Here is a 72,089-nt window from a genome sequence, read left to right on the forward strand (position 1 = left end):
GTGTATTGATTACAGAGAATTGAACAAGTTGACAATCAAGAATCGATATCCTCTTCCTCGAATTGATGACTTATTCGATCAGTTGCAGGGCGCTTCATACTTCTCAAAGATCGACCTCCGATCAGGATACCATCAACTAAGAGTTCACGAAGAAGACATTCACAAAACAGCATTTAGAACCTGTTATGGACATTATGAGTTCTTAGTCATGCCTTTTGGACTAACGAACGCACCCGCTGTTTTCATGGATTTGATGAATAGGGTCTGTAGACCATACCTAGACAAGTTTGTAACTGTATTTATCGATGACATACTTGTTTACTCACAAACCAAAGAAGATCATGAGAGACATCTGAAGCTAGTGTTGGAGCTGTTGAAGGAGCAGAAATTGTATGCCAAGTTCACTAAGTGTGAATTTTGGATTCGGGAAGTACATTTCCTTGGTCATGTGATCGGCGAAAGAGGAATTCATGTAGATCCAGCTAAGATCGAGGCAATCAAGAAATGGGAAGCCCCCAAAACCCCGACAGAAATACGACAGTTCCTAGGATTAGCTGGGTACTACAGACGCTTCATTGAGAATTTCTCTAGGATTGCTCAACCATTAACATCTTTGACCCAAAAGGACAGAAAATTTCTCTGGGAAGAGAAACACGAAGAAGCGTTTCGAATCCTGAAAAACAAGCTGTGCAATGCACCAATTCTGGCCTTACCACAGGGATCAGAGAACTTTGTAGTGTATTGTGATGCGTCTCATCAAGGATTAGGATGTGTGTTAATGCAAAAAGATAAGGTCATTGTGTATGCTTCCAGACAACTCAAACCGCATGAGAAGAATTATACAACCCATGATCTAGAACTAGGAGCAATAGTTTTCGCTCTAAAGATATGGAGGCATTATTTGTACGGAACCAAGTGCACCATTTATACCGATCACAAAAGCCTTCAGCATATCCTAGATCAGAAAATGTTAAACATGCGGCAGAGGAGATGGGTAGAGTTGTTTAGTGATTATGACTGTGAGATACAATATCACCCAGGGAAGGCTAACGTAGTAGCCGACGCTCTAAGTAGGAAAGAAAGAGTGAAACCTTCCCGTGTGAGAGCTTTGGGAATGGTAATTCAGACAAGCTTGAAATCTCAAATCATTGATGCCCAGGAGAAAGCGCTATTCAAGGAACGTCTTCCAGGCGAAACCTTACATGGTTTGGAAGTGAGATTTGAAACCAAACCTGATGGAGTTCGTTATTTTAAGGACAGGGTCTGGATTCCAAGGGTTAACGATCTGAGAGACATGGTACTAGAGGAGTCTCATCGATCTAAATACTCAATCCACCCTGGAGCGGATAAAATGTACAAGGATCTTAAAGAGTACTATTGGTGGCCTGGAATGAAAAGGGATATTGCCTTATATGTTGGGAAGTGTTTAACTTGCTCAATAGTCAAAGCTGAACATCAAAAACCATCCGGCTTATTGCAACAACCTGAAATTCCCCAATGGAAATGGGAGCAGATATCCATGGATTTCGTTACCAAACTTCCTAGAACTGCTAAAGGTCATGACTCAATTTGGGTCATAGTGGATCGACTGACGAAATCTGCTCACTTTCTCCCCATTCGGGAAGATTTCAAGATGGAAAAATTGGCCCAAATCTACATCGACAAAATTGTTTCTCTACATGGTGTACCCCTATCTATCATTTCTGATAGAGATAGTCGTTTTACATCGCGATTTTGGTGGATGTTACAGAAGGCACTAGGAACCAAGATAGATTTGAGCACAGCTTACCACCCTCAGACAGATGGGCAAACAGAGAGAACAATACAAACATTAGAAGACATGCTACGAGCGTGTGTCATTGAGTTCAAAGGAAATTGGGATACTTATTTGCCTCTGGTTGAGTTCTCCTACAATAACAGTTACCACACGAGTATCCAATGTGCTCCATATGAAGCATTGTATGGACGCAAGTGTCGTTCGCCCTTATGCTGGACAGAAATCGGAGACAGACAATTGACTAGACTCGAACTTATCCAGGAAACATCTGACAAGATTGCTATCATCAAAGATAGGCTTAAAGCTGCCAGAGATCGTCAGAAAAGTTATGCAGATAATCGTCGAAAACCATTAGAATTCCAAGTAGGAGACAAGGTACTTTTAAAAGTGTCGCCTTGGAAAGGGCTTGTACGTTTTGGTAAGAAAGGAAAACTAAGCCTGAGATATGTTGGACCCTTTGAAATCATTGAAAGGATTGGTCCGGTGGCTTATAAACTCCAATTGCCCCAAGAGTTAAGCGCCATTCACGCCACATTCCACGTCTCCAATCTTAAGAAATGTCTAGCCGACGAAGCATTGATAATACCCCTGGAGGAAATTAAGATCAATGATAAGCTAAACTTTGCTGAGGAACCGATAGAAATCCTTGACAGGGAGGTAAAACAACTCAAGCGGAGTAAGATTTCGATTGTGAAAGTTCGATCGAACTCAAAACGCGGGCCGGAGTACACCTGGGAGCGTGAGGACTTCATGAAGGAAAAGTATCCACAACTTTTCCCATGCAATGACAAACGATGACATAGAATGAATTTCGGGACGAAATTCTTTTTAAGTGGGGGATACTGTGACAACTGTCAATTCAGGTCATTCTCGGACTCATGCATCTTTATAAAAACCATTCATGCACAACATGCCATGGCCTAGTAGTATAAATTAGGTCAAAATCTTGCATAAACTAGGATCCAACTAAGATCTAGGACTAATATACTTGACTCTTACGATTCTAGTAAGTTGCTTAACTACAATAGGAAATGCCAATACCATAATTAGAATGAAACTTCAAACTTTGTTACAATTGAAAAAGGGTATAAAACCCTAAAAATAAATTAAAATATTCTAATTACATTCCAATATGATGGTGAATATCAAACAAAGTTCCAAAAGCCCTAAAGAGCCCAAAAATCCAAATTTATAAACTTTAAAGCTTAAAAACTTTATAAAATTTGCTATAAACTTCCTAATATAAAATTTTTATTACTCAAATTATAGATTATAATCAATGACATAAAAATTTAATTATCAAACATTAATCATAATTTATTAGTTAAAAACAAAGATTTTTAAATAAATCAAGAATTACATAAAGAAGCATTTTTATAAAAATTAGGGTTTTATAAAAATTGAAGAGGGAATGCATATAATTTGAATTTTAGGAGAGAGGGAGCCTCTCTCACTCATAAAATTCGTGCATCCTCTCCCCCATGCCCTCTCTCTTCCCAAAACTTCAATCATTAAAACACAATCCCCACTCTTCCACTTCTCTCTTCACTCTCTCTCACACTCCACCCTTTCAACTCTCAAACTCTCCTCCTCTCTCTCCAAACCCACGAAAATCATCAGCCAAGAACACCTCTCCACACTCAAATCTTCATCTTCTAAGGTTGTTCTTCAAGGTATTCACGAAAATCCTTCATTTTCCTTACTTTTCCTTCTTGTTTTTAAAGGGTTTTCTTGTACTTCTCCTCCTTCTACACCATTCTTTATGAACATTCATGAACATGTTCATGAATGTCGAGTTTGATGATGATGGTGGTAGGGTTTCACCCAAGAACAACATGCATGTTGTTTAATGGTGAAATCCAAGGACCAAAACCTATGTCAAACACTAAAGTTCGGATTTTTACAAGTTTTAAAGGTTCATACACCTTATGCATTCAAGTATTTCCTTTAAAAACATCACTATGACAAACATATGTCCATGCATGGTCTTCAAACCGTGATGCATGTGATGAACACCAAGCTAAAGAGTTTGGTGATCAAAGTACATTGTTAATAGTGCATGTAAATGATTTTGTCTATAAAAATATCTAAAAGTTCTTTTCTGTTCAAATCAAAATTTTTCCAGATTCCCATTAAGGTAATATGAACATCTGGAAAATTTCAAGAGTTTTTATCATCTCCTTGATTTATTAAAATTGTTACAAGAAAACAAGGGCATAAATCACATAAAATACTTCCAGAGGTCTATAAATCCGGAATAAATTCAGGGATGACCCTTATGGTGAATAATGACCTCTCATTAAGTTTCATCGATTTATGTTTCTGTTTAGTACCACTTTAGAGAGTGTGAAAATTGTATCTAACAATTTTCACAGCTCTTACCTGAGGTGGGAGACTCAGAAAAATAATTTCAGAATTTTTCATCATGCCTTCCTATTTTTCCGAATTTTTGGTAATTATAATGGCCTAAAAATAGGAAAAATAGTTCTGATTATCCAAAATTCATGAAAATTTACCAGAACATCATGTTGTACATTAGGAGGTTACATAAAACTTTTGATGATTTTTCTCTACTGTATACTATTTTTCTCCTATTTGCTAAGGTTAAATACACTTAAATACACATAAATACACATAAATACCCAAAATCGGATTATACAACATGAAAACCACTTTTGGTATTTTTCCCAGATTACTTACACTGTAATGATGTTACAAAAGTTTTTGGTAATTTATTTTAACTGTTTATTATTTATTCTTCAATTAATGATTATTTAAGGGGATAAAACAAGGAAAAATAGAAATACCCACTGAAAAATATCTTTTATATTTTTCCCAGCCTAGTTATGTATAATAACAGTTAAATAAAAAGTTTGGGTAATTCTGGAAACTGTTTTCTATTTATTTCAATTTTTATTGGAATAAATGCTCAAAAATCGTAAAATATAATTAAACAGCTTGGAAATCCATTTTTATATTTTTCCCAGCTTAGTAATGTGTAATAACAGTAAAATAAAAAGTTTGAGAATTTTTATCCTTTGAATGCTATTTTTCGTGAATTTATGTTGTTATGAAGGCTTAAAAATTTGGAAAATAGTTAACCATATCAAAAATTCAAGGGAAATTTTCTGGAAAACCTCTATTGTATTTAGAATGAAAAATACGAGGTTTGACAATTTTTGGAAACTATTTGATAATATTTTACATTTTTAGGAATTTAAAACACCTTTAAATGTGTTGAAACACCCTTAAATTTATATTACTAAATCTGGAAAATTAATATCCCAAAGTTGTATTTATCGCATGACTTGTAGAATTTCATCATTTCAGAAAAAGTGTAACCAATTAATATAAAATCCAATATTAGAACATAAATTGACATTTCACTATATGTAGAGTTTAGTATATTAGCATTAGATTTCGACATGGAAACTCACTAGTGTGTGTTTGATGTCGTAGGATCCCGGCATTAAGACGTTGGTGTATTCCAAGGCACCACTTGTATCTACTCGAAACATTGTGAGTATTCACCACTCCCCTATTTTCAGTTTTTATGTTTTGGGGTGGAAAAGCATGTCCCGAAAAACTATTATTTGCATGTTGTATTTAAATCGATTTATATCAAACATGATTGCTATTGTATTGCTATGTCTCTCTATGTATGTCTATGCAACACGGAACATGAGAACTTATCGTACTAAGGCCCTTCCCTTATCTCTAACCATTAACTCTTTGAGCCAATGGTCATTATGGATAGCGCTATTAGGAATTGACAACTCCTCACTCGCCCTATTGCTGGAGTGCATGATATCATATTCATCTATGGAACGATAAGCATAGATCTTGATAGGGCTTCAGTCATAGGTTTGGTTGAGACTCATTGTTTGCTCATACACATACAAACTCGTTTCTCGTTATAGCAATAAACTAGTTATCAATAATGGCAATCAACTTTGTTTCTCATTAAAGCAATGTACTTGTATTTATGAAAAGCCTTATTCCAAATCTTGATTTTATAAACTTGTGAACTCACCAACTATTTTCATAGTTGACGCTCGTTTTACATGCTTTTTCAGGAAATAATTAGTAAGTGGATATAAAGATTCATCATCATAGAGCATGCTGCATCGTGTTGAAGTTATTTATGAAGTTATATTTTGAACAATGTTATTTTGGAAAAACTTGTACTTGTTTCTTTTAAGCTATGGGTTGTAAACTTTTGAATATTGCTATGGTGATGTATTCTTTATCTTTTGCAATGAAACCATTATCGCTGTCATACCTTGCGTTTCCGCTTTAGCGGGGTGTGACACAAAGCCCTAAAACTCCCAAAATGAGATCTAGTACAAGGAATGATCAAGATGAGAACTTTGTACCTTCTTTTAGCAGCTGAAACACTCAATACCACCGATCCACTGCCTTCCTTTGTTCCCCATCAAGAAGCTCTTCATCCTTCTCCATAGAAATGCACCAAGAACCACAATATGAGCTTCTCTCTCACTCTCTAGCTACAATAGCAAATAGGGTTTGCTCTCAGGGGAAGGTAGCTGCAATTGAGGCTATAAATGCCTTTAAATAAGTCCCAAACCCGGGAAATTAGGGTTTCTCTGCCCAGCACCTATTCGACGAGTCCCTCCTCTGACTCGTCGAGTCCATTCATTAAATCCACGCGGCAATTTCGACTCGACTCGGCGATTTGGTCCCTCAACTCGTCGAGTCCCTCCTTAAATCTCAAGATTAACATACACAATAATGTCCCTGAAAATCCGGATATTACACCCTAAGGTTGTTCCATTGCATGATTAGTTGTTATAAACACTAATTGTATTCATATATGTGTCATTATATGCTAAATAGGATCCATGTGTGTGCTCAAGTCTTCACTTGACACCTAGCATCGTATATCGATCTTTCATTTGTATCACTCACTACAGGTGAGTTCATACCCCCGTATTTTCATAGTTTTTACTGTTTTAAGGGGGGGGGGGGGGGGAATACAAGTCTAACACAAAGATTTTGTGTTATAACAATGGATTTTCAAATGGATTACAGTTATCAATAACAAGTGGTTTTTAAGTGATTGTTTCAAAACGACATCAAGTTACCAAAATGGTTTCCAAAATATGAAACTTCTTTTAAACGTTTTATAAACTTATATTTTTCCCCAAAAACCTTACTAGTATACATATATTTATATAAATAAGATTTAAAATATTTAGGACTGACAACCCACTTTGGTTCCTTTTCCTTGTTTGGATGTGGGATTACAAGTATCTGTTGTTTGTCCAAATGTCATTTAAATTTTAATTATATATAATTGTATATGTATACAAGTATAAAAGTTTGTTCAATTAGATTCAGTTATCCTTTGTAACATGTTGAGCAAAGGATCCCATTCATGAATACTTGTTATCACATCAGAAAGTACATATAAATTATAATAGGTATAATTTATGATTCACAGAACACTAATTCACGATTCAAGTATACTAGAGTACATGGTTTTACAAAAACAAAGGTTTAATTCAAAACTATTCAAGCGTATACATTCATTCAAATACATGTTAAGAGTACTAATTCAAGAACATATTATCAATCATTTTCTTCAGAATGATTGGGTTTTCATAACTGTTATACATGTAACGTTATATGCTTTTATGAGACAAGTAGTACAGTTTGTTTAATTCAATTTAAACAATATAGTAAAGTCCTGATATTATGACCAGAGTCTCCAGCAGGGGATCGAAACAATATGTGTATAGATCTATATTGGGATTGACAATCCCGCACTCAGACTGCTAGCTACAGTCAGGCATACACGCCTGTGAGTGACAATTGTTATCATCAACTTTCAGCGCATTCATAGTGTTGGGTCACGCCGTCTAGTCAGTATGGTTATAATAACTCATTAAAAGATATTAACAATACGTTAGTGTATAATTAACTAAACTTAAGTACATTTTCAAAGTACTAGTTTACAAGATACAGTTTTCAAGATACAATTTACAAGATACAGTTTACAGTATTACATTTCAGTTTACAGTACAGTTGATGAAATCAGACATACTCTCAGATACAAGTTTACATAAAGATTACAAATACAGAACATTGGTTTACAAATAGAACAGTTTTATACAAATACAACTACTTTTCATATACAACAGAAAATATAGGATTTTCTGGAAACAGTTTACATATTCAAGAAAACAGAAGACATTCTTACAACACATAAATACTTATGCACTCACTCAACTTTATGTTGATACTCTCTTTTCAAATTACTTGTATTCTCCGGGAACCAGTAAACAGGTACACCCCGAGCTTTTGAGAAGATGGAGCTATTTATGTCTTGTCTTCTTCTTTTGTACAACTATTTAGTTTCAGTATACAATGTGAAACACATGTAAATATTTATACTTTTTAATACAATGGTTGTTTGTACTTTGATTACTATATTACATGTGTTGTGATACTACAAATGAAGTCCTCCACCCCCGGACGTTTCTGCCGTCTGGTTTGGGGGTGTGACATTATGCTTATTGATATGTATCCTGGTCATAGGATGGTTGCTATGTTAGAGATCGGTTAGATCAGTATCCTGGTTATAGGATGGTTGCTATGTTAGTTATCGGTTAGATCAGTATCATGGTTATAGGATGGTTGCTATGTTAGAGATCGGTTAGATTAGTATCCTGGGTATAGGATGGTTGCTATGTTAGTGATCGGTTAGATCGGTATCCTGGTTATAGGATGGTTGCCATGATTAGTGATATGTTAGATCTGTACGATTATTTGTTTATATGTATGTGCACATGTTTCTTGGTTTGGGGGATTGGGTTGAGGCAGGTCCTGCTTTGTGCTGTATGCCAAGATACCCAGGGCGGACCAGTAGACAGCAGACCCGGGAGGGCACATAGTCAGGCCGAAGGCCCGGCGAGCGGTCCGGATAGGCTGAAGGCCCTGAGAGGAGGTCCAGACAAGCCGAAGGCTCGAAGAGCAGTCCAGATAGACTGATGGCCTGTAAGGCGGTCCAGTCATACTGATGTCTCATTATGCATGATGTTGCTTATATGTTTATATGATATGGTTATATCTATATGTCATTGGTATTTGGGGGGGAACTCACTAAGCTTCGGGCTTACAGTTGTTGATTATGTTTCAGGTACCTCTGATGATCGCGGGAAGGCGAAGGCGTGATCGTACAGCTCCTCATATTTCATGATATTTATGATTGATTCTGGGATACTCTGACATTATACTATTTTGTAAACAAGTTTTGTAATAATCGTTGGTTTTGAAAATGTTTTAAAAAGTTTAAATTTGGCATGATTTTTATGAATGTTTCATGGGTGACATGCAGCTAGCAAGGGGGAAAGTACCTAACAGCACTATTACCGGTCCTGAGATCATAAGGGAGACAACAGAGAAGATCGTCCAAATTCGGGAACGACTGAAGGCATCTAGGAATCGACAAAATTGTTATGTGGATAAACGGCGAAAACTCTTGGAATTCCAGGTTGGTGACCACGTGCTGCTGAAGGTTTCACCGTGGAAGGGAATGATATGTTTTGGAAAATGGGGGAAATTGAACCCAATATATATCGAGTCATTCGAGATCCTTGCCAGGATTGGTCCAGTGGCTTTCAAACTTCAACTACCACAGGAACTCAGCAACATCCACCCCACCTTCCATGTGTCCAACCTGAAGAAGTGTTTGTCCGACGAAACTATCGTCATTCCACTAGATGAGATTGAAGTGAATGAGAGTCTCCAATTCGTCGAAGAGCCTGTGGAGATCATGTACAGGGAAGTCAAAAGGACGAAACAAAGCCGCATACCCATAGTGAAGGTCCGTTGGAACGCCAAGCGAGGGCCCAAATTTACTTGGGAACGGGAGGACCAAATGAAACAGAAATACCCACAACTCTTCCTCTAATTCGTAAGAACTCACTCAAGGTGCAAATTTCGGGACGAAATTCCCTCTAACAGGGGGATAATGTGACAACTGGCGATTTTGGGTCAAACAAAGTCAACAAGTCAACAAAAGTCAAACAAGTCAACGAAGGTCAAGCTATTAGAATATAAAAATGTAAATTTTACCTTACCTTTGGAGTTCTCGGTTAGGACCGAGATCACTATGATCTCGGTGGTTCTTGGACCGAAATCTCTAGGATCTCAGTGTAGGATGGGACCGAAATCTCTAGGATCTCGGTGTATCCTTGGACCGAAATCACTAGGATCTCGGTGGTTCTCGGACCGAAATCACTAGGATTTCGGTGGAATTAAAGGTGTCAGACCCATCCACTTGCTTCGTTTCTATCCTATAAAACCACAATCAGAAGGATTTTTTTTCTTCTTCACTTCACTACTTCTTCCATAATTTCACATTTCTTTCCAATAAAAACTCTCACCCTCTCTCTCACTAGCAAGGATTTTTTTAAGATTGTTCTTGGATATTTTTGGATCATCAAATCTCCAAATATTTTCAAGTGTTCTTGACTTGAAAATCTTCATCCACAACCTTCCACTCATCAAGAAAACACATATGATGAGTTCATATCCCCCACCATTTTCTAAATTTCCATATTTTAGGGGGAGAATACAAGTAAAATAATATGCAAGTTGTTATAAATATTTGCTTATATGTTAAGTAACAATGGATTTTCTAGCAAAAATGGTCGTATCTAAAGTTATGACACCATTTTTGCGGGTTTTTAACCAAAGATATGTTGATTAAAACATATAAATTAACTAGATCCAAAAATCTCAAAAAGGAAAAAATAAGTTTTACGTAACCATGTTTTCGCTATTTGCCGTTAGTAACAATTAAAAGTCAAAAACTAGTAAAATTGGCGTTTTCATACTAAAAACTCATTTATTTGCTTTAAACATAAAATATTTGTTATTTAAAATACACTAGCCCATATTTATATGTGAGCATACTTACTTTTGAGTACGAAAAACATATACTATAATAAACTATTTAAATATAGTTTACGAACCGTTAATATTTTTGTAACCCGTTGAGCAAAGTGTATATATATATATATATATATATATATATATATATATATATATATATATATATATATATATATATATATATATAAGTGTTGCAGAAATCAGCATTGGCGGCCGATTAATCGGCGATTAATCGTTTGGCAGCCTTGAACCGATTACAATTAGGGTGTTTGGCGGAAATTGGTCAAAATCGGGCTTGACGGTTCTTGGCGGTCCTCGGCGGGAAAATTTAAAAAAAATTCAAAATTTTTAATTTTCAAATATTACACCAAAATTTTAAATTTTCAAATTTTGAAGTTTTCAACTTTTAAAATATTATACTAAAATTTTCAAATTTTTAAAATTTCAAATTTTCAAATACTTAGTTTTTTAGGGAATGTTAATTTTTTAAATAATTATACTAATAATTTAGGGTCCCCGATTAATCAACGATTAATCCCCCGTCTAATCTGATTAATCGTTTATCGTCAGTCGACCGCCGAGCTACCGCCGAACGATTTTTACAACATTGATATATATATATATATATATATATATATATATATATATATATATATATATATATATATATATATATATATATATATATATAGTTATAGTTATTTTACGCCATTTTTATTATCCTGGACAAAGGGATAATTTCTTACACAGGTTTTCATTACAACACTACGTAAACTTGTTGAATCAATTTTTGTGAGACATTGTCTTCACCGTACCTACCCGGGTACCTGCGAAAGTCCTGTTTTATAACCAGAGTCTCCTGTAAGAGAGCATGATACTTGTGTATAGATCTATACGGGACTGATGATCCTGCAGCCTAATTGTTAGCTACAATTAGACCGTCAGGTCTTAGGTGACAAATGTCATAACATTTCGACGCCTGAAGAACGTCGCGACAGGCCATTTATGTCATAGCACGGTTATAAAAACTCACATGGGGAAACAAAAATAAACTTAGTTTACGTAATAACATACCCTCAAATGGTTTTATATAGAAATAAAACTTCATATTACTATTTTAAGTATGAAAATACGTGCACATTTCGGTCTTAAGGTCTCCAAGACTGCAACCCATTTTTATGGAAAATATCGGATTTTTCTGGAAACAAACACCGTTATTTTACAACAAAAGGTTTACAATTACTTACAAACTCTTATGAACTCACCAACATAATTGTTGACACTTTTTCAAACAACTTGTATTCTCGGGAAATCACTAAAACAGGTAACTACAAGTTTTTGAGGATGAGACGCTAAGGCGTCAAACAACCTTTTATCATCATATTGTAATTGACTTTTGAAACATGTAACACTTACAACAATGTAACTTTTTCAATTATATTTATGATGGTTGTGTTTGCTTTGGTCACTATTATGCATTATATTATGATACAACACATGAAAGTCATCCACCCCCGGACGTTTCCGTCATCCTGGTTTGGGGGTGTGACACCAACGTCCCAAAACACAGATCTGGTTTCCAAAGGTGGACAAATCACATAAAGTCTCTATCTTTACGTCCATGCATACTTGTAACACTCTCTAGGGTCCAAATTAGGCTTTCTAAAGAACACATTGCATGAAAGGGGCATGGAGGCCATTAAAGTTTGCAAATTTAAGCCTCAAGATACCATGGAGGGGTCAGATCTAGCTTGATAACCCCTGGAATCTATTTCTTTTGGACAATTCAACCCAAGATCCCAAAATCATGCTTAAACTTCAAAAGATGAGATCTAATAAGCTACACGTCAAGGTTATGACTTTATACCTCAAAGATGTAGCCATTAATGTAGAGTTTCTAGATCCAAGTTTACTCCTCCAAGCTTGATACTTCTCTCTTCAAAACCTCCTTCAAAGATCTCAAACAATCACTCCAACACTTACAAAACTCAATGAACAAGGAGGAAGGTGAGTCTAGGGTTTTCTCTGGGCAAGGAGGCTGGTAAAGAGGCCAGCCCTAGAAGTTAATGTTCCTTATATAGGTGCAAAGCCCGAAAATTAGGGTTTTCATCACCAGCATCAACTCGTCGAGTTAGGGCTCCCTGGTGGTTGTCGAGGCCAACAAAGTAAATACCCTAAATATTACACACTAAAATAGTGTATAGTGGTAAAGGGATCGTATCCACGGAGATTGGTTCAATTTTATAACTCTATGATAATCTTGTTCAAGTATTTGTAAAACAAAAGTAAAAGTAAAACATGGGGGGTTAATTCTTTTTTGATTGTTTGACAGAATTAAAACTAGCTAGAATGTAAATATGACAAGTAAACAAGTAAAAGATTTGATTAAATTCAATGAAGTGAAATTGGTTGATTTTGGGATACACCACATGGATGACATAGTTGACTTATCATTAGACTAAATGGAGTAAATCTTGTGAATTAGTTTAACTTAGTTATAGCAATTCATAAGCACAAATTACCTCAACTCTTCATTGTTATTAAAATGGCTAGAGGAGCTCTAACACATTTCCTTAATTAAAGTCACAAAATCAATGAAGCATGTAATCTTGTGAAAATCAATTAGCTTTAAGTTCTAATAGTTACCAAGTCCAAAAGATAATTTAATGCTTACATTATCATTATGGAGGAAACATTTACATGGTCTAAATGAAATTAAAACAAACATATAAACCATTTGTTGCTTACTAATTTGAGGGTCCATTACTTAACCAAGAAATTAGTCAACAAAAATAAGCATTCATTCATCTAAGCTCATGATCAAAGATAAATAAACACAACAAGATGTTTAACTAGAAAACATTTCCATAAACTTCAAACACAAGATAATAATAAGTCTTCAAAGCAACTAATCATCCATGGGTTAAACCCTAATCAACCAAATGAATGTTTAGCCGAGCATGGCCAAAGTAAAAGAAATGCAAGATGGTTTAGAGATACCAAACATGATTCAAAGTGCAAGATAAAACACTAATCTTCAAAATCTTCAAGTTCTTCTCAAGCCTTCTTGAGAGAAAATAGAGTTGTTCTTCATGAGTTGATAATGAATCTCCACCCCCCCCCCCCCAATCTCCAGTAAAAGTGGTCAAAAATCGGATCCAAAAGTCCCCCAAAAGCATTCCACCAACCTTCCCACAATAGAGTCAAAAAGTCAAAAATCCGAATTCTTCACAGTGCGATCCACGTGGACCATTTGTAAATCCACGCGGACCGCGTGGATTCTGGGCCATTTGGCCCATTTGATTGGCCTTCTAGTTTTTGCTCCTTTATTTCTTGGTCCAGCCCACATGTAAAGGTTCTTGGTAGCCCAATTGTGTCTTCTTGACTCTCCCAAGATGGGTCATTGCTTCCTTGATCTTCTTAGCTCAAAATTCTCTTCACATCATCATCATTCTTCATCTAAAATTAAGCCCAACTTGCTCCTTTGATTATGTTGACAACATGCCCAATCACACCACTTCAAGTCCACAACCAAACCGCAAGCCTCCAAAAGTCCCGCACTCCTTCCATACCTCCAATGACAAATAGTCTTCGATAAATCCTGCAAATAAGCTCAAAAGACTGGAAAGCACCCGGTAAAGGAGAAAAATAACAAAAAGAGAAAATATGCATGAAGATTAACTAAAATGAGATGGAATGTGCTAAAATAAACTATAAAAAGAAGTAAATAAAATGAAACTATCAAATCACCCCAAGCTTAAACCTTACTTGTCCTCAAGTAAGACAACACTAAAATGAACTCGGGATGAACTATCCTAAGAAAATAAAAAGAATGGATAGAACCACGGAACCTGATCACCGTTAGTCAACATGGTCAGAATTAATCTTGCTATTCTCTCATGAATATTTCATTCGATGATAATGGAACCATAAACCACAGCTAGGACAACTCCTCTAGGTGAGTAAGGAGGGATGGTCAGTCGCAGCCCTAATGGAACATGCATACAATGAAGAACATCTGTAGTAGGGAGAAAGCAAATGGATGGGCTCGCGTGGAGCTCTTCTTTAAAGTGTACACTCTTATCACGAAAGTTGTGTGATCTCACGTCTGTCGGACACTCTCAAGTGTGATTGGGTTTCATTGCTCGGGCACCGTTGTAGGAATTAGTTCACTTAGTGTTGGCCTAAACCTCCCGTAGTATCCGACTCGACAGTCTGCTTAACATCACCAATTTGCGAAAACAACTTGATCTATATACAATAAAACAATCCTAAATAAATAAATAAGTATCAAACGCCGGGTGACCAAAATGTAGGAAAATTTGTTCAATAATTGAACCGGTCACCTATCTAAGATTATTACAGCCATGAACCTTTCTCTTTTCTTTTCTTTTTTTTCTTTTTTTTTAACTAGAGTACTAGAATGTAATGCACTAATATATTGAATTTTTGCTTTTATCAAGAAAACTTTTTGACTCAAAATTTGGTTCCCAAAATTATGTAAGTGGAACCGAGGGAGTAACGATAATAATCCGACTGGTCTAAGCGTGAAAATGACCATGTGTGGAGCGTAAATATGCAAGCTCCTTTTTAAACTTGTGATTTTTCAAAAATAAAGAAAATGTCCAAATGTGGACTAAAAGACTCTCTAAAATCCTAAGAAAATCGCAAAGAAAATATGATGATGTAAACAGACCGGATATGGATTCTACTCGGGGACAAGCACCAGTGCTTCATCCTAACGGTTCAAACGTGATCAAGTGTGATCCTCTCGGTGGTAGTGACCGCAAGGCTAAGAACATCCATTGCTATAGTATATCCTACAGTTGTTTGTATTGCATGGATAATTCTTCGTGAAACTACCTGGCCATGATCACTTACCCCTTTAAGCTTCAAGCATTTGATCCCAAGTATGAAGTCCCAAACTGCAGCTAGTGGTCCCGGTTCGATGGGTGATATTACAACAAGATCTTGGACCAATAATGATACAATAACTATAAACCTGTTCCATGGCATCCAAGGGGGTGAGAATAAACAGATAACAAAAATGCATGAATGCTAATGCCCTAAGCTAAATGGCATGTAAAAATAAAAAGTGAAAAAGAAGAAAATAAAATCTTTTTGGAGTTTTATATAAAAAAATGAATGCTAATTCATGAATGCTAATGCCCACCCGCGCAACAGCACGCGGGTCGCGCAAGGCCCTGCAGGGGTAATTTCGGAAATCAATTTGGAAGGCTATTTGAGGAAGGTTGGTGCCCATCTTTTGGAGACTCTTGGACATCTGATTTTGGGGCATTTTCTCTGGAGTTTTGAAGACTTTCGAAGGCCAAGAACACCTCAAGAACATCATCTTTTCATCTCTTGATTCTTGTTAAATGTTTGGTACAATCTTTTCTAACTTTGTTTCTTTGAGTTTAGCCATGCTTGGCTAAACTAAAATTGGTTGACTTTTGTTGAATCCTTTGAAATTTTGTTGAATGTTGAAGAATCCATGAACTTGTTCTTAAATCTTTATGTGAATGTTTTGTGTTTTAACATATTATCACTACTTGTATGTTTTTATTCATGAGTTTAAATGTGTTTGTGGTGACTATTTGGCTAATTTCTTGATTAAGTAAAGGATCCTCAAATTAGCAAGCAACAAATAGTCACACCCCAAAACCGGAATGGCGGAAATGTTCGGGGGTGGAGGACGTCATGTAAAGTATCATAACAGTGCAAAGTAGTAAACAAGCAACAACATCATCCATTGCATTAAAGGTAAAGTTTTAATACATGAGTGTTCTTTCATAGTAATAAGACACCAAAATATGTAATCAAAATAAAAGACGAGTCTTGTCTGTGCTCCGTCTTCTCAAAACCTGGTCATCGTACCTGTCTACTGGTGACCTGAGAATACAAGTTATTTTGAAAGTGTAGATCAGCATAAAGCTGGTGAATTCATAAGTATTATGGTGTCATTAATTTGGAAAGCTGATATGAAAGACATGCAATTGATGATGAAACATTTGATATAAGTGTGAAAACCCTAGAAAATCCCATATTTCCTACTAGTATAAAAGGTAGTCTTCTACCAAGACCCGAATGCTTTGAAGTTTGCATTTCTGTGTAAATGAAAGTTTTTCCCATGTGACTATTATTATAAATATATAGTCTACCTCATCGTTTATGTGAATGTGTCACAAAATAAAAGTAAAAGGGAAATTATATAATCATTTAAGTATTATCCTTTGGTACTAGGATACACATGACATGGAAGATGTCGAATAGTATTAACCGTAGACATCCGTCGATGTGCATTTTCCCTCTGTAGCTAACAGTTGGGTGTAGAATGGTTAGTCCCGTACATATATAATAGTATCTACACATATAATATGTAACTGTACCTCATCATATAGTATCTATGTAAGAGTATCCATGTAGAAGTATCTATGTACAAGTATCCATGTAATAGTATCTCTTCATATTGATGTATTAGTATCTCTTCATATTGATGTATTAGTATCTCTTCATATTGATGTATTAGTATAGACTCATGAATGAACTGACTCTGGTGTAATTCCTTGTAGTAGGAATAATGTTTTGTATCCCCTAAACTATACCTATAATAGTTTACTGGAATGTAAGTTGAGTGTCCAAGTAGGTTTATACACCTTTGCTACCCAAGAGTGTTGGAACTGAATGAAGAATGAAAGCTCTCATATCAATACATATATACATGAAACATAAGTGTATAGATATGGTTTAAACAATAAGTTGAAAAAGGTTTTGTAAAACATTTAAGAGTTTTGAACAATAATAATGATGACTTGATGTCATTTTATAAAACCGTTCAAAAGTAATTCATTTGATAACAAACTATAACAGGACTGAAAACCATTGTGTTTATCACATTTTGAAGTATGTGAAATCAGTTGGTTGAAAACACAGTTATAAATCACATGTGATTGATTCTATAACATGTTGTTTTCTACTTGTATCCCCCCCCCCAGTAAAGCATTTAAAATCATTTAAATGATTGATTAAGGGGTATGAACTCACTTGTAGTGGGTGGTTGTGGATGAACTGAATGATGTAGGATCCTAAGTGTCAAGTGAAGTCTTGTACACACACAATGATCCTAGTTAACATATAATCACATATATGTATCCAATTAGTCATAAAATAACTAATTAACCAAGATTAAGACATCCTAAGACATGTAAAACACTTGATCTAAGTGCTATAAGTCATAAGGATTGCATCTAAGGGTGGTAGGACCTTGCTATTGAGTTTGGGGTTCAAGGGTAAACTTCCTTGGAGTTTACGGTTTTGTGACCATAACTCCTTGAGTTTACGGTCGTAAACCCATGAGTTTACGGTCGTAAACTCATGTTTCTTTGACTATTTGTTGTTTTGAAGCTCTACAAGTCCATAGAAGCATTTCCACTTGAAGTATAAGCCTATGGAAGTGATTAGGGCACCATTTCACTCCTAAATGGAGTTTACGGTCCTTGGACCATTTCCCTTTGGGTTTACGGCTGTAAACCCATATGGTTTTGGTCTTTTGATTGTTTTGAGTCCCAAGCATAATGAGGAAAGGATCTATGCAAGTTTCCAAGGCTTAGAAGGGACTAAGGCACACTTTGGCACCCTTTTTAGGGTTTACGGTCCAAGAACACCTTGGACCGTAAACACCTTGATCTTGTGTTTCCTTGGTGATTTCTTGATGTTTAGAAGTGTAACAAGCCTTATACTACTCTAGGATAGAAGTACTTACTAGTTAGAAGCTTGAAAAGGTGCTAAAAGTCCAAGAACACTAGTGTGTGTTCTTGGTGTTCTTGGTGAAACTTGAAGATCTACACTTTTGGAATGATTTCACGGATGGAATCATGTTAGATCACTAGATTAAGGTAGATATCAACTTATTAGGGCTAGAAACACTTACAAGTTGAAGATCTAGAAGGAAAACTCGGATGCTACTTGAGAGGATTTGAGTTTTGTTCTTGAAAAGTGAAAAAGTGAATAAAATGGCTAAGTGCCATATATATACTCTTGGGGTTTACGGCCGTAAACACCAAGTTTAGGCCGTAAACTCCAAACTTTTGAAGTTTTGGGACTTTATTGTTGCACAATAAACCCTAATGCATCCTCTCTCATGTTATCTCCTGAAGTACTAATCTATAAACCCTCAAACTTATTCCTAAAAGCTTGAAAGTTAGCAGAAACAGTTTTGACTTCTATTGAAGTGAATGGTTGTACAGAATAGAAATTTCGGGTTGTCACATCATCCCCCCGTTAGAAGGAATTTCTTCCCGAAATTAGAGTTTAAGCAAATAAGTAGTTACAAATAACTAAGTAAAAAGAAGAGGATATTTCAGTTTCATCTGATCCTCTCGCTCCCAAGTGAATTCAGGTCCTCGCTTGGCGTTCCAGCGAACCTTCACTATCGGGATACGGCTTTGTTTCGTTTGCTTGACCTCCCGGTCCATGATCTCTACTGGTTCTTCCACGAAGTTGAGGCTCTCGTTGATCTCGATCTCGTCGAGTGGGATTACAAGAGTCTCGTCGGACAGACACTTTTTCAAGTTCGAGACGTGGAAAGTAGAATGTACGTTACTGAGTTCGCGCGGTAAGTTAAGTTTGTAAGCTACAGGGCCGATTCTTGCGAGAATCTCGAAAGGCCCTATGTACCTTGGATTTAGCTTTCCACGCTTTCCGAAGCGTATCAAGCCCTTCCAGGGTGAGACCTTCAATAGAACACGGTCTCCCACCTGAAATTCCAACGGTTTCCTTCGTTTATCAGCGTAGCTTTTCTGTCGGTCTCTAGAGGCTTTCAATCGTTCACGAATCTGAATGATCTTCTCTGTCGTTTCCCGAATGATCTCCGGACCTGTGAGAGTGCTTTCAGGAACTCGTCCTTTAGCTAACTGGGTATCACCCACCTCAGCCCAGCACAGAGGGGATCTGCACTTCCGGCTGTAGAGTGCCTCGAATGGAGCAGCCTTTATGCTCGTGTGATAACTGTTTTTGTAGGAAAATTCGACAAGGGGTAAATGAGTATCCCATTCTTTCCCAAAGTCAATCACACAGGCTCGTAACATATCTTCCAAGGTTTTGATAGTTCTCTCACTTTGTTCGTCGGTCTGTGGATGGTAGGCTGTACTCATGTCCAGCCTAGTTCCTATGGAACTTTATAGCGACTGCCAGAACCTCGAAGTGAATCTACTATCTCTGTCCGAGATAATGGATATGGGAACACCGTGCAGTCGTACAATCTCCCTAATGTAGGTTCTCGTAAGTTTCTCCATCTTGTCGGTTTCTTTGATGGGTAGGAAGTATGCGGACTTGGTCAATCTGTCGACTATGACCCATATGGTATCAAGTCCACCCGTTGTCTTGGGCAACTTGGTTATGAAGTCCATAGTGATCCGCTCCCACTTCCATTCCGGTATCTCTGGTTGTTGTAGAAGACCGGAGGGTTTCTGGTATTCGACCTTGACCTTGGCGCAAGTAAGGCATTTACTTACGAAGGTAGCAATATCTGCTTTCATGTTAGGCCACCAGTATAGCTTTTTAAGATCCAGATACATCTTATATGAACCTGGGTGGACGGAATAACGAGTGTTGTGTGCCTCGGTCATGACCAAGTCTCTGAAGCCACCGCGCTTCGGTGTCCAGATCCGATCCATGAGGTATAAGGCTCCGCCACCCTTGACTTCTAAGTTCTTATCCATCCCTCTTAGGGTTTCACTCGCCACATTTTCAGGTTTCAAAGCGTCGAGCTGAGCCTCCTTAATTTGCGTGGACAAGTGTGAATGGATAGTTAGAGTCAAAGATTTGACTCTACGACCAGAGTAATCTTTCTGACTTAGGGCATCAGCTACTACGTTGGCTTTACCCGGATGATAACGAATTTCGCATTCGTAATCACTGAGTAGCTCGACCCACCGTCGTTGTCTCATGTTGAGCTCCTTCTGATCGAATATATGTTGTAGGCTTTTGTGGTCTGTAAAGATCGTGCTTTTTGTACCATACAGGTAGTGTCTCCAGATCTTCAGAGCAAACACAACTGCTCCTAGTTCAAGATCGTGGGTGGTGTAGTTGACTTCGTGTGTCTTCAGCTGTCTCGAGGCATAGGCGATGACCTTACCTCGTTGCATCAGAACACAGCCGAGCCCTTGATTTGAAGCATCGCAATAGACAACGAAGTCTTCTATCCCTTCGGGGAGGGATAGTACTGGTGTGGTGCATAAGGCTCGTTTGAGCGTTTGGAACGCTCTCTCCTGTTTCTCTTCCCAGTCAAAGGCCACGCCTTTCTGGGTCAGTGTTGTAAGAGGTTTCGCGATGCGGGAGAAGTTTTGAATGAACATGCGAAAGTAGCCAGCGAGACCTAGAAATTGACGAATTTCCGTAGGTGTCTTCGGTGCTGACCAGTTCTCAATGGCCTTGATTTTGGAAGGGTCCACATGTATTTCCTCTTCACTAACTACGTGGCCCAAGAATACGACTCTTCGAATCCAAAATTCGCACTTAGAGAACTTCGCATAGAGCTTCTCCGATCGTAATGTTTCTAAGACTCTTCGCAGGTGTTGACTATGTTCCTCCTTACTTCGAGAGTAGATGAGTATGTCATCGATGAAGACAATGACGAACTGATCCAAGTAAGGACGACACACCCTGTTCATTAAATCCATGAATACAGCGGGCGCGTTTGTTAATCCGAATGGCATCACTACGAATTCGTAGTGCCCATAATGAGTTCGGAAGGCTGTCTTGGGAACATCCTCCTCTAACACTCGTAGCTGGTGGTATCCGGATCGTAGATCTATCTTCGAGAAGTAGTTGGCTCCTTGAAGTTGATCAAATAAATCGTCAATGCGGGGTAAGGGATAACGATTTTTAATTGTAAGCTTGTTGAGTTCCCTGTAGTCGATGCACATACGAAACGATCCGTCTTTCTTCTTGACGAACAAGACCGATGCTCCCCATGGTGAGAAGCTTGGTCTAATGAATCCCTTCTTGAGAAGTTCGTTAAGCTGACTGGAAAGTTCCTGCATCTCCGCTGGTGCCAGACGATATGGGGATTTGGCTACTGGCGTAGCCCCTGGCACTAAGTCGATTCTGAACTCGACTTGGCGTTATGGTGGTAATCCTAGGAGTTCTTCTGGAAAGATGTCGGGAAAGTCGCGTACCACTGGGACGTTCTGAATGTCTTTTACTTCTTGACTCGTATCGACGATGTGTGCGAGGAATGCATGATATTCCTTTCGTAAGCACTTCTGAGCTTGGATGCACGAAATGATGCGAAGGCTCGTACTAGGTTTGTCGCCGTAGATAACTAGAGTTTCGCTGTTAGGAAGGTTAAGACGAACTGCTTTTTCAAAGCACAAGATGTCGGCGCGATGAAGACTCAACCAATCCATGCCGATAATGACGTCGAAACTTTTAATTGGGACTGGCATGAGGTCTATCTCGAAAGTATGGCCATCAAAGTTAGAGAACAACCTACGTATGTGCAGTTAGTACTTTCCGTTTTCCCGTTTGTCATTTCTACAGTGAATGATTTATCTAGTGCACGTGGTTTTTGTTTAAGCAGGTGTGCAAATTTCTGGTTTACGAAGCTTTTCTCCGCTCCACTGTCGAAAAACATGCAAGCATATGAGTTATCGAGGAGAAACGTACCAGTAACTATCGTCGGATCAGCTACGGCTTCCTCGTGGCCTATGGCCAAAACTCTTCCTACTCCGCCAGCTATCCCTGCCTTAGGGCAGTTCCTCTTGTAGTGGCCCACTTCGCCACAACCGTAGCAAGCTTGGCCCACCCCGGCGTTGGGAACTTGAGCGGTCGGCCTTGCTGGAGTCTTGCAGAAACGGGCAGTGTGCCCCTTTCTGTTGCAGTTATTGCACTGCATTTCCCGGCAAGGTCCGTTGTGATGGAAGGTGCATTTGTTGCACCTCGGAAGATTACTGGCATAAGGTTTCGCTGGCAAGGGATTGGCAGGGACAACAGGGGTTACCGTGGCAGCATTGATTGCCACTAGTTGTTGTCTCTTCGAGGATTCTTGCAAAGCCCCGCTTTTCCTCTTGTTCCACCCCTTTTTCTTGTTGTTGTTGTTTCCCTTTTGTTGCTCGGGTGTAGGAATCGTTGGGTTTTGGTGGTTTCCGTGATCTATGAGAGATTGTGCCAGCTCTTTAGCGCTGTCAAAAGTAACAGGCCTGGATGCTAACACACTTGACTGGATCTGGGGCGACAGTCCCCAAATATATCTCTCTATTTTCTTGCTCTCCAGAGCAACCATATCAGGGCATAGAATTGTCAGATCACAGAATCTATTAGTATAGGTTGATATGTCGGAACCAACCATTTCTAGACCCCAGAGTTCCTGCTCGAGTTTTTGAATTTCCCCTCGAGGACAGTACTCTCTCATCAGCATGGCTTTCAAGTTTTCCCAGCTGATCGAGTTTGCCACTATTAGAGTCAGAGACTTAACGTGGCCATTCCACCAAGTTAAAGCCCTGTCAGAAAAGGTACAAGTAGCAAACTTGACCTTGTTGCCCTCTGGGCAGGCACAGATTTCAAAGACCGCTTCTGTCTTTTCTATCCACTGTCTTAAGATCATAACCCCACCAGATCCATTGAAATTCCGGGGTTTGGCATTTGTAAAATCCTTGTAGGTGCATTCCCGGGGATGTCCATGGCTCTCGCCATGGTTGGAAGGAGGTGCACTTGTTCCCGATCCACAAGGGACAGGAGTATGGATGTGTGACATGGCAGCCGCTACGGCCGCCGTGACAGCCGCTTGGAACATAGCAGCGTCAAACTGAGCAGGTGGTGGAGGTGGTGGTGGTATCGGTGTTTCGTTATTATTGTTACGCCTTGTACTTCTGCGAGGCGGCATTTTTCAACTATAAGTTGAAAGGATAAGGGCAATGATAAGAATTCAATAGTATAGAAAATGAACGTGTCTCATGAACTAAATCGCCATAGTTCAACAACAGATGATAGCAATTGGATAATAATTCCCATTAGATTAGGTACCTGTCAATATTACTGGAATTACAGACGTAACAAGTTCGGTAAAAATGGCCAACAGAAGGTGGCCTTACATCAACCAAGATGGGAAAAATTTTGACAGGACTACGACCTAATCAAAACCTAGCAGGTCTAAGATGTACAAAGATAGGGAATTAGACCAGAGTTTTACATAACTAGGTTATATCCAAAAGAGAAGTCGATGAGATTTTATCGGCGACGAGAACTACTAGCATGAGTTCTTGATCCCGACAGCAGGCGTTCTATGTCCCTCATACGCCCGTCAGATCTTACTTGCTGAGCTCGAAGTTCCCTGACTTCAGCTTGGGTTCCAGCAAGTTCTCTCTACAGAGCTGCATTGCGGACCAGAGTCCTTTCATGAGCAGACTCTAGTTGGCGAATAGGGACTGTGTTAACGCCAGAGTTGGCGTCATTTTCCATGACTCGGTCGATGGCGGCTCGACCTTGTTCGGTGTTCCGGGAAATCCTACGGACCATGATGGGCAGGACACTATCAGCTGAACCTCCCTCAGTGAGGTTGTAGAAGCTTCTGTCTCCATTGTAGGGGATGGGTTGACTCTGTTCCTGACTCCATCTATTCAAGTTTGTGGCCCACAGAGGTGTGGGTCCTTGAAATGCTGGACGAGGGTTCAGGTTTGGGTTTTGAGCAGCTTGGGGTAGGTTGTTGACTTTAGGCTCCGAGTTAGAACTATCAGAAAAGCCTTCAGCTTCGTGATCATCCAAAGTAATTGGGTGATCATTCTCTGGCTCCTCTCCGAGCCATCCAGCATTGCCGTGGTTAGGGTAGTACGGGTCGCCGTGGGGATGGAATCCAGCCATAATATCTATGCGAGAAAAGAGGTATAAGAAATATTTAATAGACGAACTAACTAAGATAATTATAAGATGATCTTTATCAGTTACTCCAATACTTGTTTAGTGCATACTAGTTATATGTATTCAGGACAGGATAGACCTTCGAATAAGTGACCCTAACCCTAAGCCCCCAACCAAACAAGGACAGGACATAAAGCAAAGATTCACAGATTTTAAGTCTATGACATCCTAGATACATATAATTTTAGTGTATCCACTAAACAACTATTGGCATACTAATAACGACCTTTAATTCTCATATAAGTAATCATAATAAAACCAAATACCCCTATGGTATTTCATTGTGGTAGTGTTGGTAAGTTTTTAGACTTGTTGCCATATCACAACCATTCTTGGGCATATGTTAATCACTCCTCAGACCAGCATAGTTGATCAGGCTATGCCACTCCCAGGACTGACCATACATCCCCGAGCTTACTTGTGATATTCAACAATCGTAATACTTTTGTTCTTGTCATTGCGACACTGATTTTAGTATGAATGCAGGCACGTATACTTAATTAAATATTTTATTATTTAAAAGTATATACTCTTGGTCAGAGTATTTTAATCCCATTGTATTTATAGTTAGTATATCTTTTATGGGTTGATATACTCAATTCACTATAAACAAAGCTCTGATACCAATCTGTCACACCCCAAAAACCGGAACGGCGGAAACGTTCGGGGGTGGAGGACGTCATGTAAAGTATCATAACAGTGCAAAGTAGTAAACAAGCAACAACATCATCCATTGCATTAAAGGTAAAGTTTTAATACATGAGTGTTCTTTCATAGTAATAAGACACCAAAATATGTAATCAAAATAAAAGACGAGTCTTGTCTGTGCTCCGTCTTCTCAAAACCTGGTCATCGTACCTGTCTACTGGTGACCTGAGAATACAAGTTATTTTGAAAGTGTAGATCAGCATAAAGCTGGTGAATTCATAAGTATTATGGTGTCATTAATTTGGAAAACTGATATGAAAGACATGCAATTGATGATGAAACATTTGATATAAGTGTGAAAACCCTAGAAAATCCCATATTTCCTACTAGTATAAAAGGTAGTCTTCTACCAAGACCCGAATGCTTTGAAGTTTGCATTTCTGTGTAAATGAAAGTTTTTCCCATGTGACTATTATTATAAATATATAGTCTACCTCATCGTTTATGTGAATGTGTCACAAAATAAAAGTAAAAGGGAAATTATATAATCATTTAAGTATTATCCTTTGGTACTAGGATAAACACGACATGGAAGATGCCGAATAGTATTAACCGTAGACATCCGTCGATGTGCATTTTCCCTCTGTAGCTAACAGCTGGGTGTAGAATGGTTAGTCCCGTACATATATAATAGTATCTACACATATAATATGTAAATGTACCTCATCATATAGTATCTATGTAATAGTATCCATGTAGAAGTATCTATGTACAAGTATCCATGTAATAGTATCTCTTCATATTGATGTATTAGTATCTCTTCATATTGATGTATTAGTATCTCTTCATATTGATGTATTAGTATCTCTTCATATTGATGTATTAGTATAGACTCATGAATGAACTGACTCTGGTGTAATTCTTGTAGTAGGAATAATGTTTTGTATCCCCTAAACTATACCTATAATAGTTTACTGGAATGTAAGTTGAGTGTCCAAGTAGGTTTATACACCTTTGCTACCCAAGAGTGTTGGAACTGAATGAAGAATGAAAGCTCTCATATCAATACATATATACATGAAACATAAGTGTATAGATATGGTTTAAACAATAAGTTGAAAAAGGTTTTGTAAAACATTTAAGAGTTTTGAACAATAATAATGATGACTTGATGTCATTTTATAAAACCGTTCAAAAGTAATTCATTTGATAACAAACTATAACAGGACTGAAAACCATTGTGTTTATCACATTTTGAAGTATGTGAAATCAGTTGGTTGAAAACACAGTTATAAATCACATGTGATTGATTCTATAACATGTTGTTTTCTACTTGTATCCCCCCCCCCCATTAAAGCATTTAAAATCATTTAAAGGATTGATTAAGGGGTATGAACTCACTTGTAGTGGGTGGTTGTGGATGAACTGAATGATGTAGGATCCTAAGTGTCAAGTGAAGTCTTGTACACACACAATGATCCTAGTTAACATATAATCACATATATGTATCCAATTAGTCATAAAATAACTAATTAACCAAGATTAAGACATCCTAAGACATGTAAAACACTTGATCTAAGTGCTATAAGTCATAAGGATTGCATCTAAGGGTGGTAGGACCTTGCTATTGAGTTTGGGGTTCAAGGGTAAACTTCCTTGGAGTTTACGGTTTTGTGACCATAACTCCTTGAGTTTACGGTCGTAAACCCATGAGTTTACGGTCGTAAACTCATGTTTCTTTGACCATTTGTTGTTTTGAAGCTCTACAAGTCCATAGAAGCATTTCCACTTGAAGTATAAGCCTATGGAAGTGATTAGGGCACCATTTCACTCCTAAATGGAGTTTACGGTCCTTGGACCATTTCCCTTTGGGTTTACGGCCGTAAACCCATATGGTTTTGGTCTTTTGATTGTTTTGAGTCCCAAGCATAATGAGGAAAGGATCTATGCAAGTTTCCAAGGCTTAGAAGGGACTAGGGCACACTTTGGCACCCTTTTTAGGGTTTACGTTATAGAACACCTTGGACCGTAAACACCTTGATCTTGTGTTTCCTTGGTGATTTCTTGATGTTTAGAAGTGTAACAAGCCTTATACTACTCTAGGATAGAAGTACTTACTAGTTAGAAGCTTGAAAAGGTGCTAAAAGTCCAAGAACACTAGTGTGTGTTCTTGGTGTTCTTGGTGAAACTTGAAGATCTACACTTTTGGAATGATTTCACGGATGGAATCATGTTAGATCACTAGATTAAGGTAGATATCAACTTATTAGGGCTAGAAACACTTACAAGTTGAAGATCTAGAAGGAAAACTCGGATGCTACTTGAGAGGATTTGAGTTTTGTTCTTGAAAAGTGAAAAAGTGAATAAAATGGCTAAGTGCCATATATATACTCTTGGGGTTTACGGCCGTAAACACCAAGTTTAGGCCGTAAACTCCAAACTTTTGAAGTTTTGGGACTTTATTGTTGCACAATAAACCCTAATGCATCCTCTCTCCTGTTATCTCCTGAAGTACTAATCTATAAACCCTCAAACTTATTCCTAAAAGCTTGAAAGTTAGCAGAAACAGTTCTGACTTCTATTGAAGTGAATGGTTGTACAGAATAGAAATTTCGGGTTGTCACACAAATGATTTTTGTGTTGTTTTTGCTTCACACAATCATAAAAACATTTCCTCCAACATGGTAGTGAAAGCATTTGACTCCTCTTGGATTTGGTGACTTTTTGGTTCTTAATGCTAGTTGACTTTCACTAATTACATGCTTAATGGAAATTGTGACTTTGACTAAGGAAATTGTTATGAGCTTCTCTAACCATTTTAACAACTAAGAAAAGTTTAAGTAATCTCAAGCTTCTTGGATTACTATAGCCAAATTAAGGATTTAAATCAAGTATTGCACCATTGAATTCTAATGATATGTTCATCAAAAGTCAAAGTGAGGAAACCTTAAGTCAACCATCCTTCCCTTATTGATTCTACATCAAAATCTTATTTTTGTTGAAAATGTCTATTTAAAACTTAGTTTAATTCTAGTTTATTTCAAGTATTTCAAAAAACCAAATCCCCCATTTTTAATTTATTGTCATTTTACAAGTATTTTTACAAAGAGATTTTTCATAGAGTTATAAAATTGAACCAATCTCCGTGGATTCGATCCCTTTACCACTATACACTATTTTAGTGTGTAATATTTAGGGTTATTAATTTTGTTGGCCTCGACAACCACCAAATGGATCCCTACACGACGAGTTGGAGCTCCCCAACTCGTCGAGTTCCAACCCAAAACTCTAAAAATGTTGAGGACTAAATAATACATGGACCAAGCGTTACAATTTTGGCCTAAACCTCTATGGAAGCATATGAACGAAATTCTAAACCCTTAGGGTTTATATAGGAGTCTAGGAAAGTGTTGGATAAGACAGGTATCTCCAAGATAAGTCTAATCCCTTAAATTCCTCCCTAAGGCATCCAATGCACTCTTAGAGCCCAATGACACCCTAGATTCCCCCCCCCCCCCCCCCCCCTTATGGGAGGTTCTAGAATTGTTCAATGTTCAACTAGTGAACATTGTCACCTTTAGTCCTCCTACTTTTAATTAATCCAATTAATCCCAAAATTAATTCTAATTAATTATTGATTAATTATTAATTAAATAATACTATTCCCAATTAATATATTATTTTCATAATACATTAACAAATCATTTATTTGATTTCTAATTAATTTATTAACCATATAATAAATTATTAAATCATTTTTCTCTCTCTAAAATATATCATATTCAATTGCTAGGTTCGAGGACAACCCAAAAGAACTGTGTTACTATCAATTCAAGTTTATATCAATTATAGTTATGGGCTTAGACACCTAATCCAACAGTTTTTTGACTTTTTTATTATGAAAGCTTGAATTTAAAAGTGGTTAAGGACGTGAAAAAAAAAAGAGAAACGGTTGTTAAAACCACCTTTAAATGTATATTACAATAACACTCTCCCATGTAAACTTATTATCTTTAATTTATTGCTAATAAATTTAATTTCTAAAATACATGGGTTCGATTTTTATAAGATAAAATTTGTTTTTGCATTTTCGTAGAATATTTATGTTTTCGCATGAACCTACTTGTGTGTGTGTGTGTGTGTGTGTGTGTCTATATATATATATATATATATATATATATATATATATATATATATATATATATATATATAAAAGACAAAACTGTACTCTTTAAGACAAAAAAGTGAAAAAACCATTACGAAACAAATTACTAAAGGGTATTTGGGTTTATGATTCACATTCATATCTTTTTGATAGATTTACATTCCAAGCAAACAAATAGAGAGCCGTTTCATTTCATGTCAACAATACACATGATAGATTCAATTTCTTATAACAGATTTCATTCATATCTAAAACATTTTATGAAACATTGAAACCAAACTCCTAAACGGTTTTTCACTTATTTATAAGTGTTGATAAAATATTTATAGTTTAGATATGCACAAAAAGATAGGATTAGCATATACAATACAATGACCGAAAATAATGAGTAAAGAACATATTTTATAAACAATATCTATGAACTAACTAAAACTGGGGAGAAAAAGATTTTTTTGGTCGAATGTAGTAGCTTCAACTTAGGCTATGGTGCGTTTATGTTCATTTTTGTTTGTTTATTTTCATATATGTTTGTTTATGTTCATTTGTGTTTGTTTAATTTCGTTCTTGCATGTGTGTTTAACATCTTAATGAATACGAAGAAGGTAATTTGTTAAATGAACAAACTTGAACAAGAAAAGCTGTTTGTTTAGCCGTTGGTGTTTTTTCTTTTGTTTGGTGAACTTAAACGATCAAAACATGAACAATGTTCTTGTTGTTTCGGCAGCCTCATATTCATTTAGTGAGCAATTCAGGCTTTACCAAATTCTCTCACAGCTTTTGCTAGCAGTTGAAACAGAGTCATCATATATGTACAAGTTGTGGAAGATAATGTGTTGTTTTGACAGGAACGATGAGGCATTTTTCAAGTAGGAACATTTAGAACATCGAATACAAGAATCCATGATTTAGGGTATCTGAGATATTGGATACGAATCCAGTTACCCAAAGTCCTGGACACAGATTCAAATATTAACCTTCCAAATTTCTTAGAATATCCAGATCAGATGAAATCCCCAATATATAATTTTATTTTTCAGTTGTTTTGTTAGTAATGTTTACTTTCCAGAGGTACAAATCAGAAAACGGAGTCAAGTAATAGCTAAAATGGATTGTATTCAAACGTCAATATTCACTTTATTTACTTATAACTGAATTATTACATAACTGTATGATCATAAAATTGTTTTATTTTTTTTGGGGGGGGAAAGGTCATTAAGAATCTAGCAAGAAGGTAGAAAGAACAAATTATTACATAGTAGAAAAAGCTAAAGCAGAGTTTTCGAACTGCTTATTCTACTCCTGTTGTTACAAACTTCATTGAGTTCCAACACAAGCATGTGCTCAAAAACATAATAAGGGATTTAATGGCATATATTAAAAATAATTATGGTATATATTACAAGCCACAAGGCAATAATGCAACATATGTGATTATTCTTGAAGAACAAAGGAACCTTCTATCGGCTTACCTATAGAAAGAGGAGGGAAATTTAATGGAGATAACATATCAACAGAAGCAGAAGTAGATGCAGATGCAGGTCCAGGTGCAGCCTTGAATTCATAAGGACCATTCTTCACTCCCCAAACCTGTAATTATGGAAAAATCACTTAAAAATTCACCTTCTATTATTATATTGAAAAATCATTGTATATATATAATTAATTTTGTTCAAACTAACTTGGTTTCCATCATCATCATAGCCCCTATCCCACATATGAACCTCATTGTTCTTCAAGACTGCCAGTTCTGATGTACAATATGATGCACCATTCTGCAAGGAAATACAAATATTAAATAAATAATGTTTAGAGTCAATTACATAAATGGTCCCTGTGGCATACAGAAATAGGCAACTTTGGCCCAAGTTTTTTTTTTCGTTACCCATGAATTAGGGAAGCCATCGGGTGGTGTTGAACCCTCGTACAAACAGCGTTTCCCTCGTTCACAACGCTTGAGATATATGGTGGTAAGATGTTCCGCTACATCCTACAAGTTTTTTAATAAGATAGTAAATAATTTTGTAAAGAAGTAAATAAATAAAACTTTTGGCTATTATTGCAGAAATAAAAAAGAAAATGACAAATATTTGTGAAATGAATCTTACCCCAATTACTTCTTCAGGCTGTGGACGTTGGTCCCTTGGGCGATCACAAAAGTTCTTGTACTCCTCTGCGTCGCGTATGGCATATGTACTCAACTGTGCACCAACCACCCCCATTAAGTTTTAACTTTTCTAAATGCCCTTTTATGCCATTTTATATCTTCCACCTAGTTTATCAATTACTTTTTACCAATTTGTCGGCTACCTTATAATAAGCTAGAAGCTAGCTTTTCAGCTAGTATGTCAAACATAACCTTAATGGGGAAAAGAAAAGGGAACATGAACTCCGAACACATGGGAATTTGCTGAAATTAGCATCATGTTAACCTTTTCTTTACATTCCTTTCCACTTTGCTAAAAAAAAAAGTTTTGTAATTATTATGGGATGTCTTAGAAAGAAAAACACACACACACACACACACCTCAACATCACATTTCATCTCCTTTGGGCAAGGTTTGACCATACAAAATCTCTGCAATGAGGCAGCTATTAGAAATAATCAACAGATAAATGTACAAGACAACAATGCTAACATGAACAGAGAACAGAAATGTACCTGTCTAAATGGCTTATGGGGAGTTCTCCAAAATGCCTGAGAAGAGTAAATGGAAACACTTCAAATTTGCATAACACTAGAAAGTGAGAAATTGGGAAAATACATATGTTGTAGCCAGTATACTAACTTGCTCGAAATATAGAACCTTCGATCCATCCACCATATCTGCAGCTGGGCAGGAAAGCCATCTACAAAGTCCAACAAAGAATTCGAACTTATCAACAAAGTTTGAGTCTTTCTCAGTTCAAATTCACAACTAATTTGAGTTGTTACTAATTCAATGACCAAAATTTGGCTTTGTTATTCAGTCTGGTAGCTTTTGAAGATGCAGGAATAGATATCAAGCCTAGCACAATGGAACCCCAAACACCCACTAAGCATGCATATTTTCAAGAATTTCGTAACTGATCCACTTATTTGAAAATTTGTAACAGAAACGCAGACGCACACACACACACCCAAATCGAGAAATGATAAGTGGAGAAAGTAATACCTTAAATTAAAGAAATTATCGGGATCTCTGGATGCTTGTTCCTTTGAGAACTGCAAATTGAGTCGAAAATTTTCAAACATTGAAACCAGAACAAACAGAGGATTACTGATACAAATAATCACAAAGCAAAGACAAATTCAACAATAGCATCCTCCGATTTCCCTAAACGTAATCCTGCATATAGCATGTATATCTTCGTGAATTTTGAGCAGTAGAAGAGCGTCATACCTTTTCGCCGGCGATAGATTGAGAAACGATGCGAGCATGGTCCCACCGAGTGGTGGACTTGGTTAATCGCTTAACCAAAAGAGCACCTCCGATCAAAACCAGCGTCTTCACTACTAACCCTCGAGCTCTGCTCCACCCACTTGGTGGTCCCATACACATACCGTGTGTGTGGAAATTCTATATATTATATATGTATCTACTGAGCACTCAATCTAGGGCTTAATTCGATGCAGAAAGAAACTGTGGATAAAAAGGGGGATTGAAATCCAATGTGGAAAAGGAGCCAAGCCAGGCCAGGGTTTCTTAGGGACAGATTTTTGAATGGATTGCGACTGTAATTTCCAGATAACCTCCATGATATCAGTCTTTTATCGTTTCACCGATTCCGTTAGATTTGGTTTGGTTGGGTCAAGATAGAGAGGGTGGTTCGGGTAATTTCAGAAGTGATTATTCGATGTTAGTTAATTAATTTGGGTAATTAGTTATTATATAGTATAATATAATAAAATAGGTTGCTAATACTTAATAATAAGAGTTATTTACAAAAATGAACATTATTGTTCTATTCTTATTCTTTATACCCATATTTTTCTAAAATACAAGGACCCTCAATCCTACAATAAACGGTAAATGTTAATGCAAACTCACGATTGTTGATTCCAAGATCCTCCTTTTAGAATAATATATAATACATATACTCCACTTCAACGGTAAGAACAAAGGAACCATATCATAAAAATTTGGTAATTAATGTTTGTTGACATACATCAAATCACAACAAATGACTATCTTATTACCAAATGGCTCATATCCCAACGGTATCAGGTGTTGTCATCCATCTTTAATGTTGAATGTTCGAGTCCTATCGTGAATATAGGTGGTAGGTTATGAGTAGATTATATTTGCTGGTTCAAAAAAAAAATACAACTGTCTTATTGTAGAATAAACTTTTGGTATTTTCTTTCTTGAAAATGAAGAATCAAGTTTTGTGAATTTATGAATCATGTGTAAGAATATAAACCAAACTCGCCATTAGTTACAATGTTTGTATTTGGTCACAATTATCAAATACTTATATTCTTCATTCCAAGAGTTATAAGTGCCACAATTGGTAATGAGACCAATCAATATTGTTGAAGGCATTGTCACTTGCTTAATTTCTTGGTTTAATCATCTTTGAGATAGTTGCATTCATTAGTATCTGAGTGTTGAACGATCTGGAATCACATAGAATATTAAGGGACAAAGCTTGAATTGGTGACTTCATATCCTACTTTAAACATTTGTTAACCCATTTGCATATATCATATTAAAGACTTCTAGCCCAGTGGTATTTGGTGTTCCCTCCCTCTTTGAGGTTGAGGGTTCAAGTCCCGTCGTAGACATCGGTGGATTTGATGAGTAGTTTAAAAGTAGGTTAAATTTTCCGTTTAAAAAAAAATAGAGATACCATTACTAAAACACAAAAGCCGAGGATTTATGATAGTTGGTCGGTATGTGTATATCACATGACATGATTACTATGTATGAAGTTTTAAGAGTTCATGACTTGAATTTTTCCGGCGTTACTTTCTTGTACATTATAACCCAAAAGCTAAAACAAGACATAGCCTTTACATTTCCCAAAATCAAAGCAGCTTTTCAATAAAAAAAAATCCTTCTTTGATGTGGTTCAAATCACATAACACCATAAACCACAACTTTAAAAAAATGTATCTTTCGCCAATCTACAAAGAATTTGCCACTAATGGCCTCATCCAGGAGCAATGATATCCATACTTTTGAAGGCTTTTAGTAACTTGTAACAAAAGACTCGAAGTAAGGAAAAAACTTCTTTTAAAGCTTAAAGCTTGTATTTTAAACAAAAAACTTTGAATCCAAAAGCCACTTCAATTAACTCTTTTGAGCCTTTAGCTTTTACGAGCTTTTAACTTTTAGATTTTATATAATTTTACAACTATCAAAAGTTTAGAAGTACTTTTGCCGAGCGATCCTATACAAATAAGAATTATGCAAGTTATAACATCCTGCTGCCAACTAATTTTGCTAACACAAACTTTGTAAAGATACTTTTTCTCCAAAATGGTGAAGAATGGAGTTGCAATCGATACCTTTTAACACAACTGAATGTAATTACATCGGAAACAGTTCTTAAAAGATTAACTCTCAACATATAATTACATAACTTTGCTAAAACTTGGGTGCTTTTACAATAACACAAAGAAAACTTAATGAAAATCTCTAAAAATGAGAGTAAATACGTCTCTCAATGTAATTAACCCTAACACACGTTGGGTGGCAGCTTCAACTACCACAACACGCCGCACCCCTGTAGCAAACATGAGAACGTTCATTGATTTATATTATAACATCCTGAATTTTTCTATTACAACATTATACTAAATTTCTTCTTATCAAGGCATTATACTTTGAAAGTTTTACCCAATTATAGCATTGTAATTCCAAATCTTTTTTCTTAGGACAGTGTTCTTAGTTACCCAATTATAACAGAAAAAATTGCTATGTATTTGGATGACATTGCTATAATTGTGTATAGTTTTTTAAGTACAAAGTTGTAATAAAAATAATGAAAATAGGGGTATGCAAAAAAAAAAAAAAAAAAAAAAAAAAAAAAAAAAAAAAACCATAAGGATATTGTTTTGATGTATAAATTTAATAAATCAAGTACGTTAATTATTAAAATAATCAACATGTCTATATGGTTTCCATCGAATATTAAAATAATGAACATATGTGTACATCGTATTGTATTATTTTTCAGTAAATTACTTTTTTCTCTTAAACTTTATCGATATATAGACTGAAAAAAAAATGAAAACTACACATCGGTTTTTTCAAAGTCATAAACCGAAATTTTTGTTCAACTAAACCATCTTCACTCTTAAATGAAAATATGATACTATTATAAACAAATATATAGAGTAGGTTGTTATTTCTTGCATTTAACCCAAATATAGGTTATGATCTGGGGAATACATACCTGGATTTGAAAGAAGAGTTATGACCTGATACAAAGTATCGGAACGTGTACATATCCCAAATCTAGGATGACCTTTTTTATCTACCAGTTGAAGTGCCTGAATTATATAATCAAAATCAGGGTTTGTATAATCTGTTTTCATATTAAAAAGACAAAAATGACCAAAAATTAAAGAATTCCAAAAATAGCCACGATTTTCACACCGGCTAAGTCAAAAACTAAAATGGGCTGCAAAAAAGGCCTTACTGAGATAAGGAATTCTTAAATGGGCTGAGTGCTTGGTCCAGATGCAAAAATCTCCCTTCAGGTGAGATTTGTTGCATTTTTGGAATTGTTTTTTTCTTGGAAAATCATTATAATTTTAGGTCACTTTTGTCTTTTTCTCTATTAAAAATATGTTGTTAAAGAAGAGCATATACTTGAGATATTGTTGCATGATCAAGCTGGATACGAGCATATACATTGCCTTTTGCAAACGAGATGATGTCACTGATTAAATACAAGTTTTAATCAAAATAAACTCTTGTGGATAAATGAAGAAATTTTAATTAACTGTACGAAGTGCATAAATATTACCTTCTCGAGAAAATGTTTACAAGGGCTCCTTTATTATCAACAACAGGCACTGAACTTATATGTTCTGAAGAAGATTAGACAAGAAAAAAATGATATATTTGATTAAAAAATGTAAGTATGTTGGTATTATGGGTAACCATGAATGTAAACGCACCATCTAATAATATTCTGAACGCATAACTAACAAGTTGAGTGGCAAGCAGAGTTAATAATTCCCGTCCCCCAATATCTCTGGTCCAACTACCAACTGGCAGACATCCAATTGGTTGCTGCAGAAGAGGCAAATACCCGATACGGTGTTCAAAATGCCTCTGTATATCTACGTTTTCACAATGGAGACAAAACTTAGAATATTTGGAAATTAAAATTTTGACTTTTGAACAAAAAAAAATACCTACGTTTTAGGACCCCACCAAGGCATGCAACGTGCAGTAATTGTGGGCAAGCTGTATCTTGTGCCATATTTAAGACAGGAACTGATGATATGCGATTGTGCATGATTTTAACTGCAACTGCATTCAGGGTCTCATCTGGATCAACCTGTGTTTACAAAATATAGTTTTCACTTTAATGGATTTAAATTTTAAACAGGGAAGGACTTAATCTGGTAATCTATATATGCTTGTTTCTTTTCGACTTAACCGAATTTGTAATTTTGTCCCTCATTTTTTTGCCTTCCATTTCCCGTTCGTGCTGTTGATTTCTCAAATATATATATTAAACATCATTTATTTGGACAACACTTGATGGAAAAAAAAAAAAAAAGAGGTCTTACTTTGATTAAAGGCCTTTTTTGAAGCTGAAGTTTTCCTTCCTTCCAAGCAGAGATTGATGATGATTCAAGCACATTATTTGCAACCATTGCATGGTTCCTCTGTAACTGCAATATTATATAAGAGAGAGTAAATTACACGAATGGTCCCTATGGTTTAGGGTAATTTGCACGCTTGGTCCCTAACTTATTTTTTAACTCGGAAGGTCCCAATTGTTTGTTTTTGTTACGCACTTGGTCCCTACTGTTTGTTTTTATTACGCGTTTGGTCCCTGTCTTACCTAAAAAGACTATTATTTAAATAGGGAAAAATTATGAGGTAGGTAAGGTAAGGTGAGGGGGTGGGGTTGGGGGTGTGTTTATTTAAATAAATTAAAAAATCAAGAGAAAAATAGTCTTTTTAGGTAAGAAAGGGACCAAGCGCGTAACAAAAACAAACAGTAGGGACGTTCCGAGTTAAAAAAATAAGTTAGGAACCAAACGCACAAATTACCCTAAATCATAGGGACCATTCGTGTAATTTACTCTATAAGAGATTATCTTAGGTTTTGCTAAAATGGTTTAGCTATTAGGCTGTATCATACCTCCATTAAAATCAAAATGAAGTCTGTTGATGTTAGCATCCCTGAAATCTGGCGACTGGTGTCATCCCAAAGGGGAGCAACAGCAAGATTCTGAACCAAGAAATAAAAATGATAAATTATATGAAGAGATTCAATAAACTAAAATCTTGAACTTGAAAGTGAAAATGAGAAATAAGTTGAATAACAAGTTGTACCTCTTCATGCATAACAAGGAAAGCCTCTTCCACACTCACATTAGCATCCAATGCAAAGACCTTTGAAAGTCGAAGAAGAATCACAATCAGAATAGTCAAATGGCATGCATACACTGTGTAAATGCAAACAGACATGTGAATGAAGGCATTCGAACCTTGCCTGAATCCGGAATCAAATCATACACTGTGCAAGATGAAAGATGATCAGACAAACAATGGCGGGTTGCCTCTATGTCTTCAGCCCTTAATGGCATCACAAGTTCATGAGGAAGAACACTGCTTGATGTTGAAGCCTAAATTGTTGTGATTTGTTAGGGTTTAGGAGACTTTGAAAAACGATAACACGATTTCACAGACATGTAATAAAAGAGTGAGAACAAAATACATGGGTGCTTACACCATCAGCAGGATTATGATCATCCAAACTATCAATATCCATAATTGGTACCCCATCATCAATGATCAATGTCTGAGGCATAACCTCTGGTTGTTTGACCAGAACAATGTTGTTTACTCCATACTCATCTTCAGCAAACAGTTGTTGCTCGTTGATTCTCCATATGCCATCCACCAAGAACTTATACTTCATTCAACATTCAATACATCAGAATTTTATTAAGGAAATAGGAAAAAGTTCAAAAAAAATAACGACTTGTATTATGTCATGATGCTTAAAAAAACCATTATATTATTTTTGTGTTCATAAAAACCATTATATTTTCTGATTTTGGCTAAATTAATGTTTTGCAACCAGATAACTCAAGAAAACCCGTTGCATGGCCTATGTGTAACTAAAAAGAAGATTACAATATTACATAACATTATTAATTACCAGAAACTGTAATTGCTGTTACATTGATTGCTACTATTTTGCCAAAAACTATAACACGTCTCTAAAAAGGCTATGCAACCGGTTTTCTTGGGTTATCCAGCGTTAATTTAACCAAAGTAAAAAATATAATGTTACATAAGGATTTTTTAGCATCATGCGGTAAAGCATAGAGTTTTTCAGAACTTTTCCTTAAAAAAAAAAAAAAAAAACTTAACATGCACTAATGTCAAGAAACTCTCTAACCTGATCATACCTTATGCAAACCAGGTGGTAGATCGCAAATCGTCGAGAAAGTCGAAGACGATCCTTCAACAGGAACCATCGGTTGATACTTGATCCACCTTCATTCACCACCAATTGCATTGTAATTTAGTGTGTTGCAACAAAATTATCAAAAGAAAAACTAAAAATTAATAACATACCCAGTAAAATCACCGCACAGGAACACTTGATTGCCACCATGAGACCAAATAAACTGTGTATGAACCATTCTTCCGCAAAATTTACCTCACTCTAACACTGTAAACGTATGCTTTGGTTTATGAGAATATCAATTGATCAACTGAGTTTACAAAACACATATCGAAAAACTGAATACCGGAAGGAACCAATAAGAGAAAAATAAAATTGGGGAAGAAATAAGGGTTCAAAAAAAACCAAATCTTTATGTAGATCCTGGCGGCAAAACTTAAAGATATACATTACATGCATATACATAGAATTGCTGTGCGTATCTGTATCTGTATCTGTATGTAGAAATTAGGGGAGAGCGACTCAAGTAAGAACATAATCGCTTGGATTTCTCAGAGCCGTAGAAAACAGCTGCCGAGAAACAGTACATAAATTCGCATATGTATAATGTATATGTTGTAAAAAAAAAAAAAAAAAAAAAAAAAAAAAAAAAAAAAAATTATATATAGAGTAAATTAAACTTTTAGACCCTATGGTATATAATTTTCTCCGGGTTTGGTCATTGTTTTGGATATTTAACATCACTGGTCGTCATGGGTTCAAAAAAACCAGCATCATATAGTTTGTTAGTTTGACACTTTCACAGTACTAGTAAACACCATATCTTGGATGCGTTTTAAGGCTAAACGGAGTGGTCTCACTAAAACAATTCGCCAAGCTCGTTATGGGTTGATGAACACCGCCCCCTAGCACTCGCTAGGGGGCTCGCTATATTAATGTCGTTAAGAATTTGGCTAGAGGGAAGACAAACTTTTGTGCAAGGTGATTGGTCCGTGGGTGTTTGACTGGAATACAAAAATGTTGACTGAATTGAATTGGAGGTTACAAACCGTGCAACTTTTTTTGTAGTTTCTAGTAATTAATAAATGGTATTTTTAATGAATGCCAAGCCAATTTCATGCATATATACACGTAATTGCATCAGGCTTACTACCAAACTTTTTTTAATTTCCTAAACAATTAATATATTTAATACTAATAAAACAAATGTGAAAACCATTGCTAATTCAATTGAATTTAATTGTTAGAATTTAATTTCAACAACTTATTTACCAATTTATATTAAAAATAAAGTAATTTAATTAAATTAGAAAAAAAATGCTAAGAGTGTTACCACTCCCTACTATATTATTTAATATTAAATAAAAAATATTTGTTTATTAAAATAAAGTAATTAAATTAAATTACAAAAAGTAAATACAAAAAAATATATTTATTAAAATATAGAAATTAAATTAAATTAGAAAAAAGAAAATACAAAAAAAATGAGTGTTAAGAGTGTTACAACTCCTTACCATATGTTAAATGTGGGTGTTAAAAAGAGAAAAATGATGTGGCATTTAAAATGCTTATGTGGCAATGTGTCAAGAGTGTCGTCACTCCTCTTAGCCTAAGTGAAAGACTTCACTGGTTCCTCATTATCACACTCTCTTTCCTTTTTATTCTTTTTTAGTTTTTATAATATATAATTAAATTATATATATACTAACAAGTTATATAAAACATATTAAAATTTATGGGTCTTTTTGGTAAACGAGGAAGCCTCATCTCCATTAAAATTTTATTAATTAAAAATAAATAAATACAATTATCCCCACCTATGAAAAAGAAAAGGACCCTTGGGATAAGCCCTAAGAACCATAACAACTTAACTAACTAAAATACAAACAAAGTGGAAAGAACATTATTTGGATCTCAATATAAAGCAAACCAACCACAAATAAAAATATAAGAAACAAGCATTGGACACAAAGTCGGGTGCTAAGTGGCAATATCTTCATTCTTCATAGGAGCCTCCAAAAGATCTTGACTTTAGCAATTGTAACACCACTCGTTGTGGTCTATCTAAAATACCATTTTTTTAAAACATGATCTAAATATTTTAAAGTTCAAAAGTTTTTAGCGTTTCATACTAAATGTGGAAAAGTTCAACGGCTCTAGAAGTTAGAATAAAAGTTTCAAAAGAGCAAGGTTGTTAATTAGGTATCATAACAAAGGTTCAAGTTCTTCACAAGTCGGGGTCTTCTAAAATCCATACAATCTCATATGCTCATTATTCTTCAATCCGAACACACATCAAAATAAGTTAGGCATTGAAAATGTCTAGTGAGTTATCCGATGTTGATTCATTTAGAGTAAAAGATAACAATCTACTTACTCGAATCAAAACCCACAAAAAAATTTAGAGTAAAAGATGGAGGTTTCGATCTAGCTCATCAAACCATTATGCGGTTCATGCATGCCATCAATCCTAATAAATCAAAATTAAAATACACGGAAAAAATTGCTTTTTTTTTGCATGATTGTCGCATCAAATCATATATGTTGATAACTTAGGTGTAATCACATGGGTGCATTAATTTTGCTTAACATTCTGAAACTTTAAAAGATATATAGTGCATGCATAGGAGTTTAAAATAATGTATTCAAATACTTGTAACAAAATCTAAATGTCATCATAATAAGAAATCACCTCTATTAAACTACTAAACTACTAGGTGTAGACAAACGTGTGAAGGCTGAAGGCATGTTACCACACCAAAAAAATGTCACCTCACATGTCATGTCATTAATGGTGTTATAACACCAAGTGAAGGAAATGGGCAACATGTTATAACACTCACTAGTTTCCATGTCATTATTTTTTTCCCTTTTTTTTTCTTTTTTCAATTTATATATTGTCGGTTTATTTATTGTTTATTTTTCCAATTTGTTTTTATTTACGTTATATTATTTAAAAAAAATGCAATTTAATAAAATCCTAAATTACCCATAACATTTAAAACCTAAAAATCACATTACAAAAAAAACAATAAAAAAAACATAGTCCTACGTTAAAAACATAAAAACGATACATTAGTCATCCAAGTATTTCTTTCTGATCCTCTCATTCATCTTTCGGAGCACCTGCACTTGTCTTGGTCCCATATTTTCTTTGCTAGTATGAAGAATTGTTAAATCTCTCGTTATTTGATTTTCCTCATCTTGCTTACGAAGGAACTCCAAGTGCTCACGTTGCACTTCAACCTTTTGTTGTGCGATTAGATTGTGTTGGTCGAACTTTTCTTTCATTTCCGCCAACTTTTGTGCCCTTCTATCGTCTTTGTCCGCGTGTCGTTGATCGTACTTCGCTTTGTTGCACCCGAACGGTCGTCGTGGTGGGGGGGGTCTCTTAGATGTCGTCGGGGATGTCATCTGTGTCAGCGTTGAAGTCGATGTTAGTTCATATATCAGAAACGTCAAACGAACCCGAACCACACGACCTCTTCGATTGTACCTCCAACGATGGTGGATGTTTAAGCCATTTTGGATCGGCTCTCACAATCTCTCATATTTTGGCATACTCGAAAACATGACCCATTTCCACTTGATATTGCTCCCTCGCGGCTTTGAACACATCAAAATCATTCGCACCACTTTGCTTTTGCGAAGAAAGTTTGTTGTAGATCAAATTAAACTTGGTGCACCTACGACTAATTGGAGTCCATTTGTCACTAAGCATATCGACATTGCGATATGTCGGTCTCTTTATAAGTGCGTGAAACTTTCCTAGCACGACTTCCCAAAATCCAATTCCCCTTATATGATTTCCTATAGTTGGATTTTTAGAAGTCCCGCACCACGTCACCACCAAGTTGTACTCCTCCTATGGTGTCCGCCATAATGGAGCTTTTTCTTCACTTTCCACTATTGCTTTCCCTTTCTTTTTCCCTTTCCCTTTAGCTTTCCGACTACCTCCCGCTTGCCTTTTAGGAACCGTTTCTTGCGTTGGTTGTGTGGGTGGTGGTTGTGGCATGGAAGCGAAAGTATTGAAAATGTTTTGTTGAAGGATTGGGTTTTGTTGCTGTAACATCCCAATTTTCAAGGCCAAAAATTTCATTTTTAATTAAGTGACTCATGAAATAGTTTATCAAAAACATTGCCAATGTCATATCAATTTATAAAACTGTAACTAAGTGTCTCAAAACCATATCACCAACAGTAATAAAAATCAGAGTACAATCCCAGAAAACTCGATGCGGAATCATGTGTGAGTGTGATGTGCCGCTACCGCGCCTGCTCTTTCCCCTTCGTCGAAGAGGTACCTGAAACAAAACTAAAAACTGTAAGCACGAAGCTTAGTGAGTTCCCCCATCATACCACACACCATACAATCTCATAACAAAACATACTGTCGGGCAATTATGGGGTGCCCGACCTACCCGGTCCGGCCATTCTGGGATGCCGACCTACCCTGTCAAGCAGTTCTGGGGTGCTGACTTACCCATGTCAAGCCATTCTGGGGTGCTGACCTGTGACATCCCCATTTTCACGGCCAGAAAAGACCGATTTTGTTTATGCTTTATAAAAATCAGAGTACCACTTTTAATAAAAAAATGTTGCGGAATTTGTTCCCAGAAAAACATGATAAATACGTTATCAAAGCATTTCCAAAGAAATGTGTTGAGAGAAAAACTTGGAGACACACTTGAACAAAAGTTAGAACAAGTATAATGCGGAATAGTTAATCTCAAAGGATCTAAAAGCTCAACAATAATATAGTTAGATAGTTAAAGAGTTAGTTGCGGAAATGTAAAGGAGTGGAAATGACAGCAATTGTTATATCAAGAGGACACTTAAGCTGATTCATAACAAGGAATGCATTCACTCCAAGTTAATAAGGAAGATCAAGCTTAGTGATTAAGTCTTAAAGACTTGCTCTGAAGAGAGATTATGATCAGCAGAATTATGATAAGATTTAAGTAAGAAGAGATGAGTTGAAGAAAGATAGAGAGATAACTTCAGAATGTGTATTCAGATATAATTCATAAGTTATCGGTTCTTCCTATCTTTTTATCTCTATGAATACAAAGAGAGTAAGTCTCTATTTATAGAGACTTAGAAACTACACTAGATTACAACTCAATAAGCAACCGTGCAAGGCATACTGGATAATAGAGTGTATTACATAAAAGACAAATAACGTAATCTAGCTAAGTTGACTGCGGTAGCTGACTCCGGTTGCTGATGCGGTTGCTGATGAACAAGATTGACTCCGGGTGCTGAACCGTTGCGGTAGAAAGATGGTTGCGGTAGCTGAGTTCAAGAGGGTCACTTTTATGATTCAACAATTTCCCCCTAAGTGACCTCTTTAACTCCGGTTCAGCTATCAAGTTTGAGGAACTTGATCAAAATACACCAGAACTTCCTGACGTTTTCCAACCATGTGATTCTTCTTGTGATCTCGAACTTGACTTCTGCGGTAGTATGCTTAGATCTTTCAATTGCAGTCAGGCAGATGTCAAGGTGTTTCTTGGTCAGGCGGTGTATGGCAGTCATAGGAATGAAATATTTGACGTTGTCAGTCTTCCTTTTGAATATGACTCCAAGTTCAGGGTAGTTTGTTGCGCCTAGAGATCTTTCTTGGAAGCCTTCGGTAGGCATTGGCACAGGTTCAAAAGGTGGGAGATCAAACTTCTTGAGGATGGTGGGGTAGATATCCGCATCTATCTTGGCAAAGTCACAGACCGTATCCCTGAGAAAAGAGTTGGCTTTTTCAAGCGCTATCTGCATTTTAGGGTGCTTTTCTGACTTGTTTTGGAACACCCTGGCAATAAGGAAGATTTCTTCCGGATTCATACAAGGAAAGTCTGCCTGGGTGTGGATGTAGTCATGCTCCCTTCTGGTGAGGGTATACTGGATGTAGTGAGCCTTCATAAATTTCCTGACTTTGTAGTTCTTGACTGCGGATGGTCTGTCGTTAGACCATATGTTTTCAATGGAGGAGGCATGTTTAGCATAAAAAAGACTAAGTCTCTCAAACTCCATTGGCAGTCTCTTGTGATCTGGAAGGCTTTGGTCAAACTGCTCAAATACAGTGAAGTACTTGGCATTTGGAGAAATTGGTATATCCCAGTATCCATCAGCAGGGGGTTCAGCATAAGTGAGGTGCGGTCTGTAATCTTCGTCTAGGAGCCTGCGGTGCGGATTGATCCAAGAATTGATCAAGGACTCATCCATCATGGTGTCAAACCCGCATTCTCTCCAAATTAACTCTGCCAGCTTGGCTGCTTTCCAATCATGCTTCCTTTGAGCGGTGGCAGGGGAGTCTGTGGTGCTTGGAGAAGACATGTTTTCAGCCAAGTTCTTGAAGTGCGGAGGAGTCTTTGGCTTTTTGGGAGTATCTTTTGGAGGTGAAGTGTGAGGAGATGGAGTATGTTGAGATGGTTGCGGTGGTGTGGGAATTTTTTCAGTGATGATGGGGGGACTCTGATGAATAGAAGTATCAGAGTGATGGACTTCTTGTTCTTCATCACTTCCCCCTCTTGAGGGATGCAACCCCGGTGCTTCCTCAAGCCATTGCTTAAGTCCATCCACCTTGAAGACTTCTTGGAACTGAGCTTTGAGAGCTTCTGCCAAATGTTGGTTGTTTGGAGTGGAGGAGCTGAAGAGCAACTTGTGGATTTCTTTGGTGAGCTGGAGGATCTCAGGGCCATGGAAGTTGGAGGAAAGGGATTTCTGCAGTCTGTTGATGGTTGTTTGAAGAACAGAGATAGTGGACTCATAAGCAGTATGAGTCTCATCTATCAATTTCTGAGACTGAGAAGCTTGATCTGCGATGGCCGCTTGAAGATCCGTTTTGATTGCGGTCACCTCAGTAATGAGGCGTTCCGCTGCAGCCATGAAGTCCTTGTGGTCAGCCTTGCGGTTATTGTCAAGGGACCGGATCCCCATCTCTACTTTGAGAGAGATTCGTTCAGCAGCCATGCGTTCCCTTGTTTCCAGACACTCTATTCTTTCAAACAGTGACTGCGGTCCTGGAGTGTCTCCAGGTTGCGGTTGAGTAGGCTAGACCGCAGCCAAGATCTGATCGATTTTGGCTTGAAGGCTCATGAACTCCTTCCGGGTGACAACATTCTTCTTCTTTTTCTTCTTCTCTTTAGGCTTGGAAGTCGAATGTTGAGAACCGCTGGACTCCTCTTCTTCAAACATCATGAGGTCATCATCAGAAGGGCTTGGCTTGTTTACTTCTTGGATGTCTTCATCATCAAGACCGAAGGTGGGAGCTGAACTGAGTTCGATTGCAGGTTCTTCGTCTTGTGATGGATTGACTGTAGGAGTGGGAGATGGAATGGGAGTTGGAGTAGGAGGAACTTTGGAGGTACCTGCGGCTGCTCCTGAAGCTTGAGCTTTTGAAATTGTTTCAGTCATCTGATCCATCCAGTTCTGAACTTTTTGAATGGTGGCTACGGTACTGGCATTGCTGATGGCATTTGCCCAATATCTAGCCACGGACTGGATCTCCTGTTCTTTCTGTTGTTGCTGCTTGATTTGTTGTTCCTTGCGGGCTTGGAAAGCCCTTTGGAATGCATCATACTTCTTCTTGTCTGACTCAGTTACCGGATTGTACTGTAACCAAGAGTCATTGGATGCATCTGTTGGATAAGGTGTCTAAGTCCATAACTTATTTGGTATATACTTGACCCGACCCGGCATGGTCCATTTGGGTTGCACTTCACCCAAACTGTTTATGGATAATTTTATGAGAATTGTATACTTACGATTTATTAATATATTATAAGTTATAATATATTAATATAAAGTCATGTTATTTAATTAGTTTTAATCTTGAATTAATTATGAATTGATTTAGTGATTAAAAGGAAGACTAATTAAATCATGGGCTATTGTATTTATATGGTGTGGGCTAATGCTCATTTGTTAATGGGCTAAGCTTATATGGAAGTCCATGGATGATCCATGGAGCTTTTAACCCATGGATCCTTGGAAGAGGAAAAGACATGGGTTATTAGGGTTTCACCCTAACCATGCACACTATATAAATAAGCTTATGTTGCATGAAAAACACCCAAAAAGTGTGTGTGTAATAGTGGTGGCCGATTTCTAAGTGTTAGTATACTCTCTCATACATTTTCCAAGTTTGTGGTGATTTGTGATTTCCATTTGAGGCATTCACATTATTGGTGCTTGGCTCTCAAACTCCAAGGAATCAACAATCAACAAAAGGTATGTAATTCATCTAGTCCTTTTATGTTTAAAAGTACCCCATGCCATGCTAGATAGGTTATAAACCTTGGAAAATAATATTTTGAATGTACCTTAGACAAACATAGATCCAAGGTTTATTAGGGTTGCATGTACACTTAGGAAGTGTTAGAATGCTCAAAACCCAACAGTGGTATCAAAGCCTAGGCTTGTTTGTTTGATACTTGATGCAAAATAGTGATAAAAAGTCGATTTTTTGCTGTCTGACTGTTGAACTCGCCGAGTCCATGGGGGGACTCACCGAGTTCATGTGTAAACTCATCCTACTCGCCGAGTAGGTTCGTGCACTCGGCGAGTAGGAGCCTCAGAATGCAGATTTTCGACTTTTGCTGCTGGAAATGGACTAGAAACATTACCCTAAACTGTTTTGGTGTTTTAAAACTTGTTTTAGTTGGTGTAATGGTTGTTCTAATCCATTTACAGTAGCTTATATCAAAATTTCATGCTTTGTATGTGTTCATATAATTCTTGAAACTTTGATGATCATGTTCATGTTCTTATGAATTTAGAAGATGATAGGAATTATTTGCTGAATTGTTTAGGATTAATTCTTGATCATTTATGTGTTTTAATGGAATCCATAATTTGTCCTCAAGTTATGGACTTCCAAAGGTCACTTCTTTTAAACACACATTTAAAACACATAAGTTACATAAAATGAAGAGTCTTCATTTTTATGAACCTTTAATTCATAAGTTATGAAATGAAAAGTTTTGGATAGTTACAAAACTTGCCCTCAAGTTTTGGAATTTGTAAAGTTTCACACACTTTAATAAACTTTAATTCCAACCCTTAGAGTTTTAATAGTTAAAATTCAACACTTATACTATTTATAACATTAATGGTTAATTATTATATATATGTATAAGAATAAGTCGTTCTACCGTTAGTAGGCCTCATTCACGAAGCCGGTCTATAAGGGGGGTATAAGGTTGTTGCCTATAAAATGACAACTTAATGGGTATCCATTCTCACCCACCGCTTCCTTGATCGGTGGATGGTCGTTAGCCGAACGGGTAGGACAATGACTTTAAATTCTCATTAAAAGTATAATGAATATTATAAAGTAACTAAACCTTTTATAAATTCTCAATCTTAGTTACTTTAGGAAAATGTGAATATGGTGCTAACCCATGAAATTCACACTTTGTACCTTACCAAGTCGTTGGTGGAGCGTGTGTGGTTAACCGGCACACTAACTTGGACTAGTAAGGATCACGAAGGGTGACTTAATGTTTATCATAGATCGGTGGAGCGTGTGTGGTTAACCGGCACATCGATTAGGTGATAATATTAAGGGTACCAAGTGAGTTTGCATGGTTATTCACACCTTGTTTTGTGATCCTCGGCATCCCAGTCACAAAACCTGAAGGGCACAATCGAGATTGAAACATGCCATTGAAAAGTTCAATGAATCTCAAAAGATCTAGGAGTTTCAAATCCAATTAAAACCTAATAAATTATTTCGTTTTTCATGGTGGAAATTGGTGAATCGTCATTCACCTACCTTCAAATATTTTATAGCTTGGATTACGGCATCCCTCTTCCAAGTTATAAAATATTGTGTTGGGTCCTAGCCTTAATATTTCATATTGGGTGTTATATTAAGGACTTGAATCAACTAACTTGATTTTCTCCCATTGTAGATGTCTGGTTCAGACAACTATGATCTTCCCAAATCGCTTGAAACAAGCTTTCCTCTTGAAGATGATGTCCCTCAACATCATGCTTCACTCCCCCACCTCCTCCATTTATTCTCCCTGACCCACAAGCCCGAAGACTTGAAAGGTTCAAGGTCACTCAAGCTCTACTAGAAACGAAACATAAAGATGGAAGACCTGTGTGCACTCATGTCTTAGGAATGAAGTCACACATTGACAGGTTGAGAATGTTGGGTGCTGTTATTTCAAGGAAGTTCGTTGTTGACTGGGTTCTTCAGTCACTTCCTGAGTCGTATGGTGAGTTTATTAAAGACTACCATATGACAGATCCTGACATAACCCTAATAGATCTTTCTTATTTGCTTGTTGCTGCTGAATCAGCAATGATTTGGCGCAATGGTCAAGCAAATATTGATGGAAGGTCTAATTCTCAAACTTCCATGGACATGGACAATGGTAACATTGGAAGTCCAGAAAAGCTTTCTCTTCCCAATGAAAAGGGATCGGCCTTGGTCAACCCGGTTGACCAAAAGGTAAAGGGAAAGGCTAAGTCTGTGATTGTCTCATGTACCATTCCCAAAGAGTCTATATGTTTTTATTGTCATGAGAAGGGACATTGGAAGCGAAGCTGCCCTGAATACCTGAAATATTTGAATGCAAGTAGAGACAAAATGTTTGACTCGGCTTCAGGTAAGTCCACTATCTAACTTTGTTAAAGTTCCTAATTGTTGATTCTTATTACATGATGTGACTAGGTTGCATCTTGATGTTTAGCAGGATCGAGCAAAAGGAAGGTTAAAATAAGAGTGTGCTGAATCTGATCACGAAGATGGATTTCTATCGCATGGTTCGAGAATCGGATTTTTGAGCTACTACTTAAAAGTTATGATAGATTGCTAGGAAATATGTAATATCATAGTTTTCATTTGAAGATGCATTGTAAGGAATATTTTTCCGCATTTTAATAAAGAAATAAAAGTTTTGTTTAGTTTATATTATATCCCCTTGCAATGGCATTTATGGAAATTGATGTTTGTATGTTTCTAGCAATATTAGAAATATGAGTTTGATTCTCTCATATGTGGTAGTGTCTGAATTTACCAAATGAGGAAAGGTTCTCATCACCCAAGCTTCAGTTAGACAGAAACTTGGAATCATACAAGTTGTATTGTATGATGAATGAGAATTTTCATCTTTGTAAAATTGAGACTAATTCATTGATCACGTGCATATGTGAGTCAATTGAAGGACTAAGGAATTAGGTACACTGGGTGTGTGCTGGTCAAGGTCCACCATAAAGATCAATTCGTCATGATTTACTAAAGATTAATAAATATGGTTATACTTATAAGGTTAAGTATAATTCTGTAACATTGGAAAAGTTTCAATGTATGGCAGAACGGATGAGATGAATCAAATTTGGCAGAAAGATAAAAGTTTCTCAAATCTGAAAAGATGGGAGAGTACTTTAGTATCATGTTTTTATGATCATCTTAATGATTATGAAACCATATCACAAATTCATACTCTAAGGACATCTTAGTGCATTGTTATGACTAAGATGAGGGGTCATGAATTGTTGGAATGGTTAAAATCAAGAAGATGGATCATACATGTTTTTATGATCATCTTAATGATTTTGAAACCATATCACAAATTCATACTCTAAGGACATCTTAGTGCATTGTTATGACTAAGATGAGGGGTCATGAATTGTTGGAATGGTTAAAATCAAGAAGATGGATCATACTTCGTTCCAAAAACAATTCTTAGAGTAATACTCCAAGATTGTAACATTGAGTGACATAAAGTAAGGTTTAAAACACTTATCAAATGTAGTGTAAAATGTTTTCTACTCCTGTACATTTGAAATTGGTAAGTTGTGATGTCTTGGATAAGACAAAGACCAAATAAGACCAATTGTGTGAAGTGTTTATCTTGATAAGAATCCGCACTATCCCTTGAATATTTGTTTTGTCAAGGAATGGTTCTTGACTAGGGAAACTTATATGTCAAGAGGACAGTGGGAGTCTTAAAGATCCTGAAAGGATTTCAAGATTTAATCAAGAGTAAAACCTGAGTTTTATCACTAGCACACGACTTAAGGTTTGAAACCTATTAAGTTGACATAATTCTTGTTTCTGTGTCTGTTCCTATTAAGTTGACTATGCATATGAGTTCTGTTAGTTCTAAACTGTGTGCATAACAGCTTGGAAGCATTGGTGGGCCTTGTGCTACCAGATGACAAGAAATTAAGATTGAACAAGTTCAATCCATGTAAGGCTGAATTTGTTACTAACCTTGTCTTGTGATTATGGTTTTGACAAATTCACATGGATAGAAACTCATACACTATAAAATCTAAGTGTCATAAGGTTTTTCTCCGATTCATGAAAATGATGGTGAGGAAATGCTTTCACTAAGAAGATTTTAAGTAGATAGCAATTGTGATGTTTGCATTCTCAAAGTCGTTAGTGGAGCGTGTGTGGTTAACCGGCACACTAACATGGACTTGTGAGAAATGGCAAAGGTCTAAACAATTAAGACTATGATTACGGCATCCCTTTTCATAGTTCTGGAAATTGTTTAGACACACATGTGAGCTATCTAAGAAAGGGTGTACGAATCTAAATTTCAGAAGTCCAGCTGATTTCTGGAAATATGTCAGAGCTAGTGGGAGCATAAGTGTTATGCTGATAATCATCATGTTAGTGGGAGCATGATTATTATGTTTAGTGTTGCAAGTTAGCAATGTTAATTATAGAAAAACAAAAGTTTCAATTCGTAAAGTTGTAGGGGTTGAATAAGTTGTTTTGCTATAATTAAGGGAGAGGAAATTATACTTCATTTCAATTCTAAAAGCTTAGATTGAGTTTTTAATCATTTTTAGTCAAGGATATATATATGGATTTTATGTTGGAGTGGTTCAACATAAGGAAATTCTATATATATTGCGTTCTCAAATTCGATTATGATTACGGCATCCCTCTTCATAGTCGATTTTTGAAAACATGGCAACTAAAATTTTTGTAGCAAAAGACTGATCTAGTTTCAGGTCTTTATGTGAGACATCATGAATCGTGTCCCATATGCTTCGGGTATAGGATCGGTCACATGTGCTATAATATTCATCCTTTCTAAATTTTCCAAATGCTCAGAGCATTAAGAAGGGAAAAGTCTAGAATTGGATAAGACTAAAATGATTAAGCAATTGTCGAGGACTATCTAAGGCTCACCAAAGATTGGTTGCTCAGGGACAGTTGGAAGTATAGTGTTAAATTTTGGAAGGACCATATGGATATATTCTGAAAAGAGGTAGATCTTGTTCAGATATGATACTCAAAATAGGAATATGGAAATTTTCCATATTGGGAGTTGGATATTAAGAATCTATGAGAAAGTTAGAAACTTTTATGCAAGAAGGATGTTCAAAGCAATATACTTTGAATATGAGAGTTCGTTTCCATAGAGTTGATCTCCTTTGGAATCCTCTGTAATGACTGATGACAAGGTTTTGGTGACCTTGTGCATAATCATTACGAGAGGATCAGTGCATATAAGTTTAAAATCTAACAGATTTTTGGTAAATGGTAGGAATTAGGAATTCTTACATTTACAATAAGGATTTGGGATTGTGAAATGAGCATCATTGAAATCATGTTCAATTGATCTATTTCACAAAGTAAAGATCATAGACAAACATAGTGTGCATACTTGGAGTATGGCATAACTATTGTTTAGAAAAACAAAGTGTACATGCTAGGAGCATGGGACGACTGTTGTTTTTGTTCAAGTATTAAGTTGATTATTTGAAACATTATACAATGAATAATGTGTAATCAATATGGTGATAAATAAAAGGTGGTTTTATTTATATTCAAAAGGGTTTTGAGACCATATTGGATTTGATTATTATTGTGTTTCACTTTGCATGTTTTGACTTCCAGAATAGCTAGGTTATTCTTTCCGAATGACTAAGTTATTTAAACACTCCACAGTCGTTCATATGTTGGAAGTAGGTATGAATTAAGACTGTCATGAATCGAGTTTGTAGATGGCTAAACGTGTTTAGACATAGCAATGGTTGCTACAACATTCATGAGTACACATAGGTTATGAGTATTGGAATTAACCCACGCTCACTTGTATCACTTCATGGAATTTATCTCGAGTGATCGTGAGACGGTAATATCATATAAGTCTTCAAACCTAGAGATATGAGTTGTTACCTATGAGTTGGTTGTACATTGATTGCACGTAAACGCATCAGTAACTTGATGTTATAAAACGTGCCTTTGTGTATAATTCAACAAGTAGTAGAAACAAGTATATGAGTCGAAGTTTATCTGTTCCTTCTAGTCCTTGGAGGATTAGAAGCGATATCTGGGCCCCTCGATGATTTTGTTTTGACCTATGTACCGGGCCCGGTCAGAACCTAATTGATGTGTTCAATTTAGTTCTTTGTCAAACAAATCGGAAATCGGGAAACAAACTGCTGGACAATAAGTACGACGTTGTTCCATGTATTTGTCTGGCTGATATCATGAGAACAGAGGATTATATGATCACTTATCTAAAATGGCGCTTCATAGTTCAACAGAGTTTTCGAGAGCTACGATTGCTGGTTGGTTCCTGAAGTAACATATGCAAATACAGTTATTAGACTTATCCAAGTGGGAGACTGTTGGATAAGGTGTCTAAGTCCATAACTTATTTGGTATATACTTGACCCGACCCGACATGGTCCATTTGGGTTGCACTTCACCCAAACTATTTATGGATAATTTTATGAGAATTGTATACTTACGATTTATTAATATATTATAAGTTATAATATATTAATATAAAGTCATGTTATTTAATTAGTTTTAATCTTGAATTAATTATGAATTGATTTAGTGATTAAAAGGAAGACTAATTAAATCATGGGCTATTGTATTTATATGGTGTGGGCTAATGCTAATTTGTTAATGGGCTAAGCTTATATGGAAGTCCATGGATGATCCATGGAGCTTCTAACCCATGGATCCTTGGAAGTGGAAAAGACATGGGTTATTAGGGTTTCACCCTAACCATGCACACTATATAAATAAGCTTATGTTGCATGAAAAACACCCAAAAAGTGTGTGTGTAATAGTGGTGGCCGATTTCTAAGTGTTAGTATACTCTCTCATACATTTTCCAAGTTTGTGGTGATTTGTGATTTCCATTTGAGGCATTCACATTATTGGTGCTTGGCTCTCAAACTCCAAGGAATCAACAATCAACAAAAGGTATGTAATTCATCTAGTCCTTTTATGTTTAAAAGTACCCCATGCCATGCTAGATAGGTTATAAACCTTGGAAAATAATATTTTGCATGTACCTTAGACAAACATAGATCCAAGGTTTATTAGGGTTGCATGTACACTTAGGAAGTGCTAGAATGCTCAAAACCCAACAGCATCACCGTCAAATCCTTCAAAGCGCACCGAAGTGTCCTTCGGGTCCACGGATCCTTGCACATTTGTGCTCACCGTGCCTAAACCACCTGTAAAAGATGAAAGCAGAGTAGGATTTCCTGAGCTTCCTCGGTCTCCTTGATCGGTGGTCAAGTGTGGCCTCTGCTCAGTTCTAGCATGGGCGAAAGAAGTGCCCTGCGGGTGGGAAGGTGTTTGTAGTGTTTGGGTGATAGAAAGAAGAATGGAGCGCAACTCCTCTGGTGAAAAGAAATGCAGTCTGGAAGCCCTGGAGACCTTAGGGCGTGAACCAGTGTCGTCCTCTTGGGAGTGCACTGGGGGGGAGTCTCCACGTAGTTGAGAATCAGACTCACTTTCTGAGTCTGACTGGAAAATGATGGTGGTGTCGAATGGGTGTGCGGGCACCCCAAGGACTACTGGAGCCTGTTGAGAGGCTTCAGCATCGGTCCGGTCACGCATATGGATAGTGGTATCGGTTGTTTTCCTTTTCTTGAAGATAGAGATTGGATGCCTATCCTCATCTGAATCACTGCTAGATATGGTTGGGGCAGGTTTTGTTTTGCGTTTCTTGGTGGGTGCGGTTCGTTTAGGAGCATCCTTCTTGGGTGTTCTTTGTTTCTTGGTTGCCAACTGCTTTCTTCTTTGAGAAAGATTGGATAGTGTAGTGGAAGAGGGGACCGCGGTACCCTCAGGGATAATGGCTGCGGATGGAAGAGGCGGGGTAGGAGGGTATGGGGTAATACCCTCCGTAGCCTCAATGTGGTCTGAGACATCAGCAGTCTCAAGACCAAGAGAAGAAAGGATATGAGTAGGGAGTCTGCGGATCGGTCCAAATATCGTTTGATCAGAAGAAGGGTTGTACCTTTTAAGATCCTTAGTGACGAAAAAGTTGATGTCACTACCCATGTCTATTCCAGCATCCGTATGTAAGTCTGAGATGCAAAGTGACCAGAACCGTGCAAATGTGAGCTTGGTTGGGTTCTCCCTTGGGTGCTCTTTGGGAATGTATTGGAGGAAGTCGTCCCAAAGGATTTGTCCATAGTTTACGTCGTGGCCTGTGTAGATGCTCCATACCAATTCCAGTAGCTTCAGTCCCATGTTGTCGATGCCTCTGGTTCTGCCGGATAGGCAGCGGATGACAAAATGACACACAAACTGCCATACCGCAGGCAACTGATTCTTTTTGAACTCACCACTCCCTCGAATTGGTTTCTGATACCCCATCTGGTAGAGTGCGGATGTAACGTCTGCCATTGAAGGTGAGAAAATCTTGATGGAGGGGTGAACCAGAAGATTAATGGAATTTAAGAACTTTTCTTTGGACAAGATGACCAAAGAATCGTTCATGAGATTGAGGTGAACTTCTTGGGGGTTCTCCATTGGGCGATATGCAGAGAATGCACATTTAAATAGAGTAGAAACTGGAACAACGTCTGTAAATGCATCGAATGGACCAAACAGAGGGTGGTTCCTGAGAAACTTGATCATAAGCTTGATGGGAGCATTATATGAAGGATGATCTTCAAATATTGCTCTGAAATTACTTAAAGCGATTGTTGGAGAGTCGGAACCTGTTGGATTTACAGAACCTGAAGCCTTGGATTGCTTCTTTGATGCACCTGATTTCACCATTGTTGAAGATTTGAGAGAAGAAAACAGAGTTCTTGAAAGTTTTGAAGGTTTTGAGGAAGTTGGGAGAAAGAATCGATATTCAGAAAACGTAAAGTATTGTTTGGGAAGACGATGGGTTTATAAAGGGGGTAAAAAAATGTTTAACCCTAGGTAAATGGTAAGGATAGGGTAAAACGTCGATTGGGGTTTTGGGGGGAATCGATGAATTTTGGATTAAATCTCAGCCACACATAATTAAAACGGGTTTGAAGAGATTTTGGAAGATTTCCAAAAGGGGTTTTGCATTTAATGTAAAGTCAGACGCATGTCAATACGTCAGGTGATCGAGGGGGTGATGGGAGAGGAAGTTGTAACGGATGGGATGTATTGGGGAGAGGAAAGGACAAATTAAGGATGAGTTTATTCAAAAACGTTCTTTTTGTCATCATCCCTAAAATAGGTCTGATACAAGGATTATTCAGAAAGAGAATGTGACAGTTTCTAAAGAGAATGTTTTTTGTCTTTAATGTTTAATTTAATGAAGGATCATTAAATAGCACACAAAGATTCAAGAGTTGATAAAACAGTTGAGAAATTATCATGATGATCGCGGATGGAAAATTCATTGCAGTTGGAAACGTCATCGCGGATGGAACTTTCATTGCGGTTGAGAAACGTCATTGCGGATGAAACTTTCATTGCGGTTGAGAAACGTCATTGCGGATGAAACTTTCATTGCGGTTGAGAAACGTCATTGCGGATGAACAAGGAAAGACTGTAGTGAGAAACTGAGGAAAGCACTTGTACAAAGATTAGTAATAACAGACCATAAAGACCCATGAGAGATACGTATGATATATGGTTGCGGTACCTAGACAGCGGTACCAAAACCATCTATCACACGTAATTCTCAGTTAGAACCGCAACGGAGACCAAGGATGGTCTGCGGTAGCTAACAATTCAAAAAGAATTGCGGGTCTGGATTCATCATTCCTAACATTTGCAGGAAGATGTTAAGCTTTGTTGAATCGAGCGCTTTTGTGAACACATCATCAATCTCTTCATGAGAAGGGACAAAGATGAGTTCAATATTACCTTTTAAGATGTGGTCTTTGATGAAATGATACCGTAGTTCAATGTGCTTAGTCTTGGAGTGCTGAATTGGATTGTGAGAAATAGCAATAGCACTTTCAGAGTCACAATAGATCGGTATCCGCAGCATTCTATACCCGTAGTCCATTAGTTGAGTTTTCATCCAAAGGACTTGAGAGCAACAGCTGGCTGCGACCACATACTCGGCTTCTGCAGTTGATAGAGAGACACAACTTTGTTTTCTTGAGGACCAGCTGACTAGTCTTTCACCCAAGAATTGACATCCTCCTGAAGTGCTTTTTCGATCGAGCTTGCATCCGGCATGATCCGCATCTGTGAAAGCTTGCAGGCTGAAGTCATTGCCTGCGGGGTACCATAGACCAAGAGATTTGCTTCCTTTCAGGTACCGTAGTATCTGTTTGGCTGCGGTCATATGTGAGACTTTTGGGTCAGCCTGATACCTTGCACATACACCAGTTGCAAAGATAATGTCTGGCCTGCTTGCAGTGAGGTACATCAAAGAGCCGATGACGCCTCTATAAGTCTTGTGATCTACAGATTCGCCTGAGGGGTCAGCAGAGATCTTATAACCGAAGGCCATGGGGACCTTAGCAGATGAACAGTTGTCCATAGAATATTTCTTCAATAGTTCAATGGTGTATTTTTCTTGATGAATGAATATGCCTTGCGGTACTTGTTTCACTTGAAGACCTAGAAAGAAATTAATCTCTCTATTCATGCTCATTTTGAACTTGTTGGTCATGAGCTTAGCAAATTCATCCACCATGCCTTGATCAGTCGAACCGAAGATGATATCATCCACATATATCTGTATCATCATGAGGTGGTCGCCATTTGCTTTTCTGAATAGTGTGGGATCAATCACTCCTCTCTTGTACCCGGATGAGACAAGGAATTCAGAAAGAGTCTCATACCATGCTCTTGGGGCTTGCTTCAGACCGTAGACTGCCTTTTCAAGCTTGTAGCAGTGGTCTGGGAATTCAACATTTTCAAAGCCTGGAGATTGCTGAAGATAAACCTCTTCTTTTAGTTCCCCATTGAGAAAGGCACTCTTAACGTCCATTTGGTGTACCTTGACGTTTTTGTGGGCTGCGTATGCTAAAAAGATCCGGATAGCTTCCATGCGTGCTACCGGAGCATACGTTTCATCGTAGTCAATGCCTTCAAGTTGACTATACCCCTTTGCAACTAGCCTTGCCTTGTTTCTGACTATCGCACCAGATTCATCCAACTTATTTTTGAACACCCATCTAGTGCCAACAATGAAGTGACCACGTGGCTTCGGAACGAGCTGCCAAACTTTATTTCTTTGAAATTCTTCAAGCTCTTCTTGCATTGCGGCTATCCAGTCAGGTTCAAGCAATGCTTCTTTGATCGTTCTGGGTTCTACCGAGGACATAAATGCTGCATAGTGGCAGTGATCAGATAGGTCCTTGGAAGATCTAGTCTGGATGCCTGCGGATGGGTTCCCAATGATTTAACCTGGTGGGTGGTCTTTCGTCCATACATGAAGACGTGACAACAGATGATCAGCAGCTGCGGTAGAGGGAATATCTTGAATGTCAGAGGAATCTGCGGTTGGAGATGACAGTTCCCCCTGGACTTGAGAACATCCTGATGAGTCATCTTGATCTATTGGAACGGAATTCTCTTGAGCAATTGGGAGAGGTTCCCCCTGGGTTGCAGATAGGAGTTCCTCTGGAACCTGAGAAGGTTCCCCTTGGACTGCGGATGGGAGAGTGACAATCCTTGGATCAGTTCTAGTGTCGATATTTTCTATGAGTTCATCATCCGAATCCGAAGATACGTTTGATGGTAATGCTTCTTTGCGGACAGGAATTTGAACAACATCAAGTACTGGAACCTCGACGGTTGCGGCTAGATCCGGAGTAGATCTTTCCCCCTCAACCGGAGAGGTGGAAGTATTGAGAGAGGCTACTTCAGATAGAGATGGTCTAGAAACATCAGCATGTTGTTGTTGAGCTGCGGGTGACACAAGAACTTCGGATAGTTTCGCCGTTTCAATAGGATCGAAAAGATCCTCATAGTTGACTTTAACTAGATTCAAGGGACCTGAAGAGGCAGGAATGTCACTTTCCATGATTGCGGTGGTTTCAGTGGATGGAGGGGCGTCGCGGATGTGAGAATCATCAAATTTCACATCGAAGCTTTCAATGATCAGCCTTGTACGCCTGATGAGCACTCGATAAGCAACCTTGTTAGTGGAGTAACCAAGGAATATGCCTTCGTCTGACTTCGGTGCAAACTTGTTGAGCTGATCTCTGTTGTTGATCACGAAGCATCTACACCCAAAAATATGAAAGAAGCGAACATTGGGCTTGCGGTTGTTAAGGCCCTCATATGGTGTTTTATTGAGGCGTTTTCACACGATACTTCGGTTTTGGACAAAGCATGCGGTTGCTACTACTTCAGCCCAGAAGTAGAGAGGAAGTTGGGCGAAGTTAAGCATGGATCTGGCTGCTTCTACCAGTGTGCGGTTCCTTCTTTCTACTACACCATTTTGTTGCGGTGTGTAGGGTGTTGAGAAGTTGTGAGAAATGCTTTTGGACACCAAGAAACTGTTAAGATGATTAGTGAACTCGGTTCCATTATCACTGCGGATGCGTCTAACTGGAAGCTTGATCTGAAGTTTGATTTCTTTGATGAAGTTGATGAAGATCTGCGGTGTCTCTGATTTGAGTATGAGAAAGAAGACCCATGTGAAGCGTGTATAGTCATCAACAATAACCAGTATATACTTCTTGTGGTGGAGGCTGGCTACGATTGATGGACCGCAGAGATCAATGTGCAATAGCTCCAGTGGTTCAGAAATAGAAGAGTCCATTATCAGAGGGTGACTTGCTTTAGACTGCTTACCACATTCACAAGTCGGATAGAGAGTATCGTTGCTAAATTTGAGAATAGGGAGACCACGGACTAGTTCTCCAGTGACTAAGTTGTTGATGTACCGGAAGTTGAGATGAGCTAGCTTACGGTGCCATAGCCAGCTGACTTCGGATACAGCTTTGGACAAGAAACACAATTGCGGTTTACCAATGATTAGAGAAACATCCAAAGGGTACATGGTACCTTCGGATCGAGATTTGATCAGGCAATTGTTTCTATCACTCGTCATTACGTAGCAAAACTGATCATCAAATTCAACACGATGTCCTGCTTTACATAGTTGGCCAACACTGATGAGATTGTGTTTAAGGCTTTCTACATAAGAAACCTTCTGAATGGAAAAGTTCCCCGTAGTGAGAACACCGTAACCTCGGATGACACCGTTTGCATTGTTACCAAACGTGACATTTCCACCATTGCATATAGGCCTGAAATCCCGAAGGTACTCTAACCTTCCGGTCATGTGTAAGGAGCAGGCACTGTCAATTAACCACTCTTCTTCTTGTTCCTCCTTGCACAAAGCCTGAGAATTACACGGTTAGTTTAGGCATCCAAAAAAGTTTGGAGCCTGGGACAATTGATGTGTTTCTGAGTGATGCATGGTCCGAGGTTGCAGGGACAGGTCTCTTGTCAACTTTTGAGCCTAGTCCTGGGTGTTTGAGTAGATTTGGAGTGTTGTGATTTTTTGAAAAAATACGAGGTTTCTGACTCTGACTCGATTTGACATGAGATAAAACCTTTTGACAACTACACTGACATTTACAAAAGGAGATTTTGTCTTTTGATCTAACACTGTGATTGGTCAGCGGTTTTAAGGATGTTTTGGATATGTTACCGGTCCGAGATGGGTAATTCCTGACACGAGTGTTTTTGGGTTTTGAAAACGTCTGTTTATGAAAGGTTTTAGCACGTGTAGATTTCTGAATTCTTTTTGATGGATTTGGTAAGATACCCTTCCATTTGAAATTTTGACGTGACTTTAAAAGTGTTGGAGTGGGTAAAATACCTTTCCATTTAGGATCATTTGAAGAATAGACCTGAAAAACATAGTTTCGAAAAGATTGAACACCCTTTTGGGTTGTGTCAGAAGGAGTAGGAATGACTTTTGAAACTGAACTTTCCTTTTTGTTTGTTTTCTTGAAAGAAGAGTTTTTTGAAATGTAGTGAGAGAAAACAAATTTTTTAGGACTTTTGGATTTAGGAAATCTGACTTGCTTCTTGTTTTTTGAAAAAATTTGTCTATTAGTACCGCGAGATCTGATTTCTTCTTTGCCAAAGATTTTGGTGAACCGCAGTCATTGTTGTTCAACTGCGGTTTCCTGGAATTCTTAGAATGATTTTGAAAACGCGGAGTTGAGTCATCAGAACTTGAGGATTCAGGAATTTGGGAACATTGACCTACTTCAAAATTTTCTATAGGTAGTTCATGAAATATTGGCTGAAGAGTTACAGTTCCTTGAACTGATGACTGCGGTAGGGATGACTTGACTACCGCTGAGTAAGTCTTAGATGGGACTTCGGTGGGACATTTGTGGGACATTTGACTACAGTGAGAGACACTGCGGTCTGAGGACAGAGATGGAAAGTCTTTTGAGACTTCGGGGCCCTCAACAACAATCTCTTCATCAACTACGGATGAAGTTTGAGAATTTGGATAGATGGCGCCACAGATAGGAATTTGATCACATGTGTGACCCGAAACCTCCGGCACAATTTCCTCAATGACACAATTATTGCTTAAGTTGTGCAGTCTACCGAAGTGAGTTTTAATATCTTCGGGAAAAGTCTTGTCATTGACAGGGAAATGAAATTCTCGGTCTGGAGGGACATACAGTCTGTCTTTGTTGAACCGGGGTGAGGAATCCATTGAGGTAGGATATCCATTTGACCAACCCCAATTGTATGTATTGTCCACGGTTCCATTGTTTACCAAATTTTCAATAGCTTCACTTTCATTAAACAATTTTTCAATTAAGAGATTTAAGCGTACAATTTCTCTCTGAGCTAAATCTCTCTGGTTCAAAGCTATCTCTAATTGGGTTTCACTTAACATTCTTGCATCCTTTTCTAACTCTAGGTCCTTCTCTAACATAGCCATCTTAAGTCTTTTGTTATCCAGTCGTCCTCTCACGTGGAACATCTCTTGGGACGCAATGTTCTTCTCATCTAAGGCTTTATTATAGTCTGTAAGGACGGCAGCACAAGTGTCATTAAGATGATCTATGTAAGGCTGACAGTCATGCATACTATAGTTTAGAGTTTGGATCATGAGTTTTACCTGTTCGACGATGCTTAGTGTTCCATCCTTTGCCATGTAGCAGTAGTTCTTGTTCAACATTGTAGACCCATCATCATCCGCAGTGGCCAGCATGCAGATTTTCCCTTTTCCTTTGACACTGCTGATGGCCTCATCTTCGTCTCCGGATGACCAGACTTGATGGTCTCTTTTGACATGGGCCACGTATGCCCTTGCCTTTTCAGCTTTTTCTTTGTCTTCCAACTCTTGAGCCATTCTAAGGTAGAATGCTCTGTCTTTTACTACATTGGCCTTACAATCTCGTGCAAAGTGATTCTCTTTGTTGCATTTGTGACAAATTACAACATCAGTCTTGTCTTCTGAAGGAGTACCAGAGTCAGTGATTTGAGGAGACTGCGGTACCTCCTTTGGTTGAATATTCTGAGATTGCGGTGGTGGATGAGAACTTTTGGGAAATCGAGAGTAGTTATTCTGAGAACCGAAGTTACGGTTGAATAGAGGTTTGTTGAACTGCTGATTCTTGCGGAAGGAAGGAGGTGGTAGACGGTTGAACTGTTGGCTAACCAGAGCAATAGCCTTTTGAAAATCTTCTTCATCATCATATTCAGAATCCGCTTCGTATGACTGCGGTAGAGTGTCATACGAGGAAGGGTAAGGTGACTGCGGTGGAGCTTGTGCTATGAGAGCAAGTGGTCCTCCGAAGTCAGCACAGTCTTTGAGTACGGTGGATTCTTGAGCTTGCAGCTCTCCATAGAGCTTGTAAAGTGACAGTGAGTGAATCTTTCTATTGCCTTGGACTATCATCTTGGCCGTAGTCCAATGTCTGCCCAAACCATTAAGAAACTGAAGATTGATTTCATGGTTACTGCGGATGGTGCCCGCAATGGATAACTTGGTGACTATCAGGTTGAACCTTTTGAAGGAGTCTTCCAAACTTTCTCCAGTATGAGCTTTGAAGTTGTTGAACTCGTTGAGTGCGGTAGTAAGCTTCTTATCTTGTGCTTGTTCTGAGCCTTCGTATAGGTTTTTGAGAACAACCCAGATCTCTTTCGCTGATTTGCAATTTATGATAATATCGAAGTTGTCAGGAGCAACTCCGCAGGAGATTTCATAAAAAGCAACAGCATCATTTTCCATTTTATCGAGATCATCCTTGGTGGGATGGCTCATGGCTGGTTGACCTCCTCCTAGCCTGGTTGCAGCGCCGTCAGTTTGGACTGGTGTAAGGACTGGAACATGTGGTCCTTCTTCTACGGATCGCCATACATCTCTACCCAGTCTTCTCAAGTACCTTTCCAATCTTTGTGACCAGTGATGATATTCATTTGCGACTAGTATTGGGGTTCGGTTAGAACCACCGACACTGTTGGAAACATTTAGAGATAATGATTGTGCCATTTGAAATTGTTTTTTTTTGTTTTGAAGAAATGAGCTTTAGTGGTATAGAAGACTCTTTGAAAAATCAGAGTTCCGTTTTCAAAAAGCAACCACTTTGGCTCTGATACCAATTGTTGAGAGAAAAACTTGGAGACACACTTGAACAAAAGTTAGAACAAGTATAATGCGGAATAGTTAATCTCAAAGGATCTAAAAGCTCAACAATAATATAGTTAGATAGTTAAAGAGTTAGTTGCGGAAATGTAAAGGAGTGGAAATGACAGCAATTGTTATATCAAGAAGACACTTAAGCTGATTCATAACAAGGAATGCATTCACTCCAAGTTAATAAGGAAGATCAAGCTTAGTGATTAAGTCTTAAAGACTTGCTCCGAAGAGAGATTATGATCAGCAGAATTATGATAAGATTTAAGTACGAAGAGATGAGTTGAAGAAAGATAAAGAGATTACTTCAGAATGTGTATTCAGATAGAATTCATAAGTTATCGGTTCTTCCTATCTTTTTATCTCTATGAATACAAAGAGAGTAAGTCTCTATTTATAGAGACTTAGAAACTACACTAGATTACAACTCTATAAGCAGCCGTGCAAGGCATAATGGATAATAGAGTGTATTACATAAAAGACAAATAACGTAATCTAGCTAAGTTGACTGCGGTAGCTGACTCCGGTTGCTGATGCGGTTGCTGATGAACAAGATTGACTCCGGGTGCTGAACTGTTGCGGTAGAAAGATGGTTGCGGTAGCTAAGTTCAAGAGGGTCACTTTTATGATTCAACAAAATGTATTTTTATTCATTTTCAAAACATTTGGGATGTCATCGTCAATACAAAAACATAAGCATAAACAGAGCTTACATTCATTTACACTAGTGATCTATATCTCTTTTAAATCTTTCAGTGTAAAGTAGCTTCATATCGACACCTATGATAGAAATAAGCTGGAGTGGGTCGGGTTGGGAAACCTGGTGAGTACATAGGGTTTTCAACCCACAATAATATAATTATTATGTTTAAACATCAAACAATCAACCCAATTACCCATCCCCATTATCTTCTTTACTCTTAAGAATCTACCATAAGAATCAACTATTCCTTGTTCATTCATTCCTAAGGATCATCCTAAGGAATCGGCACGAAGTGCATCGTCACCGGGGTTTAGGCACTAAGTCTGCATAGTCACCAGGATTTACACAACAGGCACTAAGTCCGCATAGTCGCCAGGGTTTAGGCACTAAGTCTGCATAGTCGCCAGGGTTTATACAACAGGCACTAAGTCCGCATAGTCGTCAGGGTTTTGGCACCAAGTCTGCATGATCGCCAAGGTTTAGGGCACCAAGTATGCATGATCGCCAGGGTTTAGAGTACACCGGGTGAACACATCGTTCACAACACCTACAGGTTGCGAGCCTGCTAGTGTTCCACTGGACTATCTAGAATAGTCCGTGGTTGTCATCCATACTCTGCTAGATGACGGGGCCAACATTTGGGAACAAGGCTTCTCACATCGTCCACCTCTCACCCTTACCTCATGGTCTATATCACCTCTCAACTTGTCATCCAACTCATATTTCATCTACCCATGTTTTACCCAACATATTATGTAGATATAAATACATATACAGTTTAAATCATATAAAACTTGTATAAAATCGTTCATCCAGCATAGATAGCAAGTATACAGATAATATGCACACATAGCACGTAGTTTATATAAAATACTTTATATCTATGTGTAAGATGAAGTAACTATGCACTCACTTGATAAGGTGGTGACTCGGTACTCGGACAGCGCTTCGTTTACTTTAAAATAATTTCCTTCGACGAAACCTAGTATTATTACCACTAGATTTCAGTCTAATATTTACCGTGACTAATTATTAGTCTTATTATTATTATTATATAAGCGTTTAAACAATACTTTCCAACCATTATGTACAGACAGGGGCCAGACATAAAACACCGGAGGGCAGGACCATTTTGGCATATAGCACTTCTGAAATCCAACAACCCTATGCGGCCCTTTAAACCAGATTCCCCGTACCGTGAGTAGTTAAAAAGATATTATAACGACACTTATATAAGTCATAATAATAGCTCAAATATTTATTATAAGTTCATAATAACAATACTAATTTTAAATATATACTATATTTAAAATAGGGCAAACATAATTTACTTACAAGGGGGTTTTAGCTAGGAGTCGGGCTCTGCAGGGGCAGAACTTCGTCGCTGAATCTTTCTAAGAAAGATTCGTGCAGCGCTTCAGCACTCACCTTACTATTCTAAAACTACAGAAAGAGAAGTCGAATCACGAGGGACCGAAAATGCTCGGGGGATAAGAAGAGAAAGACTCTTGAATCAAGAGAATGGTGCAAGAAATATGAGAGCCCAAGGCTCTTATTTATAGTAATTGAATTTACAAAAACTACCCTCCATAATTACTTAATGACTTTATAGTTATATAAATGACTAAACACCCCTTCATAATACTATTTTAAATAGATTTAACGATATTTGTACTAACTAATGTCGAAAGTACTCAACACTAGTCTTATAATAACCGCATCGTCGATACCTTTCTAATGATATATACATTTGTATATATATGTGTACGTATATATGATTTATACTTTATTTTAATACGTAAATATGCTATTATAATTTGTAACTCGTTCATAAGAACTCCATTTTTGACGTTCTTTATATCCATACGTTGGTATTTACGAGTACTACAACTTTCATTTAGACGCCGTCAGCTAATTTTCATTCTATCTCAGATTTACAAAACTGTATCGAACTTATCGCGCTCGAAGAGTAGTGACCAAGTTTCGTCCATATCTTTAACATACAAGCTCTACTCTCGACATTCTTTATATCCACGCATAGGTAAAAATAAAATCTAAAACTTTCATTTAGACTTCGTCGGCTAATTCTCGACCAATCTTAAATTTAACAGTAGGAGGAGATTATACTGTTAAATGTCCGCGTAAAATTCATAACTTCTACATACGGACGCCGTTTTTGTCTGTCTTTCTACCGTTGAGTTCCTATTAATGAGATATTCAACTCTCATTTAGGTCGCGTAGGCCAAAAACCGCTTGAACTAAAATTCGAGTTTCGGGCCGTGCACTGCTATGCCAAATCTTAGAAAATTCATAACTTCCTCATACGAAGTCAGATTTGGGTGTTCTTTTTTTGTATGTTATCGGTTTAACATATACTACAAATTTTGTTTAGATCACTAAGGCTAAAAAGTCCTCTACCGTAAATTCACTATATACGTCTCTCGGTACCGTGCCGGTTTTGCCGTAAAACTTCGACGGGCCATAACTTCTTCGTTATAACTCGGATTTCGGCGTTCTTTATATGTACGGAATCCTTGTAACATATAATACAACTTGGTTAAGATTAATCCTTCTAAATAATCTTCCATCAAAAACTCATTTTTGATGCTCATCGTCTCTAAATTGACTAGCCCGGATCCGCGGGCGTTAGATGACCTGGTCGTGTCAAGCCGTTCTGGGGTGCTGACCTACCCGTCGGTCCTAACAACCGAACCCTGGGGACTATCTCACCCCCCTGCTACCACTACCACATATATCATAACATAACATACTGACAGGCATATCTGGGGTGCCCGACCTACCCTTCGGTCCTAACAACCGAACGTGGGGACTATTCCCTCCCTACTACTCCAATCACACATAAATCATATCATGCTAGCACATAAACATATCAGGTAGTAGCAAACCTAGATGAATATCACAAAGACAATCACCTAACATACAACTCCTACTAGTGGGCCGGCATTGTGGTCGTAGATCCACCACTACTGGAAGGTAACTCACCTCGATGTCGTATAGTATTTGTATGGTCTTCGGCACGGAAATCGACTCGTCTCTACTCCCCAATCCCTACACAACAGCCTTTTCCGATTACTATTGCATACTCATAACCCTTACAAAGGGTCAATCCAAATCCAAGTCAAAGTCAAGGTCAAACCCTGGTCAAAGTCAACATCCAGTTGACTTGAATCGTCGAGTTGGTCCACTAACTTGTCGAGTCCCTATCCTTTCAAAGCGATACAACCCCCCGACTCTACTCGTCGAGTCTAGCAAGAACTCGACGGGTCCTTCTTCAACCATAATATCGGGACCATCTTCAATCTACTCGTCGAGTTCCCTTTGAACTCGTCGAGTTCATCTCCCTCATACGAATGTGTCCAGTCTATGACTCGTCGAGTTGTATGAACAACTCGTCGAGTCCATCTTCAAAGATTGGGAGATTGTCTTGGACTCGCCGAGTTTGCTCAACCACTCGTCGAGTCCCATGATTCCCAGGTCCCTTAAGGGCCTAAACAACTGAGGGAACTTCCACACTATCATCTGGTCCATCGACAGAAAGGATTTGGTGGTCATTACACCCTGGCTCGCCGAGTCCCAAGAACGACTCGTCGATTCCATCTTTGACCATTACTATACAGTCGATTTAAATGGGTTTTAACACACCAAAATCATAGATTTGGCCTCCTAATGTCCATTTTACACGTAAAGTTCCAAACTTGGTGTGCATGCATGGGGTCCTTGGCTCAAAAATCCATAAAAGGTGGTCTACAAGGTGCATGGGGTGTTTATGGAAACAAGGTGGGTACCTTTATGCCATAAAAACCCTCAATAGCCCTAGATCTGAAGCACAAACTCATTCCTTACACTAAATCCCGAATACATCCTCACTTGGGCTTAGAAAATGGACCAAAAATCAAGATCTACACAAAGAATAGATAAGGTTCAACTTTATACCTCCAATAAGCTGGAAATGTGCCCAAAGCTCTGGATCTTCCTGATTCCCCCTTGATCTCACAAGCCTCCTCTTTCTTTTCAAGCTTTAAACACCCAAAGTAACACCTCAAGGCTCAAAAACACACTAATAACGGCTAGGGTTTCGAGATAATGCTTTCTGGGAGTAATAGGGACGATGGAGGATGAAATAAGTTGTTTAAATAGGGTGCAAACCCTCAAATTTAGGGTTTCACTCAAACAGCACCTACTCGCCGAGTCGGTCTCCCGACTCGTCAAGTAGGCCACTTAAACTTCCCACGAATCACGACTCTACTCGACGAGTTGGGCCACCAAATCGTCGAGTCCTAGAGGAAATACATGAAATTCTTGAATTTAAATATGTACCAGGAATCGGGTGCTACGGATGCATCAAAGGCGATGTAGTAAATTGCATTAGGGGTGAGGCGAGATTAAAAAATTACTTGAAATGGTATTTGAGGTGAGTTTTGGGTGTCTAGTAGGTTCATATAACACTCATATGGTGCGGAACTCATTGGAGTGGATGCGGTTGTGTTTGGTGGAGGGGTGTTCGAGTTTTGTTCCATAGCTTGATTGAAAGAAAATATGGTTTATTTTTGTATTAAATGAGAGAAATAGAAGAATATCGTGGGTAAAAAATGATTGTATGTGTATTTATATGTAAAGTAAAAAAAGGTTGAAAAAATAATTTGTTTTACATTTCGAACCGCTGGGAACGGTCATTTGACCGTTGAAAATCGAAATTTGCCCTGTTACCATTTTTTATCACTACAACGGAAGACCACACCACAACCCTTAACGACCTATATGGGGGGTTGTTTGCGTGTTTTGGCGTCGTGAAGGCGATGTCACGTCGGTAATCACAGCCCGACCCACGTTTAGTCGTAATAATCGTGATCTCTAGACGATCCTTTGTAATTTTATTTGATTGTCTTCTAAATATGCAAAAACAAATATTGGAAACATAAATTAATGTAACACTCGGTTTCGAATCGTTTCATTATTCGGGGCTATGGCCCGATCATCAGTTATGATAAGGCTTAGAGCCTTGGGGAAGAAAGGATTGTAACTCCCGGTTCCTGTGATTTGAAGCTTGGAGAAGGAAGGAAAGGCTTGGAGGTTCAAGAGAAGGCAGTAGATCCAGAGTTTTGGTTGCATTTCCAGTTTGTTTGAGGTAAAAAGCTTCAACCTTAGCTTTCCATCACTTAGATCTTCTTTAGGGCTTGTATCTTGTCATTTTTGGGACATTTCTAAGTCACTTTCGGGATTTGAGCGAATATGACAGTGATGACGTCAGATCTGGGAACATTTGAGCTCAGGAAGCTCAAAGTTGCCACCTTTATGAGCTATGGCCCTATCCCATGAATTAGAACTCCTTTATGGCTTAGTTTTGGTGTTTTAGCTTCATAACACCCATGCATGTACGTAAAGTTTGTAACTTTACGTGTTATATCGACCCTAGGAGGCCAGATCTATGCTTTGGATGCAATAAACCAGATTGAAATCGACTGTATGGACTTGGACATTGGGTGACTCGGTGAGTCATTCATAAGACTCGGCGATTCGGGTCAAGGTACCCCAACCTTTTCTGTTTTTGAGCAATCTTGTGAGTCTAGAAGAGGACTCAACAAGATGGACGGGAATATGTACTTGAAGATCAAAGAACTCGACGAGTTACAGGATGAACTCGGTGAGTTCAAGACAATGTACCAACTGATATGAAGCAGGACTCGACGAGTTCAAGGATGAACTCGGCAAGTCAATGAGCAAATGTTCCGATCTGTATGAAGGAGAACTCGACGAGTCCAATGAAGGACTCGACGAGTTCAAGTGGAAAGTCCCGATTCTGTCATAAGGAGAAACTCGGCGAGTTGAGGGAAAATCGACGAGTCGGATCGCGAATTTGAGTTTCTCTGAATTATGGAACTCGACGAGTTGATGGATCAACTCGGCGAGTTGAGTCAACTAGATGTCGACTTTGACCTTGACTTTGACTTTGACCATGACTTTGACTTCGACCTGAGTTGACCCTTGAAAGGGTTACAAGTATGAAATGGTAATTAAGGAAGGTTTTTATGTGTAGGAGTTATAGGGGAGTTGATCCCAGCACCGAGGACAGTTCCGTTACTGCACCTCATCAAGGTGAGTTACCGTCCAGTAGAAGTGGGTCTAAGACCACAATACCGACCCACTAGTAGGAGATGTTTGTTAGATGATTGTCTTTATGATAATTATCTGGTATTTTTATGTATTGGTATGCTATGATGATATGTGATAAAGGTAGAAAGGGTATGATAGACCCTAGTACCGGTCGATAGGGCCGAAGGGGTATGCCAGCACCCGAATAAGCTAGGCAGTATATGATTTATGTATTTATGAGCTAGTATGATATGTGGTAGAAGTAGGGGTGAAATAGTCCCCAATACCGGTCGACAGGACCGAAGGGGTAGGCCAGCACCCTGATATGCTAGGCTAGGTATCGGTCGACAGGACCGAAGGGGTAGGCCAGCACCCTGATATGCTAGGCAAGTTACCGGTTGGAAGAGACTGAAGGGGTAGTCAGTACCCAAATATGTTAGACAGTATGTGTTATGTATGGTATGTGGTATGATGGGGGAACTCACTAAGCTTTGTGCTTACAGTTTTCAGTTTTCTTTTCAGGTACCTCTTCTTCGAAGGGGAAGGAGCCGGCACGGTAGCATCGCATCACACACACAGAGGATTACTGCATTATGAGATTCTTGGGATTGTACTCTGACATTATTACTATTTTATGATATGTTTTTGAGACACGTGACTATGGTTTTATGAAATGATATGAATCGATGATATTTCTTATAAATGCTTTTCTAAATCGTCATGTAAAAACGAAATTTTTGGTCTTGAAAATTGGGATGTTACAAGGATTTAGCCCTTTTTGGATGTGGGTATTATGGATTAGATAACCCAAGAGTTCAATTGTGTTGCATAGCCTATATTATGGATTAGATGACCCAAGAGTTCGATTGTGTTGCATAGCCCAAGGGTATATTCGTAATTTGGGCAGTTCAGGTCTTTGTGAATTTTGGGTTGCTGTTCGGGAGGTTTTAAGGAGGAGGTGAGTTGTTAGAAGTGTAGGGATTCTCGTCACCTTTTCGTGGATATAAAGTTCGTCGGAAACGGACTTAGAACAAAAAAGTTAGGTTCAAGTGAAGTTTTAGGGTTTTGAAGGTTCAATGAGTACGCTGGGCGTACTCATTGTGAACGCGGGGCGTAATCGGTGTAATGGTTGCGTATGGTCCTGTAGTACGTCGAGCGTACTAAGGGGTACGTGGGGCGTACTCCCTTCAGCACCAAACCCTAATTTCAGGGTTTTACTCCTATATAAGCATCATCTTATCCTTCCTTTGGGCATTTTAAGTCAGCCTCCACCCCCTTTAATATGCATTGAAACCCTAAAGTGACTTGAGTAAGTTATGGAGATTGGAAGAGGGTTTATGGTGGCTTATGTAAGAGAAGAAGAAGGTTGAAGACTCATTTCTTGGAGAGGGGATTGTAGATCCAGAAGTTTCTCGTCTTTTGCAATCTATTGAAGGTAAAAAG

At 37.8% G+C, this 72,089-nt stretch overlaps 2 protein-coding genes across 7 annotated transcripts; both read right to left on the reverse strand.

The window, feature by feature from the left end:
* Nucleotides 1–30,764: 30,764 nt before the first annotated feature.
* Nucleotides 30,765–33,179, reverse strand: CRL (crumpled leaf). The gene is made up of 9 exons (XM_079047862.1): nucleotides 32,807–33,179; nucleotides 32,579–32,628; nucleotides 32,213–32,273; nucleotides 32,086–32,121; nucleotides 31,951–32,001; nucleotides 31,532–31,624; nucleotides 31,309–31,413; nucleotides 31,106–31,198; nucleotides 30,765–31,013 (listed from the first exon to the last, which is right to left on the reverse strand). The coding sequence occupies exons 1-9, from the start codon at nucleotides 32,963–32,965 to the stop codon at nucleotides 30,858–30,860; spliced, it is 804 nt and encodes a 267-aa protein (XP_078903988.1). The 5' UTR covers nucleotides 32,966–33,179; the 3' UTR covers nucleotides 30,765–30,857.
* A 1,720-nt stretch (nucleotides 33,180–34,899) lies between these two features.
* LOC145117643 (sucrose nonfermenting 4-like protein) lies at nucleotides 34,900–39,600 on the reverse strand. Of its 6 annotated transcripts, none has more exons than XM_079053943.1 (14): nucleotides 39,471–39,600; nucleotides 39,188–39,284; nucleotides 39,019–39,106; nucleotides 38,319–38,516; nucleotides 38,089–38,226; nucleotides 37,934–37,993; nucleotides 37,740–37,829; nucleotides 37,159–37,263; nucleotides 36,782–36,923; nucleotides 36,538–36,702; nucleotides 36,384–36,447; nucleotides 36,227–36,296; nucleotides 35,808–35,904; nucleotides 34,900–35,135 (listed from the first exon to the last, which is right to left on the reverse strand). In XM_079053943.1, the coding sequence occupies exons 2-14, from the start codon at nucleotides 39,253–39,255 to the stop codon at nucleotides 35,035–35,037; spliced, it is 1,386 nt and encodes a 461-aa protein (XP_078910069.1). In that variant the 5' UTR covers nucleotides 39,256–39,284; nucleotides 39,471–39,600; the 3' UTR covers nucleotides 34,900–35,034. The 6 variants fall into 6 exon arrangements, with proteins under 6 accessions (XP_078910069.1, XP_078910072.1, XP_078910068.1 ...); XM_079053946.1 differs by having other exon boundaries at nucleotides 39,009–39,106; XM_079053942.1 differs by having other exon boundaries at nucleotides 39,423–39,600.
* Between the last annotated feature and the right edge of the window lie 32,489 nt (nucleotides 39,601–72,089).

Source organism: Lactuca virosa, chromosome 5, assembly GCF_052849685.1.
Source record: "Lactuca virosa cultivar CGN04683 chromosome 5, Lactuca_virosa_CGN04683_v6, whole genome shotgun sequence".
Classification (NCBI taxonomy): Eukaryota; Viridiplantae; Streptophyta; class Magnoliopsida; order Asterales; family Asteraceae; genus Lactuca; species Lactuca virosa.

Bases quoted from the DNA above. Each gene is read 5' to 3' on its own strand.
- CRL (XM_079047862.1), bottom strand. From the start codon at position 32,965: ATGTGTATGGGACCACCAAGTGGGTGGAGCAGAGCTCGAGGGTTAGTA. The intron at 32,122-32,212 runs GTTAGTATACTG...TACTCTTCTCAG, and splicing joins AGGTTCTATATTTCGAGCAA to GCATTTTGGAGAACTCCCCA. The intron at 31,199-31,308 runs GTAACGAAAAAA...ATTTCCTTGCAG, and splicing joins ATGGCTTCCCTAATTCATGG to AATGGTGCATCATATTGTAC.
- LOC145117643 (XM_079053943.1), bottom strand. From the start codon at position 39,255: ATGGTTCATACACAGTTTATTTGGTCTCATGGTGGCAATCAAGTGTTC. The intron at 37,994-38,088 runs GTTCGAATGCCT...CGACTTTCAAAG, and splicing joins TGATTCCGGATTCAGGCAAG to GTCTTTGCATTGGATGCTAA. The intron at 36,448-36,537 runs GTGCGTTTACAT...AATCTTCTTCAG, and splicing joins GTTCAGAATATTATTAGATG to AACATATAAGTTCAGTGCCT.